At 36.1% G+C, this 72089-nt stretch overlaps 1 protein-coding gene across 1 annotated transcript; it reads right to left on the bottom strand.

Moving 5' to 3' along the window:
• Positions 1-44902: 44902 nt before the first annotated feature.
• On the bottom strand, positions 44903-50187 carry LOC145073765 (uncharacterized). Its single transcript, XM_079020259.1, has 5 exons — positions 49764-50187; positions 49556-49683; positions 49345-49457; positions 45581-45766; positions 44903-45098 (listed from the first exon to the last, which is right to left on the bottom strand). Exons 1-5 carry the CDS (start codon positions 50087-50089, stop codon positions 45069-45071), a joined length of 783 nt encoding a protein of 260 aa, XP_078876385.1. The 5' UTR covers positions 50090-50187; the 3' UTR covers positions 44903-45068.
• Positions 50188-72089: the final 21902 nt, after the last annotated feature.

Raw genomic sequence — 72089 nt, 5'->3', positions numbered from 1 at the left:
GACCGTGTTCTATTGAAGGTCTCGCCCTGGAAGGGCTTGATACGCATCGAAAAGCGTGGAAAGCTAAATCCAAGATATGTAGGGATTTTCGAGATTCTCGCTAGAATCGGCCCTGTATCTTACAAGCTCAAACTACGTCACGAACATAGTAACGTACACCCTACTTTCCACATTTCGAACTTGAAAAAGTATCTATCCAATGAGACCCTTGTAATCCTACTCGAAGAGATCGATATCAACAAGAGCCTCAACTTCGTTGAAGAACCAATAGAGATCATGGACCGAGAGGTCAAGCAAAAGAAGCAAAGACGTATCCCGATAGTGAAGGTTCACTGGAATGCCAAGCGGGGACCTGAATTGATTTGGGAGCCCCAGGATCAAATGAAACTGAAATATCCTCATCTTTTTACTTAGTTATTTGTATTTGCTTAAACTCTAATTTTGGGACGAAATTCTCTCTAACGGGGGGATGATGTGACAACCCGAAATTTCTATCTTGTAAAGCCAATCAATTCAATGAAAATTCAAACTTGTTTCTGCTATCTTTTAGCATTATTAAGGGTCTGTTTGAATGTTCTAAGCCTAGTACATTCAAGGATTGTGTGTTAGTATGTGTTAATTAAAGTTCATTATGTTGCATTCAAGCCGGAAACTCCATCACAAGGAGTTTACGGCCGCAAACTAGAGTTGACGGTCGTAAACTCTTGGTAGCCATGAACCTTTCCCTATATAATATACTTCCTTCATTTTTTTCTTCACTTCTCACATCTTCACGTTAAGAACACTCATTTCCCTCTCAAGTATTATCAAGAACACTTCCTTTTCTCTTCAAATTTGTAGGTGATTCTTCCATTGTTTCTTAATATCCTTCTTGATCTAGTAAAACCCTTTGATTTCATCCATGAATTCATCACTTTTCGTTTAGATCTTCAAGATCATCATCTTTCACCAAGAACACCAAGAACACACACTTGTTCTTAGTGGCTGCGAACCCCAAGGGCTTCAAAATCATAAGTATCCTTTCCATATTCTTGTTACCCATTAGAAACACTTGAAGCCTCATGAAACAAACACCCTTTAAGAATGAATCAAGAACCAAAATGCTTGATCTTCAAGAGTTTACGCCCGTAAACTCTTCAAGTGGCCGTAAACCTTTCATAAGATCATGATGGCCGTGAACACTTCAAGCCATGGCCGAAAACCCTTCAAGTTCATGTGTTGGCTGTAAAATCCTTGGCCGTGAACACTTTGGGCCATAAACATATTGGTCGTGAACATCCCTTGGCCATAAACACACCTTTGTGTGGCCGTAAACATCCTTTATACAATTATATGTGATTGTAAAACTTTATTCCAAGTGTTTCCTAGTCCCTAAGGTTGTTCCCCTACATGATTAGTTGTTATATACACTTATTATATACATATATGTGTCATTATATGCTTAATAGGATCCGTTTGTGCTCAAGACATCACTTGGCATACTTAGCATCCTATATCGATCTTTCATTCGAATCACTCACTACAGGTGAGTTCATAACCCTAAAATTATCTTTTAAATGATTTTAAATGCTTATATGGGGGGGGGGGGAAGGGGATACAAGTAGAAAACATTATAGTTATAGTATCAATCACATGTGATTTATAACTATCAAACAAGAGGGTTTCTTATACTTCAAAACTGCGTTATCAAACAAACTGTTTCAAATCATATTATAAACGGACATCAAGTCATTAATAACCATTCAAATGGTTAAAACTACTTTATATAAACTCTTTATCGTTTTACAAAACTCTTTTAAACTTATATATTTTCAAAATTATGTCTATATAGATATAGTTATATAAATAAGATTGAAAGGGCTTAGGACTGATAACTCGCTTTATTTCTTGTTCCTTGTTTGGTTTTGGACTTAGGGTATCGGTTGTTTCTCCGAGTGTTGTTTGAATCTTAGTTATATATTATGTATATGTATGTAGATATAAAATTTCTTCCAATCAGTTCAATACCTTTGGGCAGCAAAGGTGTACAAACATGATAAGTCATTCAGACAACGATACTAGTAAACTATAATAGGTATAGTTTAGAGGATTACTACTCACTATTTCTAGAACAATGGAACTTACAATAGTCGGTTCATACATGATTCAGTTCAAACATACTATAACAAGAACAAAAAAGAACATACTATACACTAGAACAGAAGGAACATACTAGACACTAGAACAGAAGGAACATATTATACACTAGAACAGAAGGAACATACTACACTAATCCAAGAACAATATAACATTAATGTGAGCCACTACTTCATGGCATCGCAGTATATTGTTGTGTCACGTTTTGTAACTAGAGTCTCCTGTAGGGAGATCGTGAATTTGTTTATAGATCTATATGGGATTGACCATCCTACACCTTTCTGCTAGCTATAGTGGGACCTACAGGTCTATGGGTGACGAATGTCATACCATTTCGATGTTTTGATCGTCGTGTTTTACTAGTTAATCAAGTATGGTTATAATCTCATCACATTTTACCTTAATTAAACAATTGGTTTAAGGTAGTTAGTACAATGGTAGTTACTATATACAATACTATTGTACTTATTCATTTTCCTATTACATTCATATAGTGATCTTCTCACATAAACGGAAATGTAAACTATTTTATGGTAATGATAGTCATACTTGGGAAAAACACTCACTTTTACAAAAGAACAAACATACAGAACAGTCGGGTCCTGGTAGAAGACTGCATTTCATTATAAGTAGAAAATATAGGATTTTCTAGGAGATACAAACATTTACATCAAACTCTTACAAACATTTACATCAAAATCTTACAAACATTTACATCAAACACTTACAAACACTTTCATCAAACTTATACAAACATTTGACACTAAAATACTTATGAACTCTCCAGCTTAAATGCTGATCTACTCTTTCGAAATAACTTGTATTCTCAGGTCACCAGTAGACAGGTACACTGGACCAGGTTTTGAGAAGACGGAGCACATTCGAGACTCATCTTTTATTTTGATTCATATTTTGGTGTCTATCTAACTATACAAAGAGCACACTTGTATTAAATTATATTATTAATGCAATGGATGATGTTGTGCTTTTTTACTATTGTGCATTGTTATGATACTATACATGACATCCTTTGCCCCGAACGTTTCCACCGTTCTGGTTTGGGGGTGTGACAGAGAGGTGTTCAAGTTTGTGATCTTTGAAGAAAACTTTTTTTGGAGAACACACACACAACCCACAAATTTTAAAGAATGAAGATGAGAGAATCCTTGAGTGTTGAGAGAAAAATGTGTTGAAGATGAAGTTGTAAATGAGGGCAGGGGTGAGATTTCGGCCGAATCAAGAGGGAAAAGAAGGAAAGTAGGGTTTGACTCTAGCTAAGGGTGATGTGAAGTTCATGGAAACTTGTTGGATAAAAGCATGGTTGCATGCTAGATTATATGGAGTTGGCAAGCCTTATTACCTACTTAATCTTTTTCCATTTTTTTTTGTTTAGATGGGCCAACCGACCCAAGAGGAGTCCTCGGCCCAAAGAGTGGCCCGAGAAGATAAATTTCGATTTTAGATTTGGCCCAATAAGGATTCTTGGCCCATTAAATCTTAATAAATGGTTTTCGGTTGAAAGGCCCCAAAAATATTAATTATCGGCCAAACTAAAGTCCATGTGTGTGTTTTCGGCCCAAAAAGGCCCATTAGAGGAGTTTCCGGCCCAAAATAATGTTTAATGAAAGTTTTTGGCCCATTAGGGCACAAAGAGGGGTTTTTATACCAAGAAGACCAAAAGGAGTAGTTATCGGCCCAATACGGATGTCTTGGTTTAATAAGGGATGTGGATCGAAAAATCTTGGGCTAAGGCCCAAAAATGATTGGATTTGGCTTATTGGATCGAGTTTTGGGTTTACACGTGGTTGTTTCGACTTGAATGCTAATGTATGCAAGTATGAACTTAATAGCATTGAAGTTTGAATTTCACTAAATGAGATGTTGTAAGATTTTACAAAGAGATTATCTTGTACAAGGACCAACTTCCTAACTCAAATTTGCTAGTTGTGACATCATCCTCCCGTTAGAGGGAATTTCGTCCCAAAATTTGTTCTAAGGTAGCCTTCAAGGGTTAGTGAAGAGGTGTACTTCTGCGTCATCTGGTCTTCGTGTTCCCAGGTGAATTTTGGTCCTTGCTTGGCGCTCCATCGGACCTTCACAATGGGAATGCAACTTTGCTTCATTCGTTTAACTTCTCGGTCCATGATTTCAACTGGTTCTTCAACGAACATAAGATTTTCATTCACCTTAATCTCGTCGAGTGGCACAGCCAGGGTTTCGTCCGATAGGCATTTCTTCAGGTTTGATATGTGACTAGGTGTATGTTGCTAAGCTTTGATGGTAGCTGCAACTTGTACGCCACCGGACCGATCCTGGCAAGGATCTCGAATGGTCCAACATATCATGGATTTAACTTTCCTCTGCTTCCGAAGCGTATCATCCCTTTCCATGGAGAGACTTATAGCAGCACACGATCTCCTACTTGAAATTCCAGAGGCTTTCTCCTTTGGTCTGTGTAGCTCTTTTGTTGATCTCGAGATGCTTGGAGTCGTGCTATGATCTGGACGATTTTATCAGTTGTTTCCCTGATGATCTCGGGTCCTATAAGAGTGATATTTGGTACATGTCCCTTTGCCAGTTGGGTGTCTTCTACTTCAGCCCAACAGAGAGGTGATCGGCATTTTCATCCATAAAGGGCCTCAAAAGGAGCAACCTTGATACTTGTGTGATAGATATTGTTGTATGAGAATTCCAGTAGTGGAAAGTGGGCATCCTAAGCCTTTCTGAAATCTATCTCCTTAACGTGTCCTCCAATGTTTGGATGGTCCTCTCACTATGTCCATCGGTCTGAGGATGGTAAGCGGTGCTCATATCGAGCTGAGTTCCCAATGACTTCTGTAGCGACTACCAAAATCGAGAGGTAAACCTACTATCTCTGTCCGAGATAATAGATATCGGCATGCCATGTAATCTCACAACCTCCTTTATGTAAATCCAGGTCAGCCTTTCCATTTTATACGTTTCCTTTATTGGTAGGAAATGGGCGGACTTAGTCAACCGATCGATAATCACCCAAATGGCATCCAGTTCGTCTGCCGTCTTGGGTAATTTGGTTATGAAATCCATTGTTATCCTCTCCCATTTACACTCGGGTATGACGGGTTGTTGTAGTAATCCCAAGGGCTTCTGATATTCTACCTTAACCTTTGCGCAAGTCAAGCACTTGCTCACATAGGTAGCAATCTCGACTTTCATATTCGGCCACCAATAATGTTGTTTAATATCCAGGTACATTTTATTAGAGTCGGGATGGACGGAGTACCTACTTTTGTGTGCTTCATTCGTAACCACGTCTCTGAGCCTACCGACCTTGGGTATCCAGATCCATTCCATAAAGTAGTAAGCCCCGTCCTCTCTGATGGTTAGGTTCTTATCCATTCCACGCACGCCTTCGTTTGCGATGTTTTCTAGTTTCAGGGCATCAAGCTGAGCCTCCCTGATTTGTGAAGACAAGTGGAAATGAATGGTTTCACCCTGCGACCAAAGTATTCTTTTATGCTTAAGGCATCGACCACCACATTGGCTTTGCCTGGATGGTACCAGATTTCACATTCATAGTCGTTCAGCGGCTCTACCCATCACCGTTGCATCATGTTTAGTTCCTTCTAGTTTAGAATATGTTGGAGGATTTTTGTGGTCTGTGAAAATGGTGCACTTCGTACCGTAGATGTAGTGCCTCCAAATTTTGAGAGCGGAGACCACGGCTCCCAATTCGAGATCGTGAGTAGTATAGTTCACTTCATGAGTTTTCAATTGCCTAGATGCATAAGCTATAACCTTACCGCGCGGCATAAGTACACCGCCTAACCCTTGATTTGATGCATCGCAATACACCATAAAGTCTTCTGTTCCCTCTGGCAGAGACAACACCGGGGCACTACAGAGGGCTTGTTTCAGGGTCTAAAAAGTAGCTTCTTGTTTCACACTCCAGGTGAAAGGTACACCTTTCTGGGTTAGAGCGGTGAGTGGCTTGGCGATCTTGGAGAAATTTTGAATGAACTTCCTGTAATACCCAACAAGTCCTAAGAATTGCCTGATCTCTGTTGGTGTTCTCGGGGTTGCCTAGCCCACAATAGCTTTGATCTTGGAAGGTTCTACATGTATCCCTTCTTCACTGACTACGTGTCCCAGAAATTCCACCCTGCGTATCCAAAACTCGCACTTGGAGAATTTTGCGTATAGCTTTTCCACCTTTAGGGTCTCCAGAACTTGTTGTAGATGTTGGTTGTGTTCCTCCTTGCTCCGAGAATAAACCAGTATGTCGTCGATAAAGACTATCATGAAGTTTTCAAGGAACGGTTGGCAGACTCGGTTCATTAGGTCCATAAATGATGCGGGTGCATTCGCCAGATCAAAGGGCATAACCACGAATTCATAGTGCTCGTAATGAGTTCGGAAGGCAGTTTTTGGGATATCTTCTTGTCGGACTCGCAATTGGTGATATCCGGATCTTAGATCTATCTTTGAGAAGTAACTGTCTCCTTGTAACTGGTCAAATATATATCATCGATCCTAGGAAGCGGGTATCGATTTTTGACGGTGAGCTTATTGAGTTCACGGTAATCGATGCACATGCGGAATGAGCCATCTTTCTTTTTGACAAACAAAACCAGAGCTCCCCAGGGTGAGAAACTAGGTCTTATGAATTCTTTGTCTAGCAGTTTGCTCAATTGGCTAGATAGCTCTTGCATTTCTGTGGGGGCTAATCTATACGACAACTTTGCAATTGGCGTGGCTCTAGGTACGAGGTCAATTCGAAACTTGACCTATCGCTCGGGCGGTATTCCCGGGAGGTCTTCAGGAAATACGTATGGAAAATACATACCTCTGGGATATCCTTGATTTCCATCCCCTCTTTCTGTTTGTCCACTACATGGGCTAGAAAGGCGTGATTCTTTTGATGCAGACACTTTTGTGCCTTGATGCACGAGATAAGATAGAGGTTTGTATTGGGTTTATCGCCGTAGATAATTAGTGTTTCATTGTTGGGTAGGTGAAGGCGAACGGCCTTCTCGTGGCACATAATATCAGCATGGTGGGGGCTTAACCAATCCATACCGATGATCACATCAAAGCTTCTAATGTTAACCGACATCAAGTTGATTTGAAACGGGTGATTAGTTAATGTTAACGTGCACCCTATGAAAATGTTGTTTGTTGTTTCATTTTTCCCATTATCCATTTCCATTGTGAAGGTTTCGTTTAACTTTTGGGGACTTTGATTTAGTAAGTGCTTAAACTTATGGCTCACGGAACTTCATTCCGCTCCACTATTGAACAAAATGCATGCATAGATGTTATTGAGGGGAAACGTACCTATGACTACGGCCGGATCCTGCACAACCTCCCCTTGTCCTATTGTTAGGACCCTACCTGATCCACCTGCACCTTGATTGTTGGCTTTGGGACAGATTCGCTTGAAATGGCCAGTCTATCCGCACCCGTAACATGCTCGTCTGGCCCTGGCACTCTTGGGTTGGTTGTTTTGTTGAGGTTGAGATCAGCAATACCGGGCGGTGTGCCCTTTTCGATTGCAATTGCTGCACTGTAAATCTCGGTATGCGTTGCTGTGGTGGAAATTGCATTTATCACACTTGGGTAGAGTGCCTGCGTATGGCCTTGCAGGTGGATTTGGGATTGTGAAATGAGCATAATTGGAATCATTTTCAATTGGTCTCAATTGGTCTATTTCACAAAGTAAGGATCATAGACAAACATAGTGTGCATACTTGGAGTATGGCATAACTATTGTTTGGACAAACATAGTGTGCATGCTTGGAGCATGGCATGACTGTTGTTTTGATTCAAGTATAAAGTTGATTATTTGAAACATTATGAAATGAATAATGTGTAATCATTATGGTGATAAATAAAAGGTTTTTTTTATTTATATTCATAAGTTCTGAGACTGTCACACCCTCGGCCACCGGCGGAAACGCCGAGGTGCGCGACGTAAATCAGTAATCACAGTTATTAAACATACATTGAACAGTACAAATATAATCTTCTATTATTACCGAAATAGAAATTACATTAACAATGACCTGCTAAATAACATGAGAATACATGCATTAAAATACGTCAACAAAATTGTTGTTGAGTTCTACAGGTTTTGACACAGAGTATTTTTATACCCAAAAGTGTTTAATAAAATTTAGCTGGTTGACCAACTTTTATAAATACATACTTTTCTATTAAAAGTATAAAATAATTAGGTTATAACATTGTGGTATGACTCATTCATAAATACCCTTTGTTCAAACCCAAATGTACAAATGTTGAAAAATACATATAAATAATTCAGACTTATATCAAAATGCATTTTTATATAAAGATTTTGAATATCAAATTATATAAAAATAAGAAATGTTACCCTTTGTGAGAACATAAAATAACCAACTTTACTCTTGAAACCTTATACAAGAATTTGTATCATTTATAAAAAATTCATAAGTATTGAATTTATGAACTTTGTAAAATCGTGTCGTGAAAATAATTAAGTATTATCTGACTTAATTTGAAAACTGACACTTAGCCGGTGGGGTAAACTCCTCCCACATAAATATTGTGTTTTCTTATAAAAACAAATGGTTTATATAAATAACTTATTTTATGTAAGTTAATAAATCTTGTCGGAGCCGTGTCATGATGTTAATTAAGTGTTATCTGACTTAATTTTTGGTATTGACACTTATGGCTTTGAGTCACAAGCTATCCCACTGAATACAGTTTCTTTCAACTGCAATGAGTGAACATAAACCTCGTATAAATCTAATATCGATTCTATACAATCACGAAACAAAACTGGGATTTTATAATGAAATCATAACCGAACTCGTGACACTGTACTTTATTAATGCACCGACACCATAATAAGGCGCGCATGCTAAAGTCATTCACCTCGTTGTAACACATGGTAATGTTTCGATAATGCTAACGCCAGCGCCAAAATTCATCTCGTCAGATGTAGTTGTAGCTAGCAACTCCAGGCGGGCGGTCGTACCGTATGAGATCAATAATATGACACTTACACCCGACGTTAGTCGTTCCCTCAAGGATTAACGGTTATATATTAGAGAGTTTCTACTAAGTATTGAGATCTTAGCTTTTGCGAAACCCGGAACAGTATATAATGGAAACTCAAACGTATTGGATATGGTATTCAGAATAGGTATGATGAACCTATAGAATAGGTATGATGAACCTATATGGAATATCTGAAGTAGGTATGATGAACCTACATGGAATAGGTATGATAAAACTATACAGAGTACATGGAGTAGGTATGATGAACCTACACAGAATATGTATGATGAACCTATACGGAATACATGGGGTAGGTATGATGAACCTACATAGAATAGGTATGATGAACCTATACAGAATACATGGGGTAGGTACGATGAACCTACATGGAATAGGTATGATAAACTATATCATCCATTCTAAATTCACTGGATATGTAACATTATTCACCGTTTAGGAAAACGATAACTGAAATTCTTATAACTTCAAGAATTTATCATACTAGATACGGTTTCGATGTCGTGTTAGCATAATAGCTAATTTTAGAGTTTATCGAAGTTTGGATCGACCATAGATCTACATTCCCCATATTTTATATAAATCATGCGAGAATATTTTTAATACATTTAATTTGGGATGAAGGTAAAGTCTTTAAATACAATACTCGACAAACATTTATTTCGTAAATAACGACTCTTAAGCCCTGAAGTCGATCATGTTATTTATTGTAATAAAATTAAATAACTCAGTATAATGAAGTTATGTTGTTATAATTAATATTAAAATATATTAATAACTTCTCAATTCATTTTTACATAACCTTATATATATTAAAAGTTAAATCTTATAATTTTAACTAATAATTATATAATTTCATGAATTTAATCTTCCATCAAATTATGGCAATATAATTTCATTTTATACACGGATAATAGTTTTGATCATTATTATATCGTTACATACTTCCATGAGATACTTTATCTTATACATGTAAAGTCATCATTTTTTTGACTCATAATATCCACTTGTGTAATTATAGAAATCTACTTATAATCTTGTGATTTTTCTTAATAATTATATTTATATTTCACATAAAGTATAATTATATCAACTTATAACAATCTACTTTAACTTAATATATTTGCTAGTGATTTATCACATCTTTAGATTGCTATTTCATAAACGTTTGACCAATAACAAAGTAAGATGTTATTTTGTATATAAAACTTGAAAATCATCAAACTTTAAAGGACACACATATATTCTCCCCAAATGTTAAAACCGTAAAAGAAGGGCCGTAGAAACTCACATTCGAAGCGTGATCTCTATCTAGGCTCGGTTTTGGAGAAGCTTTTCGTGAATAACCGCTAGATCACCTTTCTTGGACCTTAAAAGTTTTTGGGTTTGTTTGGTAATGTTTTAAACTAAAGGGGTCGTTTATAAAGAGTTTAAATCACTTGGGGCCTGCTTTAAAAAAAGTTTATGTTAAAAGACCAGTTTTACTTTAAATTTATAAACACAGGGACTTGTTTTGCCAAAACCATCAAGTGTACAATAGGGAACGGTGAGGCTCCGTCTTCTTCACTTCGGGCCATGAACAGATGAAAACGAAGGCAATCGACGAGGACTCCGGTGAGGCTGAGCGATCGTGAGGGTGGGCAGGCGTCGACCTCCGGCAACCCTCGTGGGTTCAACCTCTGTCTCCGGCGAGCTCCTTCCCTGGTCCATTGTTTGACATCGGCGGTCCAATCAAGGGAATAGGAACGGACGAACGTAAACAGTCCAAGAGATCGTCTGGTGGATCAAAATCGCGAGGAGAGGGAAGGAAAGGTCCGTTAGGATTGGCGACCCTTCGTGGGTTTACATCTTCATCATCGGCAGTGGCGAATCTAGAACCAAAAACCACATGGTTCCTTATGTAAATAAAACTAAAATAGTTAGGTCTTTTAGAAAAAAATAGGTGGTTCTTTTAGCAAAAATGAGATAGGTCCTTCATATTATATATATATATATATATATATATATATATATATATATATATATATATATTTGTTGTATTAAAAAAAAGGTAGGTCCTAGGACCTACCTTGTTGAAGCCTAGCTACGCTCCTGATCATCGACGGTAGTTGTGGTGGTCGTTGTCGTCTGCGGTGGCGAGGGAGGCTGCTCCGGTGACTTCTCTTAGCTGCTCTCCTCCAGTCGCCGGCTGCTGAACACGAAGGGTAAAGGTTCGAATGGTCCAATCGATCGAACAAAGGCAGATGTTCGGGGTTGCTGTTGACTAGATAATCACAGGTATTCCTTTTCTCTCCTTTTTGTTATAAACGAAAATTAGTGGAGTCTTGGTGGGTTTTGGGTTTGATTCTTGACAGAGAATGGAAGCAAGGAGAACAGGTGAAGTAGAAGAGGTAGCTGCCTCTTGTTCACTCACTCGAAAACAACCTCTCATTGGGGTTGTTTTTCTTCTTGATGGTGACAGCATAATTGAATGTAAAGGAGGGTGTTTGGAGTTTGGTTTATCTCATCAAATGCAGGTGGAAAGAACCTAGAATGGATGGGGCAGCAACCTCTCTTTTGGGGTCTCAGTTTATGCTTTCTAGAGAAGAATGGATAGAGGGATTCAAGGTAGAGTGAGGAGGGAAACGTGATATTATGAAGATATGAACTGATTTTTGGAAGATTTTTCTGTACTTTGAAATCCAGAATTTGATCTTGAGAGTGTATTGCATTATTGGTTTATATTTGTGCATGTGGGTGCAAATCTGCTCAATTTCTTGTACTAGGTATTGCTATGAGATTGAATGTATTTTTGGTTGTATTTCTTTTTATATACATGTATATCTATACTCAAGACTTGTAGATACATATATATTTGATAAATCTAGTGTATGTGTAATTGAAGTGTGCTTGTGCGTTTGAGGAAATAATCCACAGGGAAGCAGGGAGTTAAAGAGAGAAGGGTAATTTAAATTTGAAGTTTGGGTGACTTTTAAAAGTCAATATCTTCTTTTTAAAACGTAACCAGGGTGTTAAATATGTACAATTTATATTTGTGATGTAAGTTCCATTTCTCCGTGTCATCATATTGCCTCACGAAATTTTTCTGAAAGTGTTTGCTTATTGTGTCGGTCGTTGTGGTTCCAAAAACATAGACGGAATTCAATTTGAATTAATGTTTAAAGTTTCGAGATTAATAGGATCATATTCGACAGATGGTTTAAGAAGTTTGGGATATTTTTAAAGGGAAATTTAAATATAATATATTTAATATACATTATAAACATCAAGTTACATACAATTTGGTCATTAATATATAGCGGTTCGCGGTGGTGTAGCCGTCGAACTCTGACTGGTTTTTTTACCAATTGTTATAGAGACCATATTGGATTCGATTGTTCTTGTGTTTCACTTTGCATGTTTTGACTTCCTGAATAACTAGGGTATTAAAATTCTCCATAGTCAATCATACTTTGTAAGTAGGTATGAATCAAGACTGTCATGAATTGGGCTTGTAGATGTCTAAAGTGTTTAGACATAGAAAAAGTTGTTGCAACATTCATGAGTGCTCTTGGAATGAAATTCGAGTATTGGATTAAATCCACGCTCATTTGAATCACTTCATGGATTTTATCACGAGTGATCAGGAGACGATAATATCTTATATTCTTCAAACGGAGATGTGTGAGTTGTAGTTGCGCGTCAATTGCACATTGACATATGTAAACGCAACCAGTAACTTGGTTGTTATAAAACATATCGTTGTGTGTAATTTGATAAGTAAGTACAAGAGAACATTTGGGTCAAAGTTTATCAATTCCTTTTACCCTTGGAGGGATAAAAGCGATATATGTGGGCCCCTCGATGATTTAGTGATGACACCCCTAAGTGCTTGGCCAAGCCTGGACTGATTTGATTTGTTCAATTAGTCAGTTGTCATAAATTGGAAATCGGGAAACAACAAATTGACAAAGAGAATGATTATAATCCATGTCTCAGTCCATATGATATCTAGAATGGAGGAATATATGATCCCTTATATAATGGACACGTCATTTGACTAGGTCAGAGTTCGACAGTGACTTTAAGAGAAACGATTGCTAGTCGAGATCTTGGAGCAGGGTTCTAAATAACGTAAGGCGTGACTTGGCGGCAATGTCAAGCCTCAAGTTTTTCCGAGCCTTGGCGAGTCACGACGTTTGTAATGCGTGACTTAAGGCGGCAATTTTCTATATAATTAATATTTTTATATGTATTTTCAACTATTATTCATTTTTATACATATATATGAGTTAAGGCAGCATTTTGGCAAAGCTTGGCGGCATGTGCAAGCCTTGGAGTCGTGGCGTGCCATGGCGGAGCCATGACGAGCTTTTTAGAACCTTGTCTTGGAGTCATACTTGAATAATAGTTTTAGACTTATCCAAGTGGGAGACTGTTGTGTTAGATGTCTAAGCCCATAACTATTACTAGTATGTACTCAACCCAAGAGTAGCATGGTCCATTTGGGTTGCACTTCACCGGAACAATTTGTATGGATAGTCTTTTGAGAATAGTATGTCTATGGTTTATTAATATATTCAAAATTATAATATATTAATATGAAATCATATTATTTAATTAGTATTTATCAAGAATTAATTTAGTGATAAAAAGGAACTAATTAAATATGGACTCTTATATATATATATATATATATATATATATATATATATATATGTGGGCCAAGTTCATTTATGATGGACTAAGCTTGCATGGATAGTCCATGGAGTTTTTAACCCATGAATCATGTGGAAATGAAAGGTCATGGGTATTAGGGTTTACATAAATGTAACCCTAATCCTCCATACTATATAAAGAGGTATTTGGGACATGAAATGGTTGTGAGTGAACAAGAGTGGGATGATTTCTAGTGTGATTGCCATTCTCTCAAGTTTTCCAAGGTGTTTTGGTGATTTGTGATTCCACTTGAGGCATCCACATTATTGGTGCTAGGCTCTTGAAGCTCCAAGGAATCAGCCACAAGAAAAAGGTATGCCATCCCACTAAGTTTTATATTACAAGTTCCCCATGGTATGATAGTTAGGATGAGAACCTTGGAAAAAACATATTTGCATGTATAATAGAGAAAACATAGATACAAGGTTTATAGGGTTGAATGTACACCATAGGATTGTTAGAATGCTCATAACCCATCAGTAAGCCCCTTCCTCTCTGATGGTTAGGTTCTTATCCATTCCACACAAGCCTTCGTTTGCAACATTTTCTGGTTTCAGGGCTTCTAGCTGAGCCTCCCTGATTTGCGAAGACAAGTGGGAATGAATGGTCATCGTTAGTGTTTTCACCTTGCGACCCGAGTATTCTTTTCTGATTAGGCATTGGCCACCACATTGGCTTTGCCTGGATGGTACCAGATTTTGCATTTATAGTCGTTCAATAGCTCTACCCATCGCCGCTGCCTCATGTTTAGTTCCTTCTAGTTTAGAATATGTTAGAGGCTTTTGTGGTCTGTGAAAATGGTGCACTTCGTACTGTAGAGGTAGTGCCTCCAAATTTTTAGAGCGAAGACCACGACTCCCAGTTCGAGATTGTGAGTAGTATAGGTCACTTCATGAGTTTTCAATTGTCTGGATGCATAAGCTATAACCTTCTCATGCTGGATAAGTACACTGCCTAACCCTTGATTTGATGCGTTGCAATACACCATGAAGTCTTATGTTCCCTCTTGCAGAGACAACACCGAGGCACTACAGAGGGCTTGTTTCAGGGTCTGAAAAGCAGGTTCTTGTTTCATACTCCATGTGAAACGTACACCTTTCTAGGTTAGAGCAGTGAGTGGAATGGCGATCTTAGAGAAATTCTTAATGAACCTCCTGTAATACCCAACAAGGACCAATAATTGTCTGATCTCCCTTGGTGTTCTTGGGGTTGCACAACCCTCAATAGCTTTGATCTTGGAAGGGTCTACATGTATCCCTTCTTCACTGACTATGTGTCCTAGAAAATCCACCCTGCGTATCCAGAACTCGCACTTGGAGAATTTCATGTATAGCTTTTCGGCCCTTAGGGTCTCCAAAACCTGCCATAGATGTTGGTTGTGTTCCTCGTTGCTTCAAGAATAAACTAGTATGTCGTCGATAAAGACTATCACGCAGTTGTCAAGGAACGGTCGGCAAACTCGGTTTATTAGGTCCATAAATGTTGTGGGTGCATTCGTCAGACCGAAGGGCATAACCATGAATTCATAGTGCCTGTAACGAGTTTGGAAGGCAGTGTTGGGGATATCTTCTTCTCGGACTCGCAATTGGTGATATTCGGATCAGATCTATCTTTGAGAAGTAACTGACTCCTTGTAACTGGTCAAATATATCGTCGATCCTAGGAAGCGGGTATTGATTTTTGACGGTGAGCTTTTTGAGTTCATGTTAATTGATGCGCATGCGGAAGGAGCCATCTTTCTTTTTGTCAAACAAAAATGGAGCTCCCCAGGGTGAGATGCTTGGTCTTATGAATCCTTTGTCTAGTAGTTCACTTAATTGGCTAGATAGCTCTTGCATTTCTGCGGGGGCATCTATACGACGACTTTGCAATTGGCGTGGCTCTAGGTACGAGGTCAATTCGAAACTTGACCTATCGCTCGGGCGGTATTCCCGGGAGGTCTTCAGGAAATACGTATGGAAAATACATACCTCTGGGATATCCTTGATTTCCATCCCCTCTTTCTGTTTGTCCACTACATGGGCTAGAAAGGCGTGATTCTTTTGATGCAGACACTTTTGTGCCTTGATGCACGAGATAAGATAGAGGTTTGTATTGGGTTTATCGCCGTAGATAATTAGTGTTTCATTGTTGGGTAGGTGAAGGCGAACGGCCTTCTCGTGGCACATAATATCAGCATGGTGGGGGCTTAACCAATCCATACCGATGATCACATCAAAGCTTCTAATGTTAACCGACATCAAGTTGATTTGAAACGGGTGATTAGTTAATGTTAACGTGCACCCTATGAAAATGTTGTTTGTTGTTTCATTTTTCCCATTATCCATTTCCATTGTGAAGGTTTCGTTTAACTTTTGGGGACTTTGATTTAGTAAGTGCTTAAACTTATGGCTCACGGAACTTCATTCCGCTCCACTATTGAACAAAATGCATGCATAGATGTTATTGAGGGGAAACGTACCTATGACTACGGCCGGATCCTGCACAACCTCCCCTTGTCCTATTGTTAGGACCCTACCTGATCCACCTGCACCTTGATTGTTGGCTTTGGGACAGATTCGCTTGAAATGGCCAGTCTATCCGCACCCGTAACATGCTCGTCTGGCCCTGGCACTCTTGGGTTGGTTGTTTTGTTGAGGTTGAGATCAGCAATACCGGGCGGTGTGCCCTTTTCGATTGCAATTGCTGCACTGTATATCTCGGCATGCGCCATTGTGGTGGAAATTGCATTTATCACACTTGGGTATAGTGCCTACGTATGGCCTTACAGGTGTGGGTGCGGTTGATGTTAGTGCAGCTGAAGTTGGTGTGGTCTGAGTGGTAGCAACGTGAACTGCTACGATTTGTCGTTTCTTGGATGATTCTTGAGCCTGTCGCCCTTTTCTTTTGTTTTCCCGGTTTTTCTTGTTGTTATCCTCCTTCTTTGTTTCAGCGTCGGAAGTCTTCACGCCCTTTCCATCCCCATGGTAGTATAGCTTATGTGCAACTTTTGATAAAGATAAATGCAATAATAAAAATACCTTATATTTGGATGTTACAACTTTTTTGCTTTACTTCTTCCAACGGGCTGACGAAGAGGTTGTTCGTTTCCAAGACCGAGTCCAACGGATCATTGTTGATGTTGATGGGTGTTCTTCCGTTAGATTGTTGGGAAGTTGCATCCGGGTTTCTTGAACGCTTTAAACCGGAAGAGGATTGTGAAGTTCCTTCCGTTTGTTATATCCATTTTGGTGCGTCTTTCAATTTTAGTCACGTTTTCACATACGAAAAAACATTGCGGGTTGGCGTAGTTTTTTCAAATTGGTCCAAGGCCGCCTTGAAGACATCAAAATCGTTTGACAGGATTTTGCGTATATTTTGGATGTTGTTGTAAATTCCACCACATTTCATGCATTTTAGTCGAATATTGCACCACTTGGAGCTAATTTGATCAGGATTTCGAGCTTCACTTCTTGTTAATGCATATAACACGCTTCGAACTTTCTCCCAAAAACAATTGAAGGTTTGATTATCTCCTTCAATTGGGTCTTGGGAAGCTGAAACACAAGCCTCTTCTAGCTTTTCTTCTTCTTCTTTTGCCCATGGCACCCTTTCTTGGGTAGTAGTGGGTGACGCTGTTTTTTTTCATTTCTTCTTTTTTGTTTGAGGTGGTGGTGAAGGTTGCGTTTCCGAAATGAAATTGGGCGAATGAGGTGGTTGTGAAAGTGGTGGTTGTGATTTTTATGGTTGTAAAGGTGGTGGTTATGTGGATTGTGGATTGAATTGTTGAAATTGGTGTAATTGTTGTTGAAAGGTCGGGAAAGGTTGGTATTGTTGTTGGAAAAGTGGTGTTTGTTGGATTGGGGAACCGGTTTGAAGCTAATTGACAAAACCACCTTAATGTGATTCCATGGTCAGGATTTGGCGAGGGGTGGTATCTAACGCAAAAGCATTATCGGGTTTGCGATTTATAAAGTTTAGGGGGTATTTTGGTTGGGATCCATTTTTGATGGTCGTGAAAAGGTTGTGTGTATTTTGTGTATAGAGAAAGAAAAGAATGGTGTAAAAAATGAGGGTTAAAAGTTTGGTATTTATAAATATAAAATGTTTGTGTAAAAAAAAATTAATTTATGTTAAAAAATAAGCGTTCAACGGCTACATCCATTCCAAATCGAGGGAGAGGCCTGATTGGCCGTTTGCGTTCGTTGTCTAGAACACAAGCCACAACGACCACTGTAACGTCCCAAAAATCAAGGGTAAAAATTTCATTTTTATTATAGTCAAAACACAGATATCTTTTAATCCAAGTACTCCAAAACATTGCTAATTAAAAAAATTTATCAGAGTTCATCCCAAAATCACATAATGCGGAAAAACATGGGTGTGTACGCTGCGATCAAGCTGAGCCTTTCCTTTCCAAAACAATGATACCTGAAACCATAAACAAAACTGTAAGCACGAAGCTTAGTGAGTTCCCTAGAGCATACCCCACACAATCCACATAACCACGCAATCCATATTAGCTATAACAGCTACATAAACCATATCAATCACATAAGCCATGCATATAAACATATAGGGATGTCATGGGCTCCTCCCAGGGTCTTACTCCAGGATGTCATGGGCTCATCCACATGGTCTTACACCTAAGTGCCAAGGGCTCCCCCATGGTCTTTACTTGGAAAGCCATGGGCTCCCCCACATGGTCTGACATCCACGTGCCAAGGGCTCCCCCATGGTCTTTCATGCAAGTATCACAGAGACAACTAGCATATCACACATCACATAAACAACTAGTATACCACATATAACATAAACCACTAATATACCACATATCACATAAACAATGCATATAAACATATAAGGATGTCATGGGCTCCTCTCAAGGTCTTACTCCAAGATGCCATGGGCTCCCCCACATGGTCTTACACCTATGTGCAATGGGCTCCCTCCCCCCATGATCTTTACCTAAAAAGTCATGGGCTCCCCCCACATGGTCTTACATCCAAGTGTCATGGGCTCCCTCCATGGTCTTCCCTGCAAGTATCGCATATATAACTAGCATACAACTTAACATATAGCTAGATATCATACCACATATCTCTACATCAACTAGTGTACCACATATCACAAAATGGGCCAACCTTGGTACCTTCAACCCATTGGTATGGTAAGGAGACTCACCTCACACAGCTGAAGTCCATTGCAAGAAGTCCTTAATTGTTGTCCTGGAAACTCTCTAGGCTATCAATTCAAAAATATCACCCAATTAGCAATTAGGTTCGATACCATGATCCATAATCCACATCTTGGGGTAAAGTGACCATTTTACCCCTGACCCAACAAAACTCATAACTAAGGCCCAAGCCTAAAACCATTAAGGTCCAAAATCATAATATCCATAAAAGCCCAATGTATGGCCCAATTTCCAATTGGGCCCCATTCCTTCGCATAGGCCTTAACCTAGAGCCCAATAATGTTTTTCTAGTCCAAAAGGTCCAAGTCAAAGTCAACATTCTGGGTGACTCAACTCTCCGAGTTGGCCCATCAACTCGTCGAGTCCTATGAACCATAAATCCAGAAACCCCTGAAACCTAAGCCAACTCGCTGAGTCATCTCCTAGACTCACCGAGTCCGTTCAGAAGTCAAAATAGGTTGGGGCCCACGACCCAACTCACCGAGTTGAATGAAACACTCATTGAGTCCCTCTTATTCTAACTTCATTTAGTCACTTTCATTCGAGTTCAATGCTTCTAAACCATAGATCTGGTCCCCTAAAGCTGACATCTTACGTAAAGTTGCTAACTTTCCTTCCATGAATGGCCTTTTGGAGCTTAAAAGGCCAAAATGACACCTTAAAGCTTGCATGGGGCTTCCATGGCCATAAAGTTTGCACCTTTATGCCATGCAACCCCTTCTAGACCCCAAATTTGAAAGAGTAATCACTTGAGATGTCCAAGTCTCAAAAGCTAACATTCTTGGACCAACCCCCCCCCCCCCCCATAAATGTAAAATGAAGAGATCTAAGAAATCATTGAGCAAATTTGAGACTTGCTTACCCGAAAATGCTGAGAATGGGAATATGTTTCTAGATCTAAGAGCCTCTTCTTGAATCCCCAAGCTTATCCTTCTCCCACATGCTTCAATGCAAAAAAACTCACTCAAAAATGGCTCACACGCTCTCACAGTGCATTAGGGTTTTGAGATTTAGGGTTTGGGGCTTGGAGGCTGGAAATGAGGCTAAAACCCTAGAGTTAAGTTGTTTAAATAGGGTGCAAAATCCTGGATTTAGGGTTTCCCAAACCCAGTCCAACTCGTCGAGTTGGTTTCTAATCCCGCGTCCCAAATGATTCCTACTCATCAAGTTTTCCTCCCTGAACTCGACGAGTTACCCTTCCTAATGAAGTTTATTTTTCTTTTATAAGTCTTCTAGATTCCGGGTGTTACAAATCTCCCCCACTTAAACTAGACTTCATCCTCGAAGTCCTCTGCAATCCTCTACCCCAAATACTTCTCACACGCCTGAAGTACGGCTCCTATTTTCTGCCTTAAGTCAACTGATGCTCTTCCTGAGACCCAGAAATCACTATGAATCAGCCTGAATTCTCACATTAATCCCATACAATGGACAACCTTGCCCGTCCGGTCCAATCCTTGGAAGGACTACTATACTAGACCTACACTCCCACCTCCTACATAAGATGTCACTCTCTGGAGGTGAAGTCTTGGAAACGCTTCAATTATGACAAATCCTGGGTACAACGCCCTCACCAACCGCTGACACCCTGTCTTGTACCCCACACGTGCTTATACCTGACATTCGGAGGGGTACAACCATTACCCCGCTCAGTCCATGGCCTTTCCTAGGCAACGAAACATAATCAACAAGACCCTTTCATATCTCTATGAAGGATAGATATTCCGTCTCAGGCACAAGACCACCCTTTGCCTTTCCGTATCCTGGACCTTACATTGATATGTCTCCCTGACAGACTGACAGACCACCCATGCCGAAACAATGCCATATAAATCCCCCACAAATAACTGATCCCCAATCGCTTCTAGTGCTGATCATCTCGTTATTACCCACCGAATGATTTAACTTACCATGTTCATATGCCGAACGCCCAATCCAACGTATAGATCAGATAATCCTTCGAGTGGAAGATTCATTCCTGCAATGGTTAGACTCATATGAGAGTTGCACAACAGGGTCAAATCAATTACTCTGAGATTATTCAATCCTTCTGCGAGTGACTTAGCATTTACCGATCGACCATTTACTCCATCCATAGCTAAAATCCTAAACATTAATACTACCCGAAACACTGAACTGTCTGAAACACTAAACTGTCTGACATAGCATGCAGCCTCCTGGCTACTATCTAAACTCCACCGAGGCCTCCTTGGTCTCAATTCGTTGGACAATCATCTGAACTACCAGGTGCCAGCCCGATCGCCGAGTCAAAAGACTCCCACACAGTCACCCCACGTAACTTTTGTATGAAATCCTTATCTGTCAATAGTAATCATCATTTATCTTGCCACTAAGGCTCTAACAACCTTCTGACCCAACCGATTGGGTCCAAATGTTGAATCCTGACATCACCAAACCCAAGGCTAAAAGTGAATGCTACAAGACCAACTATAGCCTTATATTGTTGAGTTTTAAGCACTATAACACTCCTATGGTGCACATGCAACCCTAAATGCTTTGGATCCATGTTTCCTCTAATTATACATTCATTTTGTTTTTCCAAAATATTCACCCTAGCTAGCATACAACTGATGCTATATAATATAAAACTTAGTTTGGATGCATACCTCTTGAGTAGGGTAGAGTTCTTGACCTTTGAAAGCTTGAGCACCTCAAGTGTGATGCCTCTAATGGTTCACAAACACCAATATGCAGGAGGAGGCTTTAAGAGAATAAGATACTTGACTCCAAAGAGTGTGTAGCCGATTTTGGCTTATGGGGTCTCTATTTACAATGTGGCAAATGCTAGGGTTACACTTTGTAAACCCTAATGCTCCATGACTTTTCACATTCTTATGCTCCATGGGTTAATCTCCATGGATTATCTTATTGGTTTAGCCTAACTATATAGTCATGGATCATTAGTCCACATTACAAGAATCATTGATTTACATAATCAATCCCCATATATTTAATCAGTCTCTTTTGATCCCAAAATTAATTCCAACTTAATTCTTGATCAATACTAATTAAATAATATTAATATATTATACTTGTAATGTACTAATAAATCACAAATAACCTTATTCTCAAAAATCCATCCTATCAAATTGCACTGGTGAATGCAACCCAAAAGGATTATGCTACAATCGGGTCAAGTACATCCCAGTTATAGTTATGGGCTTAGACACCAAATTCAACATATATCACAAACGACCTTATACGATCCATCGCTTCCTTGATCCCATGACTGATGTGGTGTTCCCACGGTCTTATTACTGGCTCATCCAGATCTAATTCATCTGGGGAATCCGTAAACCGATCCATGGACTTGTCACTCCCTCACTGCTGTACCAGCACTGGTGGGTGTTATCGTTCTTCCCGTGATCTAACATCACTCCCATACTATCTACCCACCTAGTGAAAGCTACGCCTACCCCCGCATACTTACAGCACTTCTAACACTATTTGACAAACTTGTGAATGCTACGGCTACACCCGCAGTCTTACAACACTTCCAACACAATCTGACAACCTTGTGAATGCTACGGCTACACCCGCAGACTTACAGCACTTCCAACACTATCTGACAACCTTGTGAATGCTTCGGATACACCCACAGACTTACAATACTTCCATCTAACCCGACCAGCGCCCATGATCCTACCGCTAAGTTACCAATCCGAACACACCCCAAAGTTGAGCACCCACATGGTCTAACGTCCCAAACTAAACTCATGCCCTGACTGGAATCCCCAACCTGGTTCCCTCAAACATTCTATCAATTATCACGAGAACGCGATCTCAATATTGGGAAGTTTTCTGATCTTCCAACTCACATTATCCTCAATCTATACATTCGTTTCGGCCGTCTTTCTTTCTGACACGGATGCAGAACTTATCCCAGTTTCAAAACCGCTCCTGCTATTAATCCTTGATTGATTCTCCCCCACTTAGATTCAACTAAGTCTTCACTGCACATGAGGATTGATGGGTTCCCAATCCTTATTGTCCTCTAAAGTCCAGCTGTTGACAACCTAAGATTACCAATACTAGCGATCAGTTACCAATCAAACCCTAAGAACGCCCATCCTCTGAAATCTTGAAGAGCTCTCTTGAAATATGTTCCAGTCCAATACCTTAATCCATCTCCCATGATATTATATCAACTCCTCGAGTTCCATGCTGGTGACTAGAAACCTTAAGTTTTACCTTGGCTGACAAATTTTCGCTCCGTCTTCCATTCTCACAGCACCACTGAACTCTATCTGATCGCAACCCACGCGACTAACACCAATATCCTTCCACTACCGCGCCTCTCCTAGCCACGGTAGTGCTAGAACCCAGAAGTTCTCCCATAATCCACCGTCGGTAGCACCATAACAGATGATGAAATCGCTATACCCCAACGATGCATGAAGACTATTCCGATGGAGCTAACCACAAACCTTCCACTCAATACCCTTGAGCCGATCTCGACCTCAAACCTAAATAACAGCCGAACACTTGGAACTCTCTATACTAGATACAACCCTCTTCTATTCCACTAACAATTCGTGGTATGCAATTGGCATATGATATTTCTTGAAATTATAATCCACATAAAAGTAGAGAAATGAACCCATGGATACACTTACCCAAAACTCACTAAGATTTCAAAGCAAATATAACTTCTGATTAAGAGTAATTACACCATAATTTCATTACATAAAGGGGAATTCAAATTACATATCAGCGATCTATTGCGGCTCGATCTTGATTTCCTGCGGAAGTACATGTGATGAATCCTGAGCAGCCCTAACCTCTATGCCGGGGCAATTCACCCTCAAATGACCAGGCTGATGGCAACAATGGCACAACTCTACTTCCAATGTGCATTCTTGATGGAGGTGTCCCTTCCAACCACACCTGCCACACTGAGACCTGTTGCGAACATCCTTTTGTCCCCCTCCGTCCTCTATGCAACCGCTATGACCCCTCGGGTCTCTGACACTTGCTGTAGCCGCACCTAACTACTCGGTTCACCGACACAGACCATGTTCCCGCTTCCTCTTCCCCAACTGTCCATCCAAACCAATCTTTTTCTCTTGAGCTACCCCGATTACCCTGTTAATCGCCTGGATAGCCACGATCCGATCCTGGAACTTAGCGATCAATCTATCAGTGACACACCCATTGATGTTGGGTAATATCTCGCGTAGGGCTCGCTGAATCTCCATAGTGATCCAATCATGTGGTAGCCTCTCCTAAAGACAAGGTGCATAACCCACCTTCGATCCCAGATGACTCGAGCCAACAATAGGATCCTCTTTCCAGAAGGATCTACAAGCTTTGGGCTCCAAATGAGCCCCTAACTGCCCTACCACAATCTCGGACTGAAAGGCCCTGAGACGACTATCAAATACATCCAAAATCCCCTCATTGACCGAACCAAAGATCACAGGGTCTGCTCCAAAATACCGCAGGTAATCTCCGATGAGATAAACTCCCGCATCTACTTGCTAATCGACTCAACACTTGCACCTAAGTCAGAACCCGAACCTAAATGTCACACCCCAAAATCGAGAACGGCGGAAACGTTCTGGGGCGGAGGACGTCATGTAAAGTATCACAACACAGTATAACAGTAAACAAGCAAACAACATCATCCATTGCATTAAATATATAATTTTAATACAAGTGTGTTATGTATAGTTATAGACACCAAAAATGTAGGTCAAAATAATAAGATGAGTCTTGAATGCGCTCCATCTTCTCAAAAGTTGGCCTCGGTACCTGTCTACTGATGACCTGAGAATACAAGTTATTTTGAAAGAGTTTATCAGCATTAAAGCTGGTGAGTTCATAAGTATTTTAGTGTCGGTGTTTGTATCAAAAAGTTTGAACGTGGTTTGAAGTACGAGTTTGTAAACATTGGTGATAAAAATATGTGAATGTTTGTAAGTGTTTGTAAAAGTTTGAACCTCCTAGAAAATCCTATATTTTCTACTAAAAGTAGCCTTCTACCAAGGCATAACTGTTTTGAATGTTCGCTTATTATAAAAGTGTGTAATTTTCCCCAAGTATAACTATCATTATGAAAATATAGTTTTTACATTAATGTTTAAGTGAAATGGTCACTAAATATATGTAAAGGGTAAACTAATGTAGTATTGTAGTGTTGTATTATAGGAACTACTGCTGTACTAACTACCTTAAACTGGGTTTATATTAAGGTATTATGTGATTAATTGTACCATACTATCGACTATGAAACACGACAATGTAGGTCGTAAAAAGGTATGACGTTTGGCACCCGCAGACCTGCAGGTTCGACTGTAGCTAGCAGCAAGGTGTAGGATAGTCAATCCAGTATATATAGATCTATACGCAAACTCACGCTCTCCCTCCAAGAGACTCTGGCTACAACTCGGGCCATGACATTGAAGGCATGCTCCGATACAGTGGATCACAATTATGTTAATGTATTGTTACTCGTTCTAGTATCGTTGTATATGTTCTCTTTCTAGTATAGTTGTAAATGTTCTTCTTCTAGTATAGTTGTATATGTTCTCATAGTAATGTAATGTATATTTTCTCATAGTAATATAATGTATATGTTCTCATAGTAATAAGTATTGACTCATGAATGAACTGACTCATTGAATATTTCATTGTTCTAGCAACAGTATAAGTATTATCCTGTGTTACCCCTATGGTAACTTACTAATGATGTAGCTAGTACGTATGAACATGGAAGAACTTTTATGACTATATATGTACACATGATATATAACTAATATTTAAACGACCCTCGGACGGATACCCGATACCCCACCAGACCACATCTCAACGGCGAAAAGGAAATAGGGCGGGCAGGCCTTCCTAAGCCTTTTAAATATTGCTTATATAACTATACATACATAGACATGCAATTGATAAAAGTATGAAAGAGCTTAAGTAAGTGTATTTGGTAAGTATAAGTATTTGTAAAACAGTTTAAAGCAAAACAGTTTGAACAGTAAGAAAATCATTGGTTTTGTAGTTATTAATCACATGTGATTGATGTAATAACTATAAGTATTCAACTTGTATTCCCCCATAAAATCATTTAAAACATTTAAAAGTATTTCAAAGGTTAGTTAAAGGGGTATGAACTCACTTGCAGTGAGTGGATTGGATTGAAGTGTCGGATGCGGTGCTAGGTGACAAATGGAGACTTGTACACACGCACGAGCCTAGTTATCATATAATGAACATATATATAACTAATTAGCCAAATTATAACTAATAAATTAAGTTGGGACACTCTATAACATGAAAACACTTTGTTTCAAGTGTTAAATATCATAAGGGTTGCATCCAAGTGTTTGTAGGGCAAGGCTAGAGTGTTTGGGGTTCAAGGGTAAACTCCCTTGGAGTTTACGGTTTTAATGACCATTACCCAAGGAGTTTACGGCAGTAAACTCAAGGGTTTACGGTCGTAAACACTACCCTTTATGACCATATGTTGTTTTGAGGTTTTACAAGTCCTTTGAATCATTTCTACTTGGTTGTTAGGTCTTTGGAAGGGATTAGGGCAACAAAACACTCCTTTGAGGAGTTTACGGCCTCATGGTCATATCCCTTTGGGTTTACTACCGTAAACCCATATGTAAAATGGTATTGCTATATTTTCAAGTCCTTAACTCATCAAGGTAATTGTCTAGGTTAGTTTTTAGGCCTAAGGAAGGAATATGGCCCAAATAAACACACTTTAGGGTGTTTACGGTTTTGGGAGTTTCCCCAAACCGTAAACACATAAAACTGGTGGTCTTTGGTGTTTTTCAAGGTTTAAACACATAAAGGGAAGGTTTAAACATGTCAAGGAAAGGCTTAAACATCAAACTAGGGCTAGATAAAGGACTTAGGCACACTTTGGTGCCTTTCTTGGTGTTTACGGCCCAAGAACATTCTTGGACCGTGAACACCTTAATCCTTGTGTTCTTGGCATATTTTCTTGATGCTAACATGTATTACAAGCTTAATAAGACTCAAGGATGGAAGTACTTACTATAAGGAGGCTTGAAATGTGTTAAAAGTCCAAGAACACTTAGTGTGTGTTCTTGGTGTTTTTGGAAATCTAATCAAAACACAAAAATGAATGGATGAAAAGATGTATAATCACTAAATTAAGTGTTATATCAACTTGGAATGGCTAGAACACTTACAAGTTTGAAGATCTTGAATTAAATCTTGGATGATACTTGAGAGTGTTTTTGAGTTTACTCTTTTGGAGATTGGGGAGTAAACATAAAATGACTAGCTTTTGGGGAGTAAACTCATGCTTATGCATGAGTTCACGATTTTTGGATGATTTTTCGGCCCAAACATAAAAGTTTGGCCGTGAACTTCTAAGACACGAGGTGTTTGCGGATTTTAAATTTCAAAACCCGAGACGACACTTTCTTTCACCCGTTCGTTTAATGAATAATATTAAAATAATCAAACGAACTTTAAATTTGCTAAAAATAAGAAATAATGACATTAACTTATAATAAGAAGTGATTGACTTTTAGGGTTTGACCGAATGGAAATTTCGGGTTGTCACACTAAACCACCTCCCTGAGTGCTCATCTCCAAACTGAAAAACCACAAAACTACTGGTCAAAACATACTCAAGGATTCTCCTCCCCGAAGCTTCTCAGATTCTCCAAGACTCTCACCGAATCGAGTATGGATCTTGTGCTTTCAGTAGTACGGGCCCAATACTACCTTCCACACCTATCCATACTTTCCTAAGCAATCCTCCTGAATCATCCAAGTCACTTTCTCAAAATGATGCACCCAAGTCTCACTACAACTCACTACCAACCCACTGAAGCATATCCTAGGCTTTCCTAGGTTCCCGAACCCACCCAGTACTCAGCTGCTGAAAGATTCTCAGTAATGTTAACTAGCTACCTCATTAATATATCCACATCTAGCAGCGATCAGATAATCCTTCAAGTAAAAGACTCATCCCTAGAACGGTTGGACTCATACAAGAGCTCACAATAGGGTCAATTCCATCACTTTGAGATTATCCATTATGTGTTACATGTGACTTAGCATATTCACTTAGTAGCTAACTCACATCACTAAGAGTCCTATAATGCCCAAAGCAAGCAGCATTCGGACAACGAAAAACTAACCAACATACTCCAATCAAGCAATTCTATCCACACATACAATTCACAATCAGGTAACTCTTGTCACTAGTCTCATCCTAGGCTTACCCTAGGGCAATCTTCGACCCATGAACCATCATAGAACATTCAGCCCACATACCACAAATCATGTTGTCCACATCCACCCTTAATGTCAGCTACCTTATGCATGCAAATTATACATGGAACATGATCTAACAGACTGTTGAATACTAGACTCTACCATAGGACCACAACCATACAAGGAGTAGGAAATAAGGCCAAATCAGTTATTCTAAGGCTATAAGATCCTAATCGTATACAATTTTCAAAGCATACACTTAGTAGTTACCAATATCAATAATCATTCTCATTCTAGCATGGCATCCACTATCTCCAAGGCTACAAGCATCACATATCAGGCCAATCTATCCCGACTACTCAGCACTAGCATGCAAGTGTACCACCTCATACAACATATAAAGGCATCTCTCATAGCCCTAACTAGCATGCGATTCACAGATTCATAAATCAAGTCATAATAGATACATATATGGATATTCTGGGAAACTTACTTGAGCTCGGATTTTTGCAGGCACCACACCCTTTCTTGTCTTAGAAAACGTTTTCCTTGAAAACATTTTTCTTTTGAAAACTTTACAGATCCTCGGTTTGAGTTCAAACACACCCGAAAATATGTTTGAGTCCCTCAAACCAAGGCTCTGATACCAACTTGTAACGACCCAAAAATCAAGGGTAAAAATTTCATTTTTATTATAGTCAAAACACTGATATCTTTTAATCCAAGTACTCCAAAACATTGCTAATTAAAAACATTTATCAGAGTTCATCCCAAAATCACATAGTGCGGAAAAACATGGGTGTGTGCGCTGCGATCAAGCTGAGCCTTTCCTTTCCAAAACAATGATACATGAAACCATAAACAAAACTGTATGCACGAAGCCTAGTGAGTTCCCCAGAGCATACCCCACACAATCCACATAACCACGCAATCCATATTAGCTATAACAGCTACATAAACCATATCAATCACATAAGCCATGCATATAAACATATAGGGATGTGATGGGCTCCTCCCAGGGTCTTACTCTAGGATGCCATGGGCTCATCCACATGGTCTTACACCTAAGTGCCAAGGGCTCCCCCATGGTCTTTACTTAGAAAGCCATGGGCTCCCCCACATGGTCTGACATCCACGCGCCATGGGCTCCCCCATGGTCTTTCATGCAAGTATCACAGAGACAACTAGCATATCACACATCACATAAACAACTAGTATACCACATATAACATAAACCACTAGTATACCACATATCACATAAACAATGCATATAAACATATAAGGATGTCGTGGGCTTCTCCCAAGGTCTTACTCCAAGATGCCATGGGCTCCCCCACATGGTCTTACACCTATGTGCCATGGGCTCCCTCCCCCCATGATCTTTACCTAAAAAGTCATGGGCTCCCCCACATGGTCTTACATCCAAGTGTCATGGGCTCCCTCCATGGTCTTCCCTACAAGTATCACATATATAACTAGCATACAGGGTCGGCCTTAGTGTGTAAATAATTAAGCCCTTGCTTTGGGCCCCCACTTCTAAGGGGCCCCACTTAACCCAAACCTCAATTAGGGAATAATTAAGTGTCGATTAAAATTCTCCAATTTCCATTCGCAAATCGCACACATCGGCTGCAGAAACCAATTAACCAAACGATCGGCGCTACTAGTGAATGCGACTCACAGTCTCAGACTCAACGATTGTTCTTCAATTCTTCTTCTTTCTCTGTCATTTGAATCTGATTAATTGATCTTATTCTTCAATCTGATTTTTTGATTGTTCAAAAATCAAAAAAAAAGTGGTTACCTCCGTTGTTGATTGACTTGATTCTTCTTTCTGAAAGGCTATAAAATTTCAAGACTCAAGAACTCAATTGATTTGGTGATTCCTGAATTTTGAAAAGTAAGTTCTTCTTCCATTCTTGTTCTTCTTCGATTTTTCCTTTGACTATCTATGATTGTGGTTTGTGAATGTGTGAAAAGCTGATAATCTATTATCTATGTTAATTTTTTTATGAAGTTAAATTTGTTCGATATAGCCTGGATCGGGTGGTTCTGCTTAACCTGTTTTTGACCTGCCGGAACCCCTTTTTTCTTATCAATTTTAGCCAAACTTATGACTAGGGAATAATTCCTAATCATGTCTATTGGAACTCAGTTTGCAAATTCATTTTTATAATAATTTCACAAAAGAGGTCTCTGTTTTTTTATCTTTTTTTCACAATTCAACCATAAGGAAAAAGAAGTTATTTGAGCTTATCTATTAGTTTAATTTCCAATCTGCACGGTATCACTATTCTATTATCATATCTCTACAATATTCCTTCATTTTGTTTGTTAGTAATCAATGTCTGAAAAGGTCATCCAAGACATCTCATGTTCTATGTTAATTTTTGTTATTTTGATGAAGTTAAATTTGTTTGATGCACTATACCAAATAGAGTACAGTTATTTTGATGAAGTTAAATTTGTTTGGTATACAATATGCTTTGATGAAGCTAAATTTGTTTGATGTATACTATGTTGTAATTTATTTTTGATTTTGTAGTAATGCTAGAAATATTTTTTATTTTCTTCATAAAAGAAAGAAATAAATTTCTTTTTTATTAGGGTTAATAGGGTTTAATTTTTTTTTTTTTAATATTGACTGTATCAAGTTGGATTTTGGAATTTGGAATCAGGTTTCTTATTTGTTATGATATATGATTTTTTATTCTATTGTTCATTGATTACAACAAATTACAGAATATCAGGTTGGAATGAATTTGAGTTTTCAGTTTTCCAGATTTGAGCTTTTCATTATCTCAGGGGCGGTATAATTCTAATCCATATCTTCTATTCTTATAGTAGTTGTCTTGGTGATTGTTCATTGATATTAATAATAAAATACTTAATAATCATGTCAAAGAGAAAATACGAATCAGGGGCTTTAAAAAGGAAAAGAAAAATGCAACAAGAAGCTTTTATAGAATTACAAAAAGGATCATTTTTAAAATTTTTAACTACAAACAAAAATGTTGATAATGAACAAGAACAAACTAATATTGATAATGAACACGAACAAACTAATATTGATAATAATGATCATGAACAAACTAATATAGAAAATGATAATGAACAAACTAACATTGAAATCGATAACGAACAAACTAATAGTTAAAATAATAACGAACAAACTAATATTGATATTGATAATGAACAAACTAATAGTGAAAATGATAACAAACAAACTAATATTGATAATGATAACGAACAAACTAATATTGATATTGATAACGAACAAACTAATATTGAAAATAATAACGAACAAACTAATATTGAAAATGTTAACGAACAAATTAATATTGATATTGATAACGAACAAACTAATATTTAAAAAGGATAACATGCCTTTAAACATATATGATCCAAGTAGATAGAATAATATTAGTACTAATTTAAGAGATTTAATCGTAGAAAAATGGCCTATTAAGATTTATGATTTTAAATTTCCAAAAGATCAACATTTAAGAAGCTTTAATACATCTCTTTATATGCAAAATATACCAAATGGAGAAAAATATGAACGAACATGGTTGGTTTATTCCATAGATGTAGATACAGTTTTTTGTTTTGTTGTAAATTATTTAATGTGAATACATCTACATGTTCATTAGCACATAAAGGTAACAATGATTGGAACAATATTTCTAGTATACTAAAAAGACATGAAGAAAGTAACAGACACATTCTTAATATGAGGTCATGGATTGACTTACAAACTAGATTAGCAACTAATAAAACAATTGACAAGCAAATCCAAGAACAATTAAATAAAGAAAAAGAACATTAGAAAAATGTGTTAAAAAAATCATTGTTGTAGTAAAAAAATTTAGGAAAAAATAATTTAGCATTTCATGGAACAAATGAAAACATTTATGAAGAAAATATTGTTAATTTTTTAACTATAATTGAAATGATTACCGAAATTGATCTTATTATGCAAGAACATATTAAGAAAATTAATGACAAAGAAATTTATAATCATTATCTTGGACATAATATGCAAAATGAACTTATTAGTTTATTAGGAGAAGAAGTTCAAACTAAAATTATTAAAAAGTAAAAGAGGCAAAATATTTTTCAATAATATTTGATTGTACTCCTAATACAAGTCATAAGGTACAAATGTCAATTATCTTACGATGTTTAGATCCATCAACAACTCCAATAGAAGTTAAGGAGTACTTTCTACGATTTTTAATTGTAGATAATACAATCGGTAAAGGCTTATATGATGCTAAATTTGATGAAATTAAAAATATAGAAGTAGATAAAAATGATGTTAGGGATCAATGTTACGACAATGGTTCAAATATGAAAGGAAAACATCAAGGTGTATAGAAAGGATTGTTAGATATTAATCCTAGAACATTATACACTCCTTGTGGTTGTCATATACTTAATTACATTAAAAAGTTTAGTTATTTTCCAAATGCATATGCTGCCTATAGGATTATGTTAATTATTCCTGTAACCGTTGCCTCTGCAGAAAGAAGTTTTTCCAAATTAAAACCGTTAAAAAATTATTTAAGATCTATAATATCACAAGAAAGATTAAATGGATTAGCTATTTTGTCAATTGAAAAACAATTAGTAAAAGAAATTGATTATGAAAATTTCACTAAAGAATTTGTATCTAAAAAGGATAGAAAAATTAACTTTATTTCATAAAATATATTCACAACATACATATACATAAAAAATAAGAAATAAAAATTTAACTCCACCATTTGTAAACTTTTTAGTTTATTATTGCCGGTCCTAAGCCTGGATAAAGGATGAGGGTTTACAACATTAAATATACTAAATGTCAAAGGGCCCCGAATTTTTGGTTCGCTTAGAGCCCCCAAACTGGTCGAGCCGGCCCTGCTAGCATACTAATTAACATATATCTAGATATCATACCACATATCTATACATCAACTAGTATACCAAATATCACAAAATGGGTCGGACTTGGTGCCTTCGACCCATTGGTATGGTGAGGAGACTCACCTCACACTGCTGAAGTCCATTGCAGGAAGTCCTTAGTTGATGTCCTAGTAACTCTCTAGGCTATCAATACAAAAATATCACCCAATTAGCAATTAGGTTCTATACCATGATCCATGATCCACATGTTTGGGTAAAGTGACCATTTTACTCCTGGCCCAACAAAACTCATAACTAAGAACCAAGCCTAAAACCATTAAGGTCCAAAATCATAATATCCATAAAAGCCCAATGTATGGCCCAATTTCCAGTTGGGCCCCATTCCTTCAGATAGGCCTCAACCTAGAGTCCAATAATGCTTTTCTAGTACAAAAGGTCCAAGTCAAAGTCAACATTATGGGTGACTCAACTCGCCGAGTTGGTCCATCAACTCGTCGAGTCCTATGAACCATAAATCCTGAAATCACGATCCAACTCATCAAGTTCTTCCCTATAGTAGGATCGAGACTTTTCACTATAACTCGTCGAGTCCTTCCTTGAACTCGTCGAGTTCTTCAGTCTTCAAAACCCCTGAAACCTAAGCCAACTCGCTGAGTCATCTCCTAGACTCACCGAGTCTGTTTAGAAGTCAGAAAAGGTTGGGGCCCACGAACCAACTCACCGAGTTGAATGAACAACTGGTCGAGTCCCTTTTAGTCAAAATTCATTTAGTCGCTTTCAGTCGAGTTCAATGCTTCTAAACCATAGATCTGGTCCCCTAAAGCTGGCATCTTACTTAAAGTTGCTAACTTTCCTTCTATGCATGGCCTTTTGGTGCTTAAAAGGTCAAAATGACACCTTAAAGCTTGCATGGGGCTTCCATGGCCATAAAGTTTGCACCTTTATGCCATGAAACCCCTTCTAGACCCCATATTTGAAAGAGTAATCACTTGGGAGTCCACAACACCCCCCCCCCCCCCTCATAAAGTAAAATGAAGAGATCTAAGAAATCATTGATCAAATTTGAGACTTGCTTACCCGAAAATGCTGAGAATGGGAAGATGTTTCTGGATCTAAGAGCCTCTTCAATGCACACAAACTCACTCAAAAATGACTCACACGCTCTCACAATGCATTAGGGTAGGGGTGTTCGTTTAGATGGATCGGTTTGATCCGATCCAATTAAGTAAATCCAAATTGATTTCGGTTTTCAAAATATGGATCCGAATTGTCCAAACTAAATTCAAATCCGATCCGATCCAATCCAATTACAATTCGGTTGGATCGGTTTTTGTAATTCGGTTTTCAAAAGTCAGAATAATTTAAAACAACATATAATTATAATGTTATCTAAATTTTAATGAAGAAGCAAAAATAAATTATTTAGTTGTGATTTAAAATTTATAAACAACTAGTAAGAAGGTATATTATAAATTAATATTTAATAGATAAAAAACTTTTGAGAAAAAATGCATATTAAATTGTTTATTATGTGAAACTTTTTGAACTTTTTTGAAAAAAAAAAAATTATAAAATTAGTAAATAATTATAGATATATTAAAAATAAATAAATAATAAACTGTTATTCGGTTTTTTTGGACCATTCGGTTCTTATTTCATAAACCAAACCAATCCGAAATCCAAAATAATAATTCGGTTTTTGTGAAATCCAATCCAAAAATCCGAATATCCGAACCAAATAGTCTAATCCAAATTGTCTAATTGGACAATTCGGTTTTATCCAAATAGTGAACAACCATACATTAGGGTTTGAGATTTAGGGTTTGGGGCTTGAAGGCTGGAAATGGGGCTAAAACCCTAGAGTTAAGTTGTTTAATAGGGTGCAAAATCCCGGATTTAGGGTTTCCCAAACCCAGTCCAACTCGTCGAGTCTGTTCTCCCCAACTCGTCAAGTTGGTTTCTAATCCCGCGTCCCAAATGATTCCTACTCGTCGAGTTTTCCTCCCTGAACTCGACGAGTTGTCCTTTCTAATGAAGTTTATTTTTCTTTTATAAGTCTTCTAGATTCCCGATGTTACAACTACGTCCGACCACGATTGGGGTAGTGTGCACGACTCGTTTCTGTGGCCACGTATACCATGATGGTCCTTATGGTTGGTATATCGTGTTACTTTAACCTTAAATATTGAGTTATTAAGGTCAGGATTAAAAGACGAAGAAGTTTTAAGGGCTGAGATCTTTTAGACACCATCTACTCACGGTCAGCAATAATATAAAGAATTTATGTAAATTTTTTTTCGCTCTTTAACCAATCCCTGAGATCGAGAAAGGTTTTGTTTTTAACTATAACCATAAACAAAACAAAACATTTGATTGACTTGTAAAAATACCATTGTTTTCGGTTTATCTCATTTTTGATTTCTTGTTTATTTTTTTTAGAGAAATTAACTTACCTTTGTTCTTACTTATCCTCCTATTTATGTTTTATCTCATTTTCGATTTTTTGTTTATTCTTTTAGAGAAATTAATTTGTCTTTGTTCTTACTTATCCTACTACTTATGTAAAATAACGATAGTGTCTTAAAATGTTATTAATTTTATCAAATATGACACTTGTCACCATTTTACATATGTAAGAGGATAAGTAAGAAAAGAATACAAGAGAATATTTATTTATTTTTTATTTTTTTTAACATATATTTTCATTGAATAAATTAAACAAAGCATGTTAATTACTGATAAACAATACAAAACGTGATAAACATTTATAATTTTCACTGAAATCCATAAAACATTGCATTTTGATTTCTAACATTTTTAATCAAAAAGTAAAAGGAACATTAAAATAATATAGACAGACAAAATATTAAAAAATATATATATTCGAAACAGAACGAGAAATAGAGAAATTTATTTGAACAAACCGTCAAGCAAATATAAACGACTTCAAACAACATAAAAAAGTTTGAACAAAACATTAAAAACGGTATTCGAACAAATCGTCAATAACTAAAATATTTTCCAACTCATAAAAACAAAGATTAATAAATAAATTAAATAAAAAGAATAATAAATAATAATATTATAAAAATTAAATATATAACTTATCTATATTAAATAAAAAAACATAATAATATAAGTTTGATGAATAAAGTGACATATAATAATTATAAATAAAAAGAAAAATTATTATGTAATAACTATAGTTATTTAAGAAAAAAAAACAAGTGATATATATATATATATATATATATATATATATATATATATATATATATATATATATATATATATATATATATATATTCAAATGAGAACAATTCTAAATTTGAGAACAAATGAGAACAATTTTATACCACCTATTCGTTAAATGAAGAAAAAAAAAAGGCGCGTCATTTATGTTTTACTTAACGGAAGGGCTTATGTGTAATTTAACATTTCTATTCTCCATGTTTTGCTTATTCTCGCACAAAATAGCGGCACCCCACTCCGATCCTTCCCTCCGCCCAATACCGCCTACTCCCGTTAATCTAAAAGACACCATCAGTCACTAGCTGCCACCACTGGAATCGAGAAGCTGATTTTTGATGAAATCAGGAAGATAATTGATTGGATCGATCAAAAAAGGGAAAGGAGATGTCAATCGCTTAGATCAAAGGAGCTGAAGCCCTTGTTCTCATATGCGAGCTGAATCTGGATGATCAAAATGCATTGTTTCTAATTTACATCTATTAGACTCCTGGAATCTTGTTATAAGAGACGAAAATGTCCAGAGTCCTAAAAAGTTCCATTCACGAATCTTCAATTATCCTGTTGACACTCTTTTACCTGGCATGGAGCTCGAAAGAAACTTCAAGACATGCTTAGAGACATCTATCATCATGGAAAATTTCTGATAATCCATCACCATGTGAGTACACCTATCGATTTGATTTCACAAGTTACCCCCAATTAATTATGAGAAAGAATCCAATTATCTCTTTTAGATTGGATTCATGGATCGATCTAGGGCTTACTGGAATCCTATTATCAACACCTAACTTAATGCTAGTTAAAAAAATCGACAAAAATGGGATCCTTATATGGTGAAAGTTAACATTGAGGAAGTGTTTTTAGTGTCACACACCAACTATTTGATAAAAGTGCTCTTAGAATTTTTCATAGTGGAGTTGGATTCATGGATTGGTCTAGGGCTTAGTGGAATCCTATTATCAACACCTTAAATTTAAACCCTCATTAAGCCAAACATTAAGGCCCTTAGGTTAAATTGAATTTCACATCTCTATAGCCTAATAAGTAACCAACAATCATGTTAAATGTGATAAACTTAAGGCTTAACCATTAATTCCTTAATAGAACACCAAAAACGATTTAGAAGATATTATGATCAATTTTCCCAAATCTATCCTCCAACTTCTAAAATCCGTGCAAGTCAATACGAACATCTAAAAATCATGAGACTCAGTTTTCTGGAAATCTTAGTGTGTCTACTTTCTTCAAACTTTGAATCACATTTCGAAATTCCAAATCCTTAAGGGGTAAAATTGGCAATCTTCTCAGGCTGGTCCATGCTGTCACAGATTTCATGCACCGTCTTCAAAAAATCATAATAAATTCATCAGAACTCCAAATGTCGAAATTCCAAAAAGCCTATAGTCAGATATGGATGTATAGTTTCCAACATATAAAGGGCCTAATGTAATTCTTAGTATATTGATACATTTTATTCAAAGAGTGTTGAGTGGTCCAAAAAATGACAGCTAAAAGTTACCAACTTGTAAATTTAATATAAAATAAGCCAAAAATCATTAGAATGAGATCTTTATATTTCTGAAAAGATAAAAGGGGGAACTTTACCAGTATAATTTTATCAAAATTTAAAAATGGATTGAAATGTAATAAAACATATCCCAAACAGTGGACTACAATCAAAGAGAAAATAAGGAAATATGTACATAAGTTTTATAAGATTAATACAACAAACACAAGGTAAATAATGTTATAATTTTTGTGTAGGTTCTCAGAAAGGAAATGATCTATCTTGCTCATGCTAGCTAATTTTCAAGATCAAGGAGGTGAGTGCTAACTCTCTTATTATGTAGGCATTACTTGTTTTACGTTATTGTTCACAGATACCCTAATAACATGTGATTATGTATATCTAATGACATATGATTTATGTGGCTAAGATTCTTTTCGTGTTCTCGATTCAATAATCATTTTTTCCACTTTAATCATATGTGATTAAATACATTTAATTAGATGTGATTATATGTTTCTAATCACATATGATTCAATAAAATCATATGATTTTATTGAATCTTGTCTATTTAAATCAAATGCGATTAGATACATACAATCACATGTAATTATATATGAACGCTAAAACAAATCTTTATCCAAATTAATCATATGTGATTAAATACATATAATCATATGTGACTATATGAATCTAATCACATATGATTTAATTTTTGTTTTGTCGATTCATTAGTTGTTCTCATGTATTTTATCACATGTGATTATATGTATAATCGGATGTGATTAAGTACATGAGCACACACCTATTTAATCGAGAAGGAAAAAATAAATCTTGTCTATCTCAAATCATATGTGATTATATACATATAATCACATGTGATTAAATATATTAGAACAATTATTGAATCGACGTAAGAATAAATATTTTCCATACGAATCATATGTGATTAAATAAATATAATCACATGTGATTAAATACACAAGAACAGCTAACACGTGAAAATAAATATTGTCTACATAAATCATATCTGATTAAATACATATAATCACATGTGATTATCTGTATCCAATCATATATGATTTATATGGTTGAGATTCATTATCACATTCTCAATTCAATAATTGTTCTTTGTCCATTGTAATCATATGTGATTAAATACATATAATCATATATGATTATATGTATCTAGTCACACAAGATTTATACGGACAAAAAAATATTGATGTCTATATAAATCATATGTGATTAGATACATGTAATCACATATGATTATATACACAAGAAAAACCATTGAACCGAGAACACAAAGATAAATATTGTCCACATATATCATATGTGATTAAATGCATATATTCACATATGATTATATGTATCTAATCACATGATTTATCTAGATAGTATTCATTTTCACGTTCTCGATTCAATAATTGTTTTTTTTCCACTTTAATCATACGTGATTAAATACATTTAATCAGATGTGATTATATGCTTCTAATCACATATGATTTTATTTGGAAAAAATGAATCTTGTCTATATAAATCATATGTGATTAGCTATATACAATCACATATGATTATATACACGATAACAAATACTGAATCAAGAACGCGAAAACAAATCTTTATCCACATTAATCATATGTGATTAAATACATCAAATCACATGTGATTATATGAATCTAATCGCATATGATTTATGTATCTAATCACATATGATTAAATATAATTAAATACTTATAATCATATGATTAAATACTTATAATCACATATGATTAAATATATGAGAAAAGTTATTGAAATGAAAACTCAAAAATGAATATCGTTCATATAAATCATATGTGATTGGATACATATAATCACATGTAATTATATGTATCTAATCACATATGATTAAAGTTGACAAAAAAATAATTATTGAATCGAGAGCACGATAATGACATATGCGATTAAATATATCTAATCACATGTGATTATATATATCTGATCACATATGATTTATGTGGAAAATATTCATTTTCACGTTCTCAATTCAATAATTATTTTTTGTCCATTTTATTCTTATTTGATTAAATACATTTAATCACTTGTGATTAAATACATGAGAATAACTATTGAATCAAGAACGCGAAAAAGAACCCTATCCACATAAATCACATGTGATTAAATACATATAATCACATGTGACTAAATACAGATGTGATTATATGTATCTAATCACGTATGATTTATGTAGACAAGATTTATTTTTGTATTCTTGATTCAATAGTTGTTCTTTTACAACTTTAACCATATGTGAATATTGTACATATAAATTATATGTGATTAAATACATTTAATAACATGTGATTATATGTATCTAATCATATATGATTTATGAGGACATTGTTCGTTTTTTGCTTTCTCGATTCAATAGTTATTCTCATTATTTAATCACAAGTGATTAGATTATATATATTTAATCACATTTAATCATATGTGATTAAATACATATAATCACATGTGATTGTACATATAATCACATGTGATTATATGTATCCATTCACATATGATTTTTGTGGAGAAGATTCATTGTCATGTTCTCATTTCAATAATTGTTCTTTGTTAAATTTAATTATATGTGATTAAATACATGTAATCACATGTGATTATATGTATCTAATCACATATGATTTATTTGGACAATAATCAATTTTGCTTTTTTGATTCAATAATTTTTCTCTTGTATTTATTCATATGTGAATGTATTTAATCATAAACAATTTTTGTCTATAGATTATATGTGATTACATACATATATAATCACATATGATTATATTACACGGGAACAATTATTGAATCAAGAACACGGAAACAAATATTTTCCATACAAATGATATGAGATTAAATACATAATCACATATGATTAGATACAAGAGACCAACTATTGAATCGAAAATGAGGAATAAATATTATCCATATAAATCATATGTGATTAAATAGATATAATCACATGTGATTATGCATATAATCACATGTGATTATATATATTTAATCACATATGATTTATATAAACAAGACTTGTTAAAAACAAATATTTTCCAAATAAATCACATATGATTGAATACGTATAATCACATGTGATTATATGTATTTAATCACATATAAAAAAGTACATATAATAACACATGATTTATGCCATTATAAGTATTCAATCACATAAAATGTTAGTGGCTATAGGTAATGGATGGTGGTGATAAGTGATGGTGGTGGGTTGTGGTGGCGAGTGGTAGTGGTGGTGGTTTTGGTGGGTGATGGGTGGTGGTCGTGGTGACGAGCAGTGGTAATGGGTGGTGGACGTGGGTGGTGGTGATGGATGGTGGTGACATTTGTGACTCTAAGCTTTCTGAAGCCATTACAAGGAGGATTTGACATTGTTATTGCTACATAACAATCAAGGTAAGATCTAAACCCTATTCTTATGTTAATATCGATTATCACATGCTAGATCTAGGGTTTAAAGTCTTGGATGAATGCATGTACAATAGAGAAACCTAGATCCAAGCATTAGGGTTTGCATGAGCACATAGGATGTTCTTATCGCCAAAACCCATCAGTGGTATGAGAGCCATGATTGGTTTCTATTGTATTGATGCTTAGTGTTTCATCCTTGATTGCAAAGTCGAGTTTTTGGCCATCTGCCTGACAAACTCGTCGAGTAGGATGAACTCGATGAATCCATATGGTGACTCGGCGAGTCTAGCTGTCAGACAAACGAATTTTCAGATTTTTTTTTGCCTATTTTGACTTAGGATAATTGCCATAATTATTTCAAATTAATAAAATACGAATTTTATTGATTCCTTATGATTATCTTTGTCAAAAATAAAAAGATTTTTATCATCTAATTAGATAATCGTTACCTTATTTGATAAATGTTAAATTATTTGAATTATTTGATCATTATCTTGCATGAATTTGGATTAGGTCAAATTTAGATAATCATTAAATTAATTGTTTAATTTAAAATTATTTGCTATTTGATCCTTTGTGTTTGGAAAAGTTTCAAAAACTTGCCCTCAAGTTTTGGAATTTAATTTTTTTATTAAAAGGTTTAATTTTTGAAATATTTAAATTCTAAACCCTAATGTTTTGAAAAGTTTCAAAACTTGTCCTCAAGTTTTGGAATTTAAATTTTGATTAAAAGTTTAAAATGTTAAATTCTAAAACCTTAATTTTGAAAAAGTTTAAATTACACCCTTATGGTTTTATTAAATTAATTAAGTGTATAATTAAAAGAAAGTTAATAGATCCATAGTGATATGGTTTACATTTAATTAAATTAAAAGTGTAATTTATTAAATTAGACCACCTAGTATTTTAAAAGTGTAAAATACACCATTATACTATATATAACATTAAAAGTCTAATATTATATATGTATAACTTAAACTGCTAGTCCTACCGTTAGTAGGCCTCATTCACGAAGCCGATCTATAAGGGGGGTATAAGGTTATGGCCTATAAAATGGCCGTTTAATGGGTGTCCACTCTCACCCACCGCTTCCTTGATTGGTGGAGGATCGTTAGCCAAACGGGTAGGATAGGGCAAACCCTTTCCATTAAAAGTATAATGAATTATAAAGTAACTAAATATTTTTACAAAATTCTCAATCTTAGTTACTTTAGGCAAAAGTGAATTTGATGCAATTCCATGAAATTACACTTTGTACCCTTGTGAAGATGTTAGTGGAGTGTGTGTGGTTAACCGGCACACTAACTGGTTCTAAGCAAAGGTAGCAAAGGGTGACTCAATGTTTGTCATAGTTCGGTGGAGCGTGTGTGGTTAACCGGCACATCGAATAGGTGACTGTAACATTGGGGGCACCATGTAAGTTTGCATGGTTATTCACACCCTTTTTTGTGATCCGCGGCATCCCAATCACAAATCGAGGGGCATATCAAGATTTAAACATGCCATTGAAAAGTTCAATGAATCTCAAAGGATCTAGGAGTTTTTCAATACATTTAAAAGCTAATCTCTTTTTCGTTTTTTATGGTGGAAAATTAGTGAATCGTCATTCACTTACCTTCAAATGTTTTGCAATTTGGGTTACGGCATCCCTCTCCCAAGTTGTGGAATATTGTGTTGGGTCCTAGCCTTAATATCTCATTTGGGTGATTTATTAAGGACTCAATCAATCAACTAACTTGAATTTTCTCCCGTTTTGAAGATGTCTAAGTATGACAATTATGGTCTTCCCAAATCCTGTTGAACAAGCTTTCCACATGAAGATGATATTCCATGATTCGATCGAGGAACACGAGATCATGTTTCATTTCCTCCACCTCCTCCTATTGTTCTCCTTAACCCACAAGTTCAAAGGCTTGAAAAGTTCAAACTCACTCAAGCCCTTTTGGCAAGTAAACATGAAGAAGGAAAGTCAGTGTGTGCACACGTCTTAAAGATGAAGTCACACATTGATAGGTTAAGAATGTTGGGAGTCGTTGTCTGTGAGGAGCTGGCTGTTGACTGAGTTCTTCAGTCGCTTCCTAACTCATATAGTGAGTTCGTAAAAGAGTACTATATGATAGACCACGACGTGACCCTCATCGATCTTACCTATTTGCTTATTGCTGTTGAATCAGCGATGATTTGGCGCACTGGAAAAGCAAAGTTGATTGGTGAATCTACCTTCCAGACCTCTATGGACATAGGCAATGGCAACGAAAGGCATGACATGGTCGAAAAGTTTGATCATAAGAGAAAGATGAAGTCTGAAGTAGTTATGTGTGCTGGTGGTGACGGGTGGTGGGTAGTGATGGGTGATGGTGGCAGGTGGTAGTGGGTGGTGGGTGGTGATGGGTGGCGGGTGGTGGTTGGTGGTGGTATGTAATGATGGGTAGTGGTGGCGGTTGGTCGTTGGTGGTGGTGGTAGTGGTTATGGTGGGTGGGTGGTGGTGGTGGTGGTGGCAGGTGGTAGTGATGGGTGGTATGTAATGGTTGTTGGTGGTGATGGCAGGCGGTGGTGATGGGAGGTGGAGGTGGGTGGTGGTGGCAGGTGATGGTAGTGGCAGGTGGTGGTGGTTGGGTGGTGATTGTGGTGGGTGGTGATTGTGGTGGCGGGTGGTGGTTGGTGGTGATGGGTGGTGGGTGGTGGTTGGTGGTGATGGTTAGTGATTGGTGGTGGTTGCGTGTGGTGGTGGTGGGTGGTGTTGGTTCGGTGGTGAGTGGTGTTAGTGAGTTTTTTAATTGTTTGTAATTATTTTTTGATTTATATGAATATTATTTTATAATTTTAACTAAAAAAATTGTGTTTATCAAATTTGTTTTTAAATGTTCTCACGATAAGAAATGTTCTCGATTGAACGCTCCTATATATATATATATATATATATATGTATATATATATATATATATATATATATATATATATATATATATATATATATATATACTCCTAAATTAACAGTTTGTCTCTAACGAGACTTGAATCCATGACCTCTCAATTAAGAGAGTCACTCCTTACCGCTAGGCCAGAAAACCAAATCGCCAGATTTTCAAACTAATATGATTTTCGATTTCAAATTGCTTTTTTTTTTTTTTTTTAAACCCTAGCTGGCCCATCACATTGTCTAAGTAGAATACATACAGATCTCATACAAAACAAAAAAAACTCACTTTTGCCAGACCCTTTTTGTAGCGCAACTAACACACAATATCTATACTCATTAAGGGGGTGTTTGGATAGGAAAAAAAGAGGTGCTTATTGCTTATTTCCACAATAAGCTAACTTTGAGTGTTTGGATAAAATCCAGCTTATTAAACTAAATAAGCTAATTTTAATAAGTATCTCTCCCCATGCTTATTGCTTATTGCTTATTCTCACCACAAATAAGCTATAAGCAATAAGCTAATAAGCTAATCCAAACACCCCTTAAATGGACCTCGCAACTAACACACAATATCTATACTCATTAAATGGACCTCATCGACTTTCCATTGTAAGAATTAACTGTTATATCAGGCAAGGAAAAGGAACGAAAACAAATTACTTGTTAAAAGTATTTTTGTAAAACTGTTGCCTTAGAGTTTCCAATAATTACAATATGAATTTGAATAGTATAACTACATGTGTCACCATCTTCGTACCAATGACGTCAGCAACTGCAAGAAAATAACTAGCGTTCACAACTAATATAAGACCAAATCATATTTTCATTTCTTCTTGTTACAATATGACAAAATGCAGACAAATGCCATGCATGATATTACAATGTAGTTTTATTTATTTGTCTATTTTAGCATCCTACTTCCATTTTTTTCTATTACAACATGGTATTTTTAACTCTTTTCTTAATAATGCATTGCAATTTAGTACTGTATAATCTTACCCTACTATACCCATTGTACTTCCAATTTTCTACCTTATTAGGACATTAGAAAAATCTATCCAATTATAACAGTAAAATTTGTTTTATCTAAATGACATTGCTAAAAGATGGTAGATTTTCAAATGTATTATTGTAATAGGAAGAAATGAAAGTAGGATGCAATAAAAATCAAATGAAGGGAGGTAGAAGTGGGTTGGTATTTCTTGCATATTTAAGGCTATCAGAAATATGAAAAGTTTAGGTGAAGTAATGTACCTCAAATAGCTCAAATGGATTGCCACGCTTGTAGACATCATTCTTCTTGCTCTTATCATCAGCTAAGATGTTTGATATTATTGCTCTCCACCCTATAAGTAACACAGCAGTACTACCCAACGTAACTGCAATGAATCTTGCTGGAGGGATGTGCCCTATACTTGTGGCCCTTATTAATATTCCTAACTGAAAAAACAATAACTTGTAATTACATATTTTCCATTAAAAATATCAAACTTTAGAGAAAAAAAAAAAAAAAAAAAAAAAGACTATAACTTTTGGCTATTTCTTTTATGAGTTATCCAATTTGAACAAAAATTTAATTACATCAAATGCTAATTTTGTTTTTTATTTACATATTTTAATTCAACGTAGTCGTAGATTCATGTATAACAAATAACATACTTGAATAACTTCTTCTGTTCAATATAACTATATAAATACACACAAAGTAGCAGCTATATAATTACTATATATATGTACTATATAGAAAGTTAGAAACTATAATATTGCTATACTTGAGGAGTTGGTAGAAGAAAGAAACTATTGCCTCTCAAAAGAAGAGCAATAATGTACTTTCACTGATTTGTTTATTGTATCTTACTTTCATTTCTTCGTCTTACAACATTGTTGGATAAACTTTTCAAATAATAATATGCCCTAATAAGAAAAGAAAATTGAATATACAATGTCATAAATGGATAGTACAATGTTTTTTTTTTGAAAGAGAGTCTCAGCAAACTTTATTAAGAAAAAAAATTAAAAAGAATACAACTGTTAAAAATTACAGCCCAAGAAACAAAAAAGAAATGGAAGTAGGATTTTGCAATACACAAATAGATAAAAAGTATGTTTCTCGTTAGTTTTCAATAAAAGAATTGAAAGACTACCACTAAATCAGATGAAAATTCCAATGAAAAGGAGAATGGATAGCTACAATAATTACACAACACATCTTAAGATTTCACAGATGGATGCTCTACTTAGTGACAAGTTGAAACTCATAAGAAACCAAAAGGCCACCATATCCAAAAAGGGAAGAATCCAAGATATAGCAATGTACTTATAATTATTTGTTTATTTTATCTTATCCTGATACGATTTTGGATCACTTTTTTTTTTGTTCTTTAATTTGTTATAGATCTGCTATCAATCATGAGAAAAGAATCCTCCGCTGAATCAAATAGTGAGTGATTATCAGAAAGAAGTTTCTGCAATGGTCTGAGTCAGTGTTGATGGTTTTATTCCTATTCCAAGTAATAAGTATAGGATAGGATTAAGAGTTGATAACATAAGATTAGGAGAGTGTTTCCGTGATTGTTTTGTAGGTCAATTGTTGTCAATGTTATCATCCTGATGAAACCAATGGAATGGACGTTGTCAATTGGAGGTTGGAAACTGATATGCTTTTGCTAATATCACTTTCAAGTTTCTAAAGTTTTACCAAACAAAATTGTATTCCTTGGGCTTTTTGCCCCTCCTGCTTGCTATAGACAAAACTTTCACCTTGTCCTCAAGGTGAAAATCAGGAAACTGCTGTTGCACTTTCTCAAAAATCTTCCCATGAGTCGCTAGTCAGTCAATCTGAATCAAGTCATTAACACTTGAAAGCATATTATCGTTGAATCCTTGGCTCCCCTCCTAAGCAGCTGGAGAAGAGAGCTTCCTCTTCCTAGTGTGGCCTAGGGATGTCAAAAAGTCCCGTGGGGGTCCCGTCCCGTTTGGGGGAATTTTTTTTTTAAAAACCGGGGGCGGGGACGGGGGTAGGAAATCCCGTCCCGAAACCCCCACAGGGACCCCGTTATAAAATTACACATATATTAATTATATAAATATAAGAAACAATAACATGATTTTCAGCTTCCAAAATTCATCAAAAAACTTTTTTTTTAAGTTGTTGGTATAATGTTTTTAAGATGCCATAACTTTTTTATTTTTAACATGTAAAATTCTGCTATACATGTCTTCTTGTCCCCAGAATGTCCCCTAAAAGAGTGTCATGGAAGGCAGCCACTTAGCCCATGCCTTACGATTTCCATGCATGAAACATCCAAGGTAAGTTTCTTCTTTGATCTGGACCTCTTTTAGTATTCGAGCTCCAATCTTTTTGCTTTTTGAATTGTAGATCTAGGTTTATAAACTTATTCTTGGTCCCCTCATGTTGTTTGGGTGGAGTTACTACAGACCCACAGGTTGAGTGGGGGGGTCTTATGGACTTTTCTGACATTTGAAGTTGATTTTGGTCCTAAATGTCGTGTCATGCAAGGTTAGGTTGTGGTTACATTTTTGGTCCCTCTTGAACTAGAAGTAGAGATTTGGTATTTGGGACATGCAAATGGATAAAGTTGGGAACTTTATCCATTAACACCATATTTTGATGAGATCTGGAGGGTTAAAGTTCAGGTCTTGAAGGATTAAGGCCTTAGGTGAAAGTTGGTTGTTAGCCCAAAATTCATGGCGCGGCTTCAACGGTTTTCGCGACTACTTTATCGCCTAGTAGTCACGGTGTGACACAGTGATTGGTCACAGCGTGAAGACCGTTGACTGTTGACCGTTGAATTTTTGACCAATTTGACTTTTGGTCAAATTGGAGGTTTTGAGTTATAAACTGAGGTTTGGCCTATGACTGGTTTAGGCGGCTTGTGTAGCTGATTTCTTAGGACTTCGAGTAGTTGCATCCATGAATATATTTTGGAGTCTTCCGCATTTTTATTTCACTATCTTTTATTACTCTGATTTTGATTGTGGTTTGTCAACCTCAACAACTTGTTATTTATCTACCTTTTTAATGAAATTGGAATGATTGTTTTTAATTTAAAATGAAAATTTTTGTTTGAAATTTGGGACGTTACAGTTTTGCCCTTAGTATCTAGCCATCCGGATTCTCCTTATCGAAAAGAGAGGCATATCTAGTTTTCGAAACTTCCAATTACAGCCACTACTCATATAGCAACTTTTCCTAACAGAAACAGAGGACACAATACCCAAAATACCCCTGACACTTACATATTTAATTGTTTGTTGGAATAAATTAGAAGTATAGGAATATGGGATAGAGTTGTTTCGTTGAAAAACTCAAGAAATATAGGAAACGGTTGGAGGTTATCTTTTATAGTTTTATGAACTCAAATACTTCTAACATTCTAGAGTATATTTATGTTTAAAAACATAGCATTATATATTAGTATTTTGTAAATATGACATTGACTATAATTTTGAAGTTTAAGATGAAATATTATGTTGTTTATTATAAATTTTCCAACACCAATAATGATTATAGTAAGGCATCCATTTTTGTGTGGAATGCGTGATTGTAGCAGCAGCATAAGTAAAACTAGAAGCAAATGACACTAGCACCACAATTTTGAATGGTTTCTTGAACTGTTATAGCATGTGATACATAAACAAAGAAATTAAAGATGGTCTTTTTATTTGCTTAGAAATATCTAAATGTGTGCATTACTGTTCTTGTATGTTCTAAAAATATGTTACTTCATGTATATTTCGCATCAAGAACACATGGATCCAGGAATTATATCATTTACAACTTGATGATTCCATTATATGGTTTGAGTTCATGTGCTTTAACTAAGGTTTTTTCGCAAGCAAGAACAAGGATCTAAGCTTGCAAGCTTGTCTAATGAAAGCAAATAAACAATTAACTATTGGAACGAATAGAGAAATATGTCTAACTACCAACAATGAATAATATCCTAACCAAAAAATATATATAAATCAGTGAAAAGTTAATATAAATAACTTACAGGAACACCCAAAGCCCAAGACTTGACAGCAGCAGTAATGGCATTGCTCTTACCATTCACCCCTCGGCCATCGTCTCCATATCCCCCAAGAAAATAAGCGCTTAAAAACCACCCTGATAAAAGTCTATATCCACTTTAGCACAAAATTTCATGAAGATAATATTCATAGCTCTACAGTTTTACTAGTAACTTGAGGAAAAAATGGCTATACCAGCCATAAAAGGGTCAGCAGTTCGCAAAGTTTCGCTATCGAAAACAGGGAAACCATGACTAAGCCTCCCTATTGCGGAGAACAAAAGGATGGCGAGTACATCTCCACCAGAAAGCAAAGCCACATGACTGAACTTAACAACAGAAAATTAGTAAAAATACAATGAAATTCGATTACGTATATAGAAACATAGGGAAGAATGAATTACCCCCATTTCCTGAAACGGGCACTGGTATCGGGTTTTTCAAATTGAATGACGCCCTCGAGAGGAACGTTTTCTTGGCCAACGACGGAGATGGGTTGGTCTTCAGAATCAGTGAACGGAGTGGTGGGTTTCGATTTGTTGGTGATGTCGGCATTGACGATTACGGTTCTGTGGTTGGAGAACGATGTGGAAGTGGTTGTAGATAAGAATTTAGGGCGGCGATTGGAGAAAAGGGGATGAACGGGATGGGTAAACTTTGGGGGATGAAGTGTTTGTGTGGATAAAGCAGTGGTAGCTCCGGCGGGAGCTTGGCTTAGCTGCAGATACATTGTTGATTTGTTCCGGTTTCCCGATGGAATCGTCGCCGGAATTTTCTCCAATTAATTATCGACCCTTGTTCTATATACTTCCACTTACTTTATTAAAAAAAAAAAAAAAACTAGCCAATAAACACCTATAAATCTTTAAGATGTTTAAGAGCATATGTTTTCTTAAATATAACAATAACGTTGTTAAATTTGATATAATAATTTGTATATGAAATTAAGATTGGTCATGTTTTGAGCATTAACCGAATTATCAAATAACATAAAAATTCATCAACATATATTTTGATACTATCTAATATAGTTCATACCTTATAAACTTTATTTTTATTTTTATAATATTCAATATATATTATAAGCTTTTGTATATCATTAATATAATCTAGTTTCCTTATGTTCGATAATATTTTTTGGATAAAATAAGAAATTAGGTGTTTTGAATGAGCTATTAATAAACAATATTGAACTAATAAACTTTGTATTAAACTGTTTATATTACACCAAAACATGGAAGGTTTCATATATAAACTTTCAAATATTAAACATTGAAATTATGAATAAAGTCATACAAACTATATCATTATTCATAAATGTCATCAAGAGTTTTAAAATAAGTCGATTAGTAAATAAGATATTTAATTTTAATTACATATTTTGCAAGGCGTACGTTTGACTTTATATTGGTGCGCCAAGAATCATCTTCCTTAATTTGCACCTAAAAAATTAAGGTGAATAGGATTATATAAAATAAATATTACTAAGCATTAATATAAATAATTAAAAAGGGTATGTGGATTTTCTACCACCGGTTAAAGACAGCATACATCTCTAGTGGTATCGATTCGTATGTGAAATTGAAGTAGTCATTTTATGTACACTTTGTTTTCTAATTACATAAACAAATATAATTAACCAAATATAAAAATGTTATCTTTATGTAGGAAATTTTTTTTAGTTAACTAACAAATTAAATAATTTATGTTTAATAGTTAGGAGTTTCAAAACATTAATATTTTTATTAATCAATCAATTAAGTAATACATGTTGAAATTTTTACAATCATTATTAAAAAGCACTTGAAATATTAGATTTTAAATGAATTTTGGTTGAAGTGTTTTGACCTCTATTATAATATATATATATATATATATATATATATATATATATATATATATATATATATATATATATATATAGAGAGAGAGAGAGAGAGAGATATGGAAAGTATAACATATGTATGTGTTTTAATTAATTATCTTTTTGAATCGGTACAATTACAAAACAAAAAAAAAATATTTAAAATATTTAATTAAATATTTTCGACATCACCGTATATAACATATGATCAATATATTAACGATTAAACCACAATATACAACGACTATATTACAATAATCCAAAAATGAAGAAAATATAAAAACGAATTAGTATAACAAACTTACAAATTAAAAGCTCTATTATAATAGCATATCTCCAAAAGTCGTTATAAGATCTCAACCCAACAAAAAAACCTTTAAGTTTGTTTTATGTCTGAAATTTATATATGATTTGTATGCATGTCTTCACAAAAGATTGGCCTTTTTATAGTAAACTTTTCACTAAATGCTAATTAAACATAATATAAGTTATAAAACTTTTGAGTGTTAAATCATAATTAAGAAAACTTTTGAGTTGCATTAGTTAAAAAAGGAGGTTTCAAATGAATGTGGTTTGAGGAAGTTAAAAAAAAGGGTTTCAAATACATGAGATTCAAGAAAAAATGCAAGCTTTATAAGTATGTATGAAATTAAATATTTTCAACATCACCCTATATAACATATGATAAATATATTAACGATTAAACCAAAATATACAACAACTGTATTACAATAATCCAAAAACGAAGAAAATATAAAAACGAATAAGTATAACAAACTTACAAATTAAAAGCTGTAACACCCGTAAAATTCAAGCCAATTTAAAACTTTTTAAAAGATTTAAAACCATTAAGTTATTACAGTTTACTTTCAAAATAGATTAAACATTAGAGTACCCCCAGAATCAATCATGAAAATGTAAGGAGGTGCACGATCACGCCTTCGCCTTCCCACGATCATCAGAATACCTAAAACAACAATCGATAAATGTAAGCTCGAAGGCTTAGTGAGTTTCCCCAAAATACAAACGCCATACAAACATAACCATATCATATAACCAATACAGAACAACATGCATAATGAGTCATCAACCTGACTGGACCGCCTCACAGGCCTTCAGTCTATCTAGACTGCTCTCCGAGCCTTCGGCACGTCTGGACCGCCACGCAGGGCCTACAACCTATCTGGACCGCTCGCCGGGTATGTTGGCCTACAACACAAAGTAGGGCCACCTCAACCCAACCCCCAATCAAACAAACATGTGCACATAAATATCATACGCTAGTTCATTTCATATAACAGTCAAACCGATCTAACAAATCACAAATCATAGCAACATCCCAATAACCGGGATACAGACCTAACCGGTCACTAACATAGCATCATCCTATAACCAGGACAATCATGTGCACATAGACATCATATAACACTAGCATGTATATATATAAAAGTCAAACCTATCTAACATATCACAAAGCATAACAACAATCCTATAACCAGGATATCGACCTAACAGGTCACTAACATAGCATCGTCCTATATACCAGGATACCGACCCAACCGGGTCACTAAAGCATAGCATATCACCATCCTAACTACCAGGATGTAAATCAATAAGCATAACATGCAATAATTCGAAAATAATCCATAAAGGGCCGGCCTTGGTGCCTTAGACCCTGTTGATATAGTGAGGAGAACTCACATGGCACTGCTGAAGTCCCGCAGGTACACTCCAGCTGCTGATTGACAGATTTCCGAACTGCTAACATCAGACGATACCCAATTAATAATTAGGTTCCAAGCCCAAAGTCCAACTCACACTCCAAAAGCCCAAAAGTCAAGTAATGGGCCAAGGCCCAACATATGGCCCAATTTTCCAAATTGGGCCTAGACCTCTACATGGTCTTTCCTTAAGGTCCGTTCAATTATTCTAGTCCAAACTATTTGTATTCCCATGGCCCAACATCACATAATCATACAGGCATAGTTATGGCCCATCTATGGCCCAATTTTCCAAATTGGGCCCAAGACTCTCACATTGTCTTAAACCTCATATGATTATTTAGTCCATTTGCTTGTTCTTGGAAAGCCCATTAATAGTCCAATCGCCAAAGCCTAATAGAAAGGCCCAACACAAAGTCCAAGTGAAATTAGGGTTTCACATAAAATGACAATTAGGGTTAAGTGTTTCTTACTTAACCCATTAAGGACTTAATCCATTAAGTCCATTATTGCCTTAAGCTAGTATGTCAATGATTATTAATTATTATCTTAGGTTTAATAATTAATTTCTCATGTGTGTCCCAAACGATTTCTGCAATTAGGGTTTTATGCCCTTAGGGTTTTCCAAACCCTAATTAGGGTTATCCAACCCAATACTAGCCCATTAGTCCATTGGTTGGGCTTTTAGGTCACACTGGGCCTTATTGGCCCATTAGGGTTTCTTTGGGCCAATTAGGGTTTCTTTGGGCCAATTAGGGTTTCTTTGGTCCCGCATTGTCCAAACATCCCTCAAACGAGGTCCGAACACAATCAAAGCACACCACCACCCGACACGACGGCCAGTGGCGGCAGGAGGCGGCAACCACCACCCTACGGTGGTGGTGACAGATTTTCTTTTCCATTATTCCATTTTGTTATAATTTACAACACCATCCAATTAACACACACACACACTCACACATACTAATAAACACACACACACACAAACATAGCCACCTAATGGCGGTAGGCGGCTGTTCATGGTGGCAACAACCACCTCACGGTGGTGGTGGTGGCCCACTAGAGATTCCGGCTAAGATAGCCACCCACACACGAAATTAACACCCTAAAGCAGCAGTGTACGCACATTCCTTCCCGGAAATAGACCCAACTCCCACCTGAGTTGGGCCGCGACGGCAGCAGGAATATGAAAAGTAGGCAGCGGCGGCGACCCTTGGCGGCAGAACTCCCCCACGTCGGCGGATACTTCGAACGATAGCCACAACAACAGAGGAACGGACCCGTCGGTGGTCCTCGTCTTCATCAGCAGCATCTGCGGCGGCAATGGTTGGAGATTACGACCTCTACAGCAAGGTGGTGGCTCCGATCATCTCTCTCGATCGTCCCCGACGTCCGGCAGTGGCAGTGGCTAGTCGCGAGCGACAACAACGCCTACCATCGGCGCTATCGGTGGCATCTCCGAGGCGAAATAGCATCAGCAGCGGAGAGATGCCCATTCGTGAGCTCATTGACGATCTGAGCGGCGATAGCAACTCCGTACGTGGGTTTTCCCGGCGGTCCTCGACGCCAACAGCAGGTTGTTCATGACGGTTGTGACTCGATGGCAGTGGGGGGTGTTGTAGCATCGGAGATCGGAGGAATAAGGGGTGGTGGCGGCTGGAGGGAGTTGAATTGAAGTTGGCGGCTGGAAAACCCAATTAGGGTTAGGGTTTAATGGGTGACGGGTTTATATACCCTGATCCCATAAACTTCATTCCATAATAACACTTCTGGTCCCTCCCCATCCATATTCTCTCAATTTAAGTCCCAAAATTACCATTTGGCCCTTGACTCCATAATCCTTTTCAATATAAGTCCAAAAATTCCAAAACAACCCCTCCTCTACAAACTATTCTCAATTAAGATCCATAAATTACCATTTCTACCCTGGCTTCCTTCTAAGAATAAGTCTGATATTTACTCTTTAACCCTCGGAAATCAAAAGTATCCCATTTGGCACCCTGAAACCAACACTTTATTAATTATTATTCGATTTTAGGCTCAAATAATATAAAATAATGATAATAATTACTTCTCGGGGTTCCTGATTTATTATTTAATTAATCACTTTAAAATGGGATGTGATGAGTTTATAAAACTATTTGATCGATTAGATCTTATAACAGGTAAATCAAGAAAGCGAAAACAGTAAGATAAAACACAAGAATGAATCTGAATGTGTCGAATGATTCAATTGATTCAATCCTCAGCAGAGCTCGATGAAGAACTTCCGCTGTAGAGGATATTAGGGTTACAAAAGATAAGAACGATGAACACTATTAGAATCTCTATCAAAAAGTTTGTTCTAGGATGCATGCAAGCATCTATAAATATTAAACCCTACAAAATAACTCACGGATGGACAGGCCCATACCGGAGATTAAATGGACTAAATGTCGAGCCCAAGACGCAACACTATCTGGACCTAACAGGATGTTACAAAAGCTCTAATATAATAACATATCTTCAAAAGTGATCATGAGACTTTAACCCAACACAAAAACCTTTAAGTTTGTTTTCTTTATGAAATTTGTATATGATTTGTATGCATGTCTTCCCAAAAGATTGACCTTTTATAGTAAACTTTTCACTAAATTCTAATTAAACATAATATAAGTTATAGAACTTTTGAGTGTTAAATCATAATTAAGAAAACTTTTGAGTTGTATTAGTTAAAAAAATGGGGTTTCAAATTAATGTGGTTTGAGGAAGTTAAAAAAGGGGGTTTCAAATGCATGAGATTCAAGAAAAAATGCTAGCTTTATAAGTATGTATGATGTATGATGTATGATATAGATAGATAGAGAGATAAATATAGATATAGATATAGATAGATAATAATAATTAAAATGATAACAATTTCCATGTAGAGCCCAAATACGTGATATGTGACTTCCGAAGTATGAAAATGAAAAAGAATAAAAAAAACTTTTTATAGAGCCAAATAGGTGATATTTTCGTACACAACCTTTAACTCCATTTAGTTATGAAGAAGTCAAGAATGCAGTATGGGCATGTGGAAGTGAGAAGGCTTCTGGACCCGATGGCCTAACCTTTAAATTCTTAAAGACTTACTGGGAGACAATAAAGTATGATGCCAATAGGTGAGATAGTGGGCTTTTTCTTAAAGACGCTAGCGATCTCCTGATCCATCTTGGTAACTTCCATGATGTAGCATACAAGCATCCTCTTGAAGTGATCAATAATCGGACCATACTCTGCTTCATTTGTGAGGAGGATGTTGTGCAAAATTATCCAATCATGCGGATTCAAATTGGGAAGATCAGCTAGCGATATGGCATGTTCGGTCTTAGCAGGACCCCTCAGCACCTTGAACCGAACGTTCGTGAAGTTCCCTTCTCGAAACGGCTTGAGGACTCGAACGTTGATTATCTTCTGAGCGCTCCAAGTTTGATACTGTGGTTGAGCACCCTTCAGGTAGAATTCGACGAGATCCCTATCAACCTTTGGATGAGGATGAGGGATATCAGCAACGTTATCAAAGGCATGGAAGATAAAGGCCTTTCGGGTCAGTGGCATGTCAAACTATGAATCGACAGAGTTGATGCGATCCAGTGAAATCACCGGTTCAAGCCACAAAATGCTGGGAGTTTCAATCGCTTCCTTCAAAATCTTATCAAGAGTCCATGGAGGAAAAAGGTTTTTCCTACTCTCAAGAAGGTCATGAGCCTCTTTCATTTTTCTTTCAGTTTCCTCAGCCTCTCTGGCAACGCAGGCGCTCATATCAGCATCCTTATCGCGATCTTGCTTCTTTAAGAGATCTGCAATCGTCTCTTTATCGTCATCACTCTCTTCAGCAATTTTCTTCCCCTTGTCTTTGACACCCGAACCTGAGGCTTGGCCTATTGAAGGAGGTTCGGTTGTTTTTGTTGTTGTAGAAGTGGGTGGCGGTTGAGATACATCCTCTCCCCCTTGTTTCGGAATGGACACGAACTCAAGGAGACCTTCAATTTTGCTCAGGAGAGAAAGGGCAGGAGCAAGCTTTTCTGCGAGAGTACGCCTGACTGAGTAATTCAGTATTGGATCATGTGCTTCAAGGATGTTGGAAAGGGCGGCGTGGACATCCGAAACACATGAAGAAACAATCTCTCGTTCAGATCGAAGAGATTCAATCTCCTTTTGAGAATTGGAGAGTTGAATATTCTTGACCTTGAGAGCAGTGGTCTTTCGAGCAAGAGCGTCCATGAGCGAGTTCTCTGCAGCTAGATCTTCTTGTAGCCTAGTTAGGCGCTCCTCAATAGTCGCCTTAAACGATGAGTTGTCATCAGTGATAGTTTGACGAAGAGTGGCGAAGGATTGCAGTTCTGAGGTAACTGAGGTAGCCAGCTTGCTGACAATAGGGTCAAGCTTCGTTTTATTGGCATCGACAATTTTCTGTAAAGACTGCAAAAGAGAAGAAGCATCAGCAAATAGTTTTTCGACTTTTTCGGTCGCTACAGCATAGGCCTTGGTGGAGACATCAATAGCGGCAGTGGCTAAGCTGATGGAGGCTTCATGAGCCTTAGTGAAAGCATCAACAATCCTCTGAATAGCAGCCTCGGAGATGGTAGATTGTGATGAAGAAGAGGAGGAAGCAATAAGAGAATCAATCTTCTCGTGAAGCTCTTTGAGATGCTTCTTGGTGACAGGAGCATCATCGTCATCGTCACTTTGCACCTGATACGGACTGTAATAGACCGAATCAAATGTCATGTTCTCCCCACCAAGAAAAGGTTCTTCATTGTCTGCAGAGTGAGCAGGAGATGAGGGTGAAGGCTCGGTTGTGGAAGTAGGTTCGGGTTTTGATGTATGTTCGGTAGTGGGAGTGGGTTCGGGTGCTTTAGTAGGAGCCCCCGTATCAGATACGTTGGTTCTTACTTCAGCGGTTGTTGTGGTAGCTTCAGTGAAAATGGGAGGGGGTACTGGGATAGAAGTAGGTGGTATTTGAGTAGTGGAGGTTATGAGGGGAATGGAAATAGAAATGGAGATTGGTGGAGAAGAGACAGGTGGACTGGAAACATGTACCTTTGGGGTAGGCGATCGTGGAGGAGTGTTACCACGGGGGGACTCTTCGGAGTCAGAACTTTCTCCCTCAGATTCGCTTGAGGAGGAAGCAAGTATCAACTTTCGCCTAGGTTGGGTTTTCCTCTTCTTCAGTGGAGGAGATTGAGCCGCTTTGGTAGGTTTGCGTTTCTTCAGAGAAGGGCCTTTCGCTCCCTTGCCAACCTGCTTGTCTTTTCCCTTTTCATTTTTCTTTCCCCTTGGAGCGGGCCTATCAGCATCATGAATGGACTTAATCATATCAGGAGTGAGCTCTCTAGGACCAGAGCGACGAAACTCCTTGTAGGTTCTGATGATGCGGCTGTCGCTAGGAACATTTCCAAACATCGACTCAGGGATGGAGCCAATGAACTGAAACTTAGATGCATCGGAGACAATAATCTTCGTAGTATGGAAAGTACCTATCGAAGAGAGTGGAGAATCAGCAACAATTAGGATGTGATACTTGTCCATCACCCATTTTGTGATCAGCGTCCAGAAGCGAGCGTAGGAGATCTCGAAATGGCGAGATGTAGAGGCAAGACTCTGAATCAGCTGCTGCCATAAAATCGACCCATAGTCAAGGTTGATGCCGTTGTATACCCCATAAAGAATCGTTATGAACAGACGACTCGCTCCATCTGAACAGGCACTGTGTTCCGATAACCCCTTGAATAACACTGTAAATAACCCGTTCCACTGAGGAGGCAAGCACGATTTCTTGAACTTGGTGACCGTCGTCAGAACCTCAGTGTATCCCATGTTATAAAACATGGAAAACAATTGACCCACTGGAATGGAGTCAGGGTTAAACCTAGATGAATCGAGTTCAAACCCTAAAAGCGAACAGAATCGCTGCTTGGAGATGGATGCCTTGTGATCAAGAATGTCGAAGAAAATTCTATCGACAGACTTATCATAATGAGCTGTGGCGAAGATTTGCGATAAACACTCCATTGGAACAGCTTCAACTTTGGTGAGAGCAGGAGCTAGCGGCGAATATTTGAGACATTCGATGATCGGGAACATAAAGGCATTGTAAACGTGGGGAGTGAGATCGATGATCAGACTTTTTTGAGGATGAATCAGAAGAATGTGGGATGTGGCATGAACAGAAGACGAGTCTGCCATTGAAGTGAAGAAGTTGGGAGAGATGTTGAACAGGAGAATAATCAAAGCGTTTCTTGCTCTCTGAATTTTGGGTGCAGTAAAGAGGTAAATAATGGTCGAAGTTACCTTTTATACCGTGGTGAGAAGAGAGAGAAGAATCTGTTCCCAAATCTTCGAGGGAAATACGAAGGGTTTCCTTAGGTGATTGACGCGTGACATTTGGGATCCCCAATGATGACGCAGGAGAGAGAAGAACTGTCCCATTTCACACGCCTTCCCATCAGGCACCGTTTGAAGTGTCAAAAACGGTTCCACTTCGCATGCCTATCCTTCAAGTGCCGTTTGAAATATCAAATCGATTGGATTTTCGGCTGAGTCAGCAACTTATCCCTTTAGTATGAGCTGTCATCATAAAGTAGAATGACCACGTGTAACATTCTGAGCCACAACTCTTTTATAACTTCAAAAAATGGCTTGTAAGTAATGAAACCATAATGATGGAAAATCAAAAAGATTTTTGTGCTTAGTGTGTAAAAGAAAAAGACATAAAGTAACACATATGTGGGAAATTGTGATGTCAATAAAGACACGAAACAATGGATCCCGGGTACGAATCTCTTCCTTCAAAGTCTACTTGCTACCGCCAATGCTTTCGATTGATGATGGACCACATAAGTCGATGTGAAGCAACTCAAGTGGTTCAACAACTTTTGTGTTTATAATTGATGGGTGACTTTGACGACTTTGTTTCCCCATTTCACATCCAGCGCACAAGTGTTCTCGATCAAACTTAAGCAAGGGAAGACCCCGAACATGACCTCCGGTGACAAGCTTGTTGATGTCTTTGAAGTTGAGATGTGAGAGCCTTCGGTGCCACAACCAGCTTTCGTCCGAATGAGCTTTGGACAAAAGACATATAGCTGGATTTCCTTTGATTGGTTTGAGATTTAGAGGAAACATTTCGCCTTTTCGGTCTGATTTGAGGATAACCTTGTTGGATTTCTTCTCTATAATTTCTGAACCTTCATCGTCAAACGAAACTTTGAGACCGATACCGCCCACCAGTTGAGATACACTGATGAGATTATGCTGCAATCCTTCAACGTACGCCACTTTTCTTATTGTGAAGTCTCCATTGGTTATCATCCCGTAACCCTTTATCGTTCCATAGGAGTTGTTACCGAACTTGACATTGCCACCATTTTGAAGAGATCGAAACTCCCTCAGCTCTTCCTTCCTTCTTGTCATGTGACGTGAGCAGCCACTGTCAATGTACCATTCTTCGTCGAACTGCTCGTCACTTATAACCTGCAAAAATTAAGCAGATTTAGGAACCCAAAGTTTCTTGGGTCCACGTGAGCTTTTCACAGGAACAGGAATAGTAAGAGAAACATCAACAAGATATGTGCGTTTAACTAAGGTTGTTTCATCTTTTCTTTTAATGGTAAACACTTTGATTTTTTTAGAATTAGCTACAGGTGTTTTAGATTTAGATTTTGGTGTTTGAGCACTAGACTGGTTTTGGTTCTCCTTGACTAAGGAAATCTTCGTTTTTCCGTTCAACTTTCCTTTTAAGTTCGTTGATGATTTTGAATTTTGTGCAGGAACAGAATTGGGTTTTGAAGAGGGTTTAGAATGAGAAGAATTAGAAAAAGAGAATTTAGAATGAGAGTTTTTCCTGACTTGAGGTTCGAAATGACTCTTTTGTTTATGATCATTAGAGGTACCGAACCTGGACCTTCGGTAGCTGCTCGATGATGAGCTGAAGTTGGATTTTTGGTTGTTGTTGGCCGGTGGTCTGAAACTTGATCTTTTATTATAAAAGCTTGAAGGACTGAAACTAGGTCTTTGCTTGTTATTACTTGGCGGACCGAAACTCGCTTTTCGGTTGCTGTTGCTTTCGGGACTGAACCTATCCTTTCGGTTCTGTGCTTCATGTGGCCCGAAAGTCTTTTTCTCTGACTTAGAATCTTTATCATGGTAAGAGTAATGAGGATTTTGAGAACGCCAAAACTGCTTTCGTTTTGAGAGATTCTTTTTGTATCTCAGGTTTCTCTGCTGCTTTTGATTTTTCACCTGTTTCGGTTGTCTGTGGATATTGGCTTTTTGTTTTAGCTTCTTGACAGCCGGTTCACTCTTCATATATGAGGTTTCGCTTATGGAGGTGACTTCTTCTACAGGTATTTCTTTTGTACCACTTGTACTTGGCACGTCAAAGTTGTCAGGCTTATTCAGCGGCTCTGGTACATATCTTCCTTTGGTTTTCCAGGACGTTCGCTCTGACAAACCAACTGTTTCGTCTACATTATCTATAGGAGCTGACCAGAAGAACTCATCACAGCCATCTGCGTTATCTTCGTTCACTATGGCAGTGAGTTCGGCTGTTTGATGTTCGGTTACTCCTGTGACCTTATATACTTGATTCGGTGTGGTTCTCACCTTTTGGTACACAACAGCCTTTTCTTCAAGGGCCGGGGACTTATTTTTGGACAAACGAGCGAATTCCATAGAATTTTCAGAAATCAGATTTTTGTGGTTTTCGGGTTCGCTCTTGACAAACTCAGAACAATCGACTTCAACCTCTACATAAATTTCACTCATATCATCGTCCTCATTAAGTTCATATGCGTTTTCAACATCGATTTTATTTTCTGAACTTAAATTGGCACTCAATGAGTCGAATATTTGTATGGTTTCGGTCCTGAGTTTCAGCTTATCGTTTTCATCCAAAAGATTTTTAAGCATGTCCTTGTGGTCTTTGGACTTTATACAAGATTCTATTTTGTCTAGACCGTACATATAAGTAGGATTCACATCATCGGAAGATACAACACTTTCACAGTTGTATGCTTCAGCATCGATTTCATCCTCCTTCAACTCAAGGAAGGGTAAAATCATGCGATGTATCTTCTGCCTAATTTCACAATTCAGATGCAGTTGAGTAATGTTAGCATAAAGTCTTTTAGCAATCAAACAAAAAACATTCCTTTGTTTTAACAATTTCAAATTGTCTCTTTGCAAATAAATGTTTTCATCCTTAGACTTAATCAGCTCCGACTCCTTCTGCTCAATCCACATCCTTCGCTCCTCACTCTTGGATGACACCCTGCTTATTTGGTCAGTTAGGTTAGAATTTGTGACCCGTGTTTGAGTTAAACAACTATCCAGATTTGAGATTCTTGAATTTAAGTTATTTAATTCCTTTTCATATGATTTTTGTGGAATTTTGAACGAAATAAAAAGAGATTGTACCTTCTTGATCAGTTCATCAAGTTCACTGATCTGCACACTGAGAGGTTTTGCTGTGAAGCATAAGTCCTCTCGCTCCTTGGCGTCTTCATTTCCACCATCAGTATTATATCCCCTCATGTGAGATATGTCAGTCACCATCAGACACTTTCCATTGCTTTCACCACCTCTTGCGACATAAGCCTTTCCATGAGAAGGCTTTCTCACCTCATCATCTTCTGAGTCGGTCGACCAAACCTGTATGCCACCGAACTCATCATCCTCTGTCGAACCCTGTACAATAAGAGCATTCATAGAAGGATTAGAAGCAGCTTTCTTCCATTTGATCTCTTCTAGATTTTTCATCAGGATTGCCTCTTCATCTTTCTCCTCATCTTTCTCTGTCATTTTCTTCAAAACACAATCTTTGGCGTAATGATTCTTTCCTCCACAGGTAAATCAAGAAAGCAAAAACAGTAAGATAAAGCACAAGAATGAATCTGAATGTGTCGAATGATTCAATTGATTCAATCCTCAGCAGTAATAACAGCTGACACCAGAATTCGCTTCAACCTTCATCTCTTTCTTTGGTTCTTCAGTCTTCGGCTCCTCCCTTACTTTTTCTGAACTGTAGCTTCCCTGCCAATTTCGGTTCTTATTGGTAGGAAATCTCTTCTTGATGAACCTTTTGGGATTGGACACCATCATAGAGTAATCTTCTGAAGTTAGATCGTAGTCCTCCAGGTTCAGATCTTCGTCTTCTACTACATTCCTACTTTTAGACAGGAGGGCCAAGGACCCCAAGTTTGAGACCACACTCTTTTCTTGCATCACTATCTTTTCTTGGGATTTCAGAATTCCCACCAGTTTCGCCAGCAAATATGATTTGAATTGTTCGTGAGCTTTAACTGTAGACACAACCGCTCTCCATTTGGATCTTAAGCCATTCAAAAAGGTAACCTTCTGTTCAATAAGCTTCCTTTCGATATCATGTTTGATCATCTTGCTGAGAAGATGATTGAAGCGATCAAACATCTGAGTAACGGATTCATCGGAATTTTGCTTGAACTCTCCAAACTCAGACAAAAGCAAGGTCTGAATAGAGTGCTCCAAATCTTCATCTGTGGAATACAGCTCCCGCAACCGATCCCAGATTTCTTTAGCGGTACTGCAGGAACTCACCAACCTAAACGTGTCAAATTGAAGAGCGAATCGAATTAGTCTCAATGCTTTGATGTTGCACTGAAACTTCTCCTTTTTGTCCTGAGCGACGTCTTTCACATCTTTTAACAGATCATTATACTCCTTCTGAGTTTTGATAATTCTGGATGTTCCTGAATGAGCAAATGGTCCAGACATAATGGCTTCCCATATTAGATACCCATTATCTTCAGATCCGATGACGTAGTCTTCGAAATGATGCGCCCAAACCTCGTAATCTTGAGTGTAAAGAATTGGAATATTTGTTGTAGATCCGATACTGTTTGAGATGTTGATAGGATTAGATTGAGAATCGTCCATGCTTGATTGTTTAACCTGTTGCAAGATCAGACTTGTAATATGTAATATTAGGGCAAAACGAATAAATAATGAGATACGTCAATTATGGAGTGACGACTCAATAAATATCAGTTAATGCGGAATAAACCCTAATAACTTCTTTCACAGAAGAGATGTGTATGAATTACACAACCTCCTGCTCTGATACCAATTGATGAGTTTATAAAAATCTTTGATCGATTAGATCTTATAACAGGTAAATCAAGAAAGCGAAAAACAGTAAGATAAAGCACAAGAATGAATCTGAATGTGTCGAATGATTCAATTGATTCAATCCTTAGCAGAGCTCGATGAAGAACTTCCGTTGTAGAGGATATTAGGGTTACAAAAGATAAGAACGATGAACGCTATTAGAATCTCTATCAAAAAGTTCGTTCTAGGATGCATGCAAGCATCTATAAATATTAAACCCTACAAAATAACTCACGGATGGACAGGCCTATACCGGAGATTAAATGGACTAAATGTCGAGCCCAAGACGCAACACTATCTGGACCTAACAGGATGTTACAAAAGCTCTAATATAATAACATATCTTCAAAAGTGGTCATGAGACTTTAACCCAACACAAAAACCTTTAAGTTTGTTTTCTTTATGAAATTTGTATATGATTTGTATGCATGTCTTCCCAAAAGATTGGCCTTTTATAGTAAACTTTTCACTAAATTCTAATTAAACATAATATAAGTTATAGAACTTTTGAGTGTTAAATCATAATTAAGAAAACTTTTGAGTTGTATTAGTTAAAAAAATGGGGTTTCAAATTAATGTGGTTTGAGGAAGTTAGAAAAGGGGGTTTCAAATGCATGAGATTCAAGAAAAAATGCTAGCTTTATAAGTATGTATGATGTATGATGTATGATATAGATAGATAGAGAGATAGATATAGATATAGATAGATAATAATAATTAAAATGATAACAATTTCCATGTAGAGCCCAAATACGTGATATGTGATTTCCGAAGTATGAAAATGAAAAAGAATAAAAAAAACTTTTTATAGAGCCAAATAGGTGATATTTTCGTACACAACCTTTAACTCCATTTAGTTATGAAGAAGTCAAGAACGCAGTATGGGCATGTGGAAGTGAGAAGGCTTCTGGACCCGATGGCCTAACCTTTAAATTCTTAAAGACTTATTGGGAGACAATAAAGTATGATGTCATGCAATTTGTTCTTCACTTTGATAAGTTCGGGAACATGGCAAGAGGCTGTAACTCAACTTTCATATCTCTGATCCCTAAGATCAAAGACCCCATCTCTCTCTCTCTCTCTCTCTCTCTCAGATTACCGCCCCATCAGTATTTATGGGATGTATGTCCAAAATCATCTCAAAAATCCTAGTCATCAGAATCAAATCAATCATTGGCGATCTTATCGGGGATGCACAATCAACTTATGTGGAAGGAAGAAGTATATTAGACGGTCCACTAATGATAAACGAATTACTCTCTTGGTCAAAGGGGATCAAAAAAAGATTTTGATGTTTAAAGTAGACTTTGACAAAGCATTTGATTCCATCAATTGGGATTACCTCGACCCAGTACTCTCACAGATGGACTTCGACAGTAAGAGGAGACATCGGGTGCGCGGTTGCCTTAATTCATCCCGTACTTCAGTGTTAATCAACAGTTCGCCAACATGTGGGTTTCAAATATCTAAAGGTGTCCGCCAAGTGGATCCCCTATCCCCTTTCCTCTTCATCATTTCCATGGAAGGCCTCAATGTAGCGCTTGAGGCAGCAAAGGAAAAAGGTATTTTTAAGGGTATCCAAATCCCAAATCATGGTCCCATCCTAACACACCTGCTCTATGCGGACGATGCCTTATTCGTGGGTGAATGGTCCAAATCCAACCTAAAACACTTAGCCAAAATTTTAAAACGTTTCAATGCATCTTCGGGTCTCAGAGTCAATTTTAACAAATCAAAAGTATTTGTAATTGATGCTTCTGTTAGGGAGACTGAGAATTGGACTAGCATTCTCAGATGTGAGGCGGGTTCGCTTCCCTTCAATTATGTCAGAGTTCCAGTTGGGGCGAATATAAATCTTAACAAAAACTGGAAACCAATCATTGATAAAATCCAATCCAAGATATCTTCTTGGAAATCAAAGTCACTTTCCTTCGGGAGAAGATTGACATTAATCACTTCGGTATTAGGGAACCTTCCCACATATTTTTTTCTCTCTGTTTAAATCCCTGGTGTCTATCACAGATAAACTTGATCAAATAAGACGACGATTCCTATGGGGTGGAGATGAAAGCAAAAGGAAAATCCATTGGGTGTCTTGGGACAAATTCGTTGCTCCCAAATCCGAAGGTGGTCTAGGAGTGGGAACTATTCGTACCTTGAATACTAGTATGCTTGTAAAATGGTGGTGGCGCTTGAAAATTGAAAAGGATTCACTTTGGGCCACGGTTATAAAAGCAATTCACAATCTTTACAATAAACCTCATGACTATCTCTCAAATAAGAAAAAAATAAAGGGAGTATGGAACAACATTGCAACATGCAAAAACGAACTCAAAAAATTTGGTTTGGAAAATACGGATATATTCCAATTACACATTAAATCCGGAGAGAAACATCTTTTTGGTACGACAAGTGGCAAGGATCGGTTACACTTGGTGAAAAATATCCATCCCTCCTTGAGCTCGAATCTAGAAAGAAATGTACAGTGGCAGATAGGATTGTCAATAATCAGTTCGAAGCTCACTAGACATCTAGTGTGGATGGGGTTTACGAATTGCAATGCACTGATAACCTTAATAACCGACTTATCATCGGTACATTTGGTACCGGGAGAAGATCATTGGACTTATGCAATGGACAGTAGCAGTCAATTCATAGTGAGCACACTAAGGAGAAAACTAGAACAATTACTATTCCCCAACCGTGTCTTACCAGATTTTAAATGGATTAAGATATCCCCGAACAAAGTCAATTGCTTCATATGGCAAGCGATACAAAGGAAGATCCCATCTGCAGTGGCACTTAGGAAAAAAGTAGTTAACATTGAAAATGACAAATATGGTGCCTGTGTTAATGGAATGGAATGCTCTGGTCACATCCTCATACAATGTCCATTTGCTTGTGAGGGCAGGAAGGTAATATTCACTTGGTGTTGTTTACAACAGGGTCTTTCACATCAGTTGGATATCTAATCGTATCTGCAGAAAACTTGGGAAGACGCCCAAGGAAGCGGAAGAGATTCATTACCATTTGTCACAGCTTACTCTGGACTTTGTGGAAGCTCAGAAACGATCGGGTGTTCAACAGACTGTTCCAAAATCCCACTCATGGTGCAGGGGCATTAAGTCAGTGGTGTTCTTTTGGATATAGAGTTTGGATACAGAGCAGGGGCAAAGGAGGAATTGGTGATTAGAAAAACTCGATCTCTTCTCCATTCCAGTTTTAATTTCTATTTAACATTTAATATTTCTCTTTCCATGAAAAGTTTTGTTTTGCTTTTGTACTCTTATCCTCTTGCTAGTTACTTGCTAGTCGGGGGTTCTTTTTAATAAAAATTTTCATTTCCAAAAAAAAAAAATTGGTCATACATAAATTTTTTTAAAAAATCAAACAAAAATTTTACTGTTTATTCATTTTACACTCTACTCCCTCCCATTCTAAAACTCTTCCCCACGTTTCTCACATATACCATTTAGAAACAACTCTCATGTGCAACCATTGCCGCAACCACCATCTCTTGTCGTCGCCTCCATCTTGATACACTACCATCACCACCTCCAACTTCCTCCCCTTCCATCACATTTGTACACCATTTCCCCCCGACATGTGGAGTATGTGCTAATTGCGTTTTTGTTTCTAAATTGAGTGTTTTCAGTTCAGGGTTGGTCACGGTGGGCAACCCGAGCGACCGCTCAGGGCCCACATCTCTAGGGGGCCCAAAATTTATGGGCTATGTAGTAATTATTACATAAATGATTTTTGGACATAAAGTTGGTTCAAACTCAAACTAGCTCAAAACATAAACAATTTTGTTTGATTGTTATTGCTAATTGAATGCGTTTATAGTGAATAATAAATGATATTTTTTTAATCTTTATATATTTGTCTTTAAGGGGCCTTTTTTTGCCCCGGACCCCATATACGTTTCGACCGGTCATGTTTCAGTTAAATTGTGTATCAATGAGTCTATTGTTTTAAAACAAACAATGAATTGATCAAATGTGATGCCTTATATTTTTTTTCATCCTTTTTGTTAATGCTCCTGATAATTTTATCAATATTAAACCCACATAATATGTTGCATTATTGATTCAGATGCGCCTATTTCAAACAATGCTCCTTGCTCCTGATAATGGTTTTATCAATATTGTTTGTTAATGCTCCTGATAATGGTTTTATCAATATTGTTTGTTCTTGCTCGTGTAATATGTGGTTTAGTCCAAGTGTTGAGTTGACCATGTTCTTTATTATGTCTTTTATGTACGGTTTAGTTTCAACATTTATTTAGTTAGGACTAGTATTTAGCAAAGTGGATAAGTGGGTGGTAGTTTTAGTTTGTATGTCTAGCGTATATATGCTTTTGTGCAGCTAATGAAGTAATGTTGAATTCTCAAAATATTTTTGACTCCTCTCTTTTAATTTTTCATCTGTATCATAGTTTCATGTGAGTGTTAGTGTTGAAGAAAGAATCTTTTGCATTATCTCAAATTGTTAGCAAAGAACCTGTTATCACATATTAAACAAGGAACACAAAGAACCTTCTAGCAAAAACAATAACATGACTTGTATTTTTTGACATTCTATTTGTTAATGTTACTCAAAATTAGTTTGGTTCATTCAATATCGAAGGTTTTCTTATTAAGTTAATTTTAATAAGTTTCATGTTCTTGGTTTAATTTTGACAGCAGATGTCATGTAATCATACATACTTATAAAGCTAGCATTTTTTCTTGAATTTCATGCATTTGAAACCCCCATTCTTTTTTCCTTTCACCACATTCATTTGAAACTCCCATGACTTTTCAATTTCTTTATAATAATAATTATAATTTGGTAATTAGGTTAAATAAGTATCAAATCTAAAGTGTATTCATATATAAACTAAATTTCAATACTAAAATAATATCTTTAATTCTACTTATAAAATTATGTTATTTAACTTTTAACATATTATACTTAATTTATTAGTTTTAATATATTGTTGGATGTAAACCATTATCATTTTAATGGTATAATTTTTGAACAATTTGTATAAAATACTTAAATTATTAATTAAAATATAACATTATAGGCTCAACTTAAATATAAATTTTATTTAACTTAAACAACCCAAAGATTATTTTATAAATAGTTAAACGTGAAAAATTGTAGTGTCTTTCTAATAATGATTGTAAGTTAGTTAATAAAGTTAAATAAATATCAAACCTAAAGTGTAATCATAAATAGACTAAATTTCAATTTTAAAATAATATATTTACTTCTATTTATAAAGTTATGTCTTTAAATTTTAACATATTATACTTAATTTATTAGATTTAAAATGTTATTGCATGTAAACCATTATCAGTTTAAAGCTACAATTTTTGAACAGTTTGGACAAAATACTTAAATTGTTAATTTAAATATAACATTACAGTGTCAACTTAAATATAAAGTTTAGTTCCATTAAAAAACCAAATAATATTTTGTAAATAGTTAAAAGTGATAAATTATAGTGATAAATGCAAAAACTAAATCGTAATATCAGTTTAACTAAAATGTTTCATAAATATATTTATATAATCGTTAAAAATTTTCAAATAAGTAGCTTAAAATAACTTATAATAACAATAGTTAAAAATAACTCTATATAAATGATTATATTGTTACCTTTAAAATCAAAAAATAATGTTTGATGTTTTAAATAATTATAACGATAGAAATTAAAATATTAAGAAAATAAATTTTAAAAAATTAGTTAAAAATAACAACTATAAATAATATTAAACCATATATAATATTTAATTTTATTGATGTGTAGCTCGTGAGTAGAAGTCATTCAAACGATTGAGATTATGACGTTATAATAGATTTATATATTATCATATAATTCAAAATAATCAATATATTATATCAAATTAATATACAAATTATTATATCAAATTTAACAACAAAGTTAATGTTATATTTTAAAAAATATATATTTGAAAAGACTTCAACTATATAGGTGTTTCTGCGCATTACAATGTCAACTCAAATATAAATTTCAGTTCCATTTAAAAAAACTAAAAAATATTTTGTAAATAGTTAAAAGTGATAAATTGTAGTGATAAAAGCAAAAACTAAATTGTAATCTCAATTTAACTAAAATATTTATTAAATATATGTTTATAATCGTTAAAATTTCCAAATAAATAGCTTAAAATAACTTACAATAACAATAGTTAAAAACAACTCTATATAAATGATTATATTGTTAGCTTTAAAATAAAAAACAATGTTTGATGTTTTAAATAATTATAACGATAGAAATTAAAACATTAAGCAAATAATTTTTTAAAAATTAATTAATAATAAAAACAACTATAAATAACATCAAATCATATATTATATTTAATTTTATTCATGTGTAACTCGCGGGTAGAAGTCATTCAAACGATTGAGATTATGAAGTTATAATAAATGTATATATTATCATATAATTCAAAATAATAAATATATTATATCAATTTAGTATATACAAATTATTATATCAAATTTAACAACAACGTTATTGTTATATTTAAAAAATCATATATTTGTAAAGACTTCAACTATATAGGTGTTTCTGCGCAACGCGCGGGCATTCGCCTAGTTCATGAATAAATTTTGAAGTGGGGTTCTAAATAGATTGGTTTGGGGTTAATGATGATTTGCTTCTTATTTAATTGCTTTCTAGATTTCATAAGAATGTCGATTGCATAACTTATCAATGTTGATTACATAGCTTATCAATGTTTTGTTACTTTTATTATAAGCAATATGAAGCTATAGAAGAAGATGGTAATATTTTTTTTATTATCGTTATTATTGTGTATTAACCTTTATTATTTACAAATCTTTATTAATTATATGGTATTTTTTTAAGTAGTATAACTCTTTGCACCGATACATTTATGACAACTATGAGTCTTCTATGTGCTTAGAAGAAAAAATATTGACAAGAAACTACTTTTTCGTTGGATTTAATCCATCATCATTGTGGAGGATTGACACATTATCGCTAAATTTACAAAATGATTTGCATGATGAAGGTACCTGTAGATTTAATGAGTTGCTTAACGATTTGTGTTTGGCGTATCAAAGGTGGTCATTACACAAGAAAGAACATGTATTTTCAATGATCACTACACTTGTCAACCAATTTGATACCGTTTTGAGCTCGTGATTTAATGACCAAAAGGAACAGCTCTGAAAAAAAAAGTTGAATAACTTCCACGACATGGATCCTTCAAGATTTGAGTTGGTGGAATCAAAACAAAGATGTAATAAACAAGATGGTAAAAACAACTTAATCAGTTTAAATGTATATCTACTAGACACGTTTGATTTGGACAGTCCTTTTTTAGCCAATCATAGTTCTTCAGTTTTTTGAACATCTTGTTCTTTATATTTTTATTTGGATGACTATTTAGATTTCTATTGGACAGTTGTTTGATCATTTGTTTGGGTAAAAATTTGGTCATATAATTATGTTTTTTTTACTTTAAACTTTATTATTAAGTGAAATATATATGGTTGTTTTATATTTTTCAAGTTTATGTGCGACAAGAAAAATCTAGGGCAAAAAAGTATATTTTTTAGTGATGCGAGGTAAAATGTAAAGTTTGATAAAATAGATAAAATTGAAAAATTAATTTTTTGCAAAAAAATGTTATACATAGTAGAAATAAATATATTTACATAGTCAATGGGTATAATGTAAAGTTTGGTAAAATAGAGGAAATGATAAAATTGTCTATTCATAAAAAAATGTTGTAACTAACAAAAATTTGTTATGTGAGAATAAACTCTCATCTCGAAAAATTGAAAAAAAAATCAAATTACCTATTTTTCGTTTATTCAATTATGAGGTTAATCGAATCAATTAACCAAATAAGAAAAATCATTATTTGTTGGTTCAATTTCGATTATAGATTCAAAATTTTAGTCGAATAACCTCTTTCTCTCTCTCTCTC

The sequence above is a fragment of the Lactuca serriola genome, chromosome 9, assembly GCF_051521515.1.
Source record: "Lactuca serriola cultivar US96UC23 chromosome 9, Lser_US96UC23_V15, whole genome shotgun sequence".
Lineage (NCBI taxonomy): Eukaryota > Viridiplantae > Streptophyta > Magnoliopsida > Asterales > Asteraceae > Lactuca > Lactuca serriola.
Note: the sequence above shows the minus strand (reverse complement) of the source record. Positions and strands in the feature narration are given on the sequence as shown.

Excerpts from the sequence above, each read along its gene's own strand:
- LOC145073765 (XM_079020259.1), bottom strand. The coding sequence starts at position 50,089 with ATGTATCTGCAGCTAAGCCAAGCTCCCGCCGGAGCTACCACTGCTTTA. Across the intron at positions 49,684-49,763 it reads GCCCGTTTCAGGAAATGGGG|TCATGTGGCTTTGCTTTCTG; the intron begins GTAATTCATTCT and ends TGTTAAGTTCAG. Across the intron at positions 45,099-45,580 it reads ATCCATTTGAGCTATTTGAG|TTGCTGACGTCATTGGTACG; the intron begins GTACATTACTTC and ends ATTTTCTTGCAG.